The sequence below is a fragment of the Syngnathus leptorhynchus genome, chromosome 2, assembly GCF_054491065.1.
Source record: "Syngnathus leptorhynchus isolate UIUO chromosome 2, UIUO_Slep, whole genome shotgun sequence".
Lineage (NCBI taxonomy): Eukaryota > Metazoa > Chordata > Actinopteri > Syngnathiformes > Syngnathidae > Syngnathus > Syngnathus leptorhynchus.
In genome coordinates this window covers 7,236,352-7,308,440 of record NC_141196.1, presented here as the reverse complement: position 1 = coordinate 7,308,440, position 72,089 = coordinate 7,236,352, and the positions used below count along the sequence as shown (strand labels likewise).

The following is a 72,089-nucleotide window of genomic DNA, read 5'->3' as shown; positions in this document are numbered from 1 at the left end:
CCCCGTCGCCATGTCCAAATTACATTTCTTCTCAGGCTAAAGATATTACCCCCTCTATACTACACACACGCACACACTTTGACTCTGCCTGTAGAAATACCTGTTCTTCAATTAATTAGGATTGTGGTATTTTTTTATTACAGAGCAGTGTGCTGAAGGAGAGCGCAGCTTCAGATCAGAGGCTCGCCTTGTGCCCTAATGAAGCCAATTGGCTTGAGTGCACACTTTCACCAAAGACAAATGAGCCAGAGGAAATGCAAAAGCTGGGCATATGCAGTGGAACTAATAAGTCGGCAACAATAAAAGCTCAAAAGTGTTGGCAAATCGGCTTTTTGATGAAATTTCACAGCAATCCTTTTTACAGTGGTGGCTTGAGATATAAGTGACCGGATGAGTTTTGTAGATACGAATTATCGTCTGGACGATATTTTGATTTGGGTTACAAAAAAATACGAGCGGCTGTAAACTCAACTCAGTCACTTAGCGTAAGCGTGAAACTCTTCTTCATTTCTGCACCCAAGAAGCCTCCGCAATGAATTTATCATGATGCACACATTTTTTCAGAAACTGTTGTGTCATAGTTTTAGAATATACAATATAATCATTGCTACGATTATTATTTTAAACTAAAAACGTGTTACAATAATGTAAGATTAATTGGAGGGGTGCTGAAACAGATTCATGACATTTCCATTCTTTCAGTGGAGAAAGATCATTGTTTTGAGTTAAGAGTGTGCTCACAGAATGGATTCAATTCATATCTCAAAGCACACCTGCAGTGGTTCCAGCTGAGCTGGGAGAATATATTTGTCCTGTGATTATTGTTGTATGCTATGATTGTATGTGTTGCTGTTCCGTTTGTGTTCATCTTAAAGTCAAGCACACGTTGCCTCTTATTTAAAAAATTGCATGAGCGGCGGGTCTTCTTTTCGTTTCCTCAAAACGATATCGTACGAGAGTGAGTACGGGTGCTAAAGAACACTTTAAAAAACGTGATTTAATAGGGGCAAGTGTGCTTTTATGAGTTCAAATGTGTCAGTGACTGCTTTAAAATTTTAAAATGTCACGGTCGAATTCTGTTTTGTAGCTTATCTAACTAGTAAGCAACTGACAGCAAGCATTGCGCTAGAACTCTCTACAGTGCTTAAAATAAACATTTCCAAGTACACTATGTCCAAGACATCCAGATTAGATTTGAAGAATGTTTTCCAAGATACATTATTCATGGAGCATGGAGCAAATGAACGACATTTTGCATATAGCGCAGTTTACAAACACATGTAATGTAACGCACTGGAGTGAAAGCGAGTGATTTATGTTAAAGTGCGGAACACTTAGATAGATGTGGACATCGCCTATGCATAAATAAAGAGCATGTCTCCGGTGTGTCACCGAAGGCCACGGCAAGAAAATGTGACAATCATTTATGCATAAGTACTGTCATTGTGTATGAGTGGGACAAGTCACACGAGCAGCTCGAGCATGTGGAGTCGGGTCATCTCTCATGAGAAGCTTACTAAAAAGCAAAGCGTGTCTCTTCGAAACTGACTTCACCGTTAGATGCATTTGCAGTTCTTTTAGATTCGATGTATTTTCAAAGTTGTGCAGGAAATGTACATACTGTTCAGGTAGAATTTAACATGTGATCTTTTAAGCCGAAATGATTTGGCGTTCCTCAAAGTGACCCGAAAAAGATGGGTGATAAAAGCTTGATGTTGCTAGGATGGATGGGTGGATCGTCATGTGCTAACGAAATGCGCCTCTTTGGGGCTAATTTTGTCCAGTTTTGATCTTGTACTGTTTTTCCTGATTCCTACAGAGTCACGGTCGATACAATTATTCGCTTAATTGGCTCTTTTGCAATGGCACACTTGATGACCTGTCATGAATGTGCTTGGGAACCTCTGACACATGTCGTTGATAGCGGCCTTTTTTTTTTTTTTTTTCTCGAGCAGATGAGGCCATTATAATGAATCGGAGCGGCTGCGGCTTGATGCGGGTGCACGCGCAGCGCTGTCACCCCGTGGCGTCGTTAGCCTCAGCAACACGGCTATTGATCTGGCTGCCGTCTTTACAGCACGTGCAAATATGTTTGTTTGAACTGCGTGTGTGCCTTCAGTGCTTGTGTACACTGTGTCAGCGCAGCTTCAGTCAGCTCGCACTTAACATTCTGTAGACAGCTTCTGCGGGCTTAACACCTTTCAGCGACAAAACTAGGCAGCGCAATACTCGGGAGCAATGCTTGCTTGGTATCTGTTAGTCGTCATAGGGCGACTGGAGTGCCCTTCATTAGTTAGAATTTAATCCCCGCTTGCATGTAGTGGTGGATGCAGGCCCTTCGAGCAATTTGCTGGAGAAGGTCATTTGTGTGCTGGAAAAAAGGGCATGTTGTTAAATCCAGCCAGAGCAACTTGTTGTGGTTGTATGACACAAAACAACGGCATCGTGGAATAGTGGTCGGTGATGCCAACTACACAAAGTAACGAGCTTTGTTTAGTTGGTTAGTTTTTAGCTTGATGTCTGCTTCTGGATTCATTCCAAACGTTTCTCAGGGCACCAAATCCATGGCAACTGGATTGTTCAGAAGACAGGATTGATTAGTTCATGCACACACGTTAATAGGATAGGGCTCTACTTGCAACTGATTCAGTTTCCAGAAACGTTTTGAATGTTTCCGTATTTTGAGTTAAGACGAACAGACTTATTTCATGTTTGACAAGCTATCTTTTAGCTCGGCTTTTAAGTGAACATAGCTTGCCCGCCTGTGGCTTTTATAGTGATGAATAAAATACAAATTGGTAGTTGCTTTTTTAAAAATATATTTCCTGATTTGATGAAAAACATAATCTCTGAATCCAATTATAGAAGTAATCTTCAGAGATATTCCTTTCATGAGGTAGCCTCTGAACTCCACATCACACTGCAATGTTTGTGCGCAGAGTACAAAAATAACTTGTTTTTTTTAACAATGGTTGCATACTTTGGAAATGCAGATTTTTGCTTGTAAACAGTAAAGACTTGTAAAGTTGTCTCATTCAAATCTACGTTTAAGTCAAGTTGAGTCTGTTTAAAAGTCTAAGGACCGAACTGGTGACTTAAGGCAAGCAAAAATGCCTTGCCACCACCCCTCTGCTCACTCTTACTTGAAACATTTCCTTTACATTATTTAAATGTTGAAGACGTTGTTAGAAAACTCAGCCACTGAGTTACTCACAGATACACTGGGGATTCTCACACTCGCACAATTTGAGGAAGACTGCATTAAAGCATAACTCAATCACTGCAACCAGGTCGGGAAATTGGAGTAAAAAAAAAAACTTCTTGTCTCAGAAGCAAGAATACCCCCCCGAAGCCTCGCATTAGGTCCGAAATCTAGTTTTCACTTGAGAAACTTCACTCTGGTCTATCCGCTGAGATGAACAGCGATAGCATGTGCGCTTCAATCATCTTGAGGTAATGAGTTGGCTCACACTGCCGAGAATGGATTGCGATGTTGTGAATGGACTGAGTGCTGGCCCACTTGATGCCCTCTCATGTCTGACTGGAGGTTTGAACTGTGCAGGAGGACATTGCTTTAATGTAAAGCCAGCCTCGCAGAAGGGTGACTTTGCCTTTTGATTGAGCGGCAACACGCATTCCTAGCGCTCAGGCCTCCCGTGTTGTTGGGAGTTATGTGTCTCAAGTAAATTGAAAAAACAACTTCATAAAATCCCTCTGCAATTTGTTACAGACAGAGCAGTGAAGTTGACAGGCTTGTGCGACATGGGCCCTTATTTGAGCACCCGAGGGCTTTTTTTTGTCATTTAGATACTTTCTGACTCGCATTGGCATGGGAGCAAATGTCCTACAGCGTTGAAGAGTTTTGACGCGATGAGCCTTTGATTCCAAATCACGTTGTATCCTGCCAATTGTCTTGACTAATATGTTGTGGTTCAAAGAAGGAAAACCCTGAGCCAAGTCTCTTCTTTTCAAATGTAACAATTCAGGTTTTTGAGGCAGCTCGCTTGAATTTACTGGCTTATATTCACGCCAGGCTTGTTTGGTCCATTTTTTGTGTGTGAAGTTGTTGTAGTGATTGCTTGAGATTGCAAGTAAAAAAAAACCAATGTTGATAAACTGTTTTTCATAGTCATGGTTCATTCATAAAAAGGAGAAAAAAAATCTACTATTGAGAGGGGGAAAAATATTAAATTGATTTATGAATTATTATTTTTTTTAATTTATTAAAATGTATTCAGTTGTAAATTCCAGTATACTCTTTTGCTTATATTCAATCGTCTGGCGTGAGATTTCTTTTTTTTTTCCAAGTCTTGGCTCAGCAAAGGTGAGAAAACACAGCCATAGATAAATAAATGTTTGGACTGCTTTGTGGATAGACACTGAGTGTTGACAGTTTCCTGTCATCTGAATTGGACTCTGGGTTGCGACGTAACGTTGGCGTGCAGGGCAGACGACGGTGGCAACCTGTAATTGACAACGCTGCCACAGCACCTGCCTCTCTCCTGGGGGGGGGGGTATTGATGCTTGGTAGAATAGCGTGACTAGAGATGACACACACGCACACACATAAACTCACACACGGTCACTGGAGGACAGCCAGTATTTGGCTATGCACCTCGTTGGTCTCCAGAGTGTTCCTGTTGGAGTGAAACAGTTTTGTTTTGCTTAAACACCTAAAATTTTCATGCTAAAACACAGCCTGTGTGGCATAAATGAAAAGTAATGTGTTGGAACACTGTGGAGTTATCTGTCTTGTGAAGGTGCATTTCACTCTTTGCTTTGTTGACTGCAAATTTGCCAGCATCAAATAAGCAATATGGAAAATGGAGGTATGCCGTAGATGTTTGTTTTTTAATAAAGAAAGAAAAGCAGTTGAACTTCAACAGAAGAAATAAGGCAAATCCCAAATGTGAGAAACAAAAAGAAACACAGCAAAACTGAATTACTTTGTCATTTGCTGTTACAACACGCCAAGAGGAAAAAAAAATACACTTTTTTTTTTATTTTTTTGAGGAGTGGGGTATTGTTTTTAGGACCATATTGCACAACCCTTGGGGCTATTGTCCAATGCTGTTGTCAAACTGAAGGGACGAGCAGCTTTGTGCTTGTTTATTTGTACAGACAGCTGCTCTGTGCAAGGTTACATTTGCATTTTAATATGAGAGTCGTGTTAAAGTTCAGCCGTTACAAAATACACACGAGGTTTTATAGCTGAGTGTAGTGATGTTGGAATTTGACCTGTGAATAAAAAAGGAGATAGAAGCTGTGGTTAATAATGGAGAAAAAAAAAAAAAAAACATTCCAATTGCAGCATTTGGTGAGTTGGGCTCAAAGCAGTGCCGAGGCGCATCCGGCACGCAGGTGCAGATTGTGGCAATCATTGCACAAATGGTGGCATGTTCAGAAATATCCACTGTTTCTTTCGGAGAAAAGAGGAAGGCAATGGTAGTTTAAATAAAACACTGCATACAACGCCCTCCTTTCTGCTCTCGCTCTCCTCCATGTTTGTTCTTCCTGCATGACTCTTCACACTTTATGACACTGCCATTCGAGTCAGGTTTACAGAACGAGGCAAAGTGCTTCATTTGCCATTCATTTACGAGCCTGACATTAAAAAATCGCCTTTTTTTTGACCAAATAGATCTTCTTGGTCAGTCTTCTCTGGGCATGCAAAGCCGTATCTCACAGAGCAGTAAAGGCTTTCCAGTGTTAGCGAAAGTAGCAAATCCTTTTTAATTTTATTCGTCATTGTTGCAGGTTGCAAACAATCTTCCTTGGACAAAATTTGGTGGTGACAAAAAAAACTTGTAGCTAACAACAGCTCTTCCCTGCCACTCGCGTCTTTTCCTTGTCAAGCGTGTCCCGTTCGAGTCCCTCATTTGAAAGGCGCCTTATAAATAAAATGTATTATTATTATTATTATCCGTTACATTTGTCCTCCACGTCTCTCCCAATCAATGACAGCAGCCTCATCTTCACGCCGCTGTCAGGTTGCCGGCGACTACTCCACTAATCGGAATACAAAGAAATGAGGTAGAAAAACAGCATAGCCTAACAACTTCTACCTTTTTTTGTTGAGGTTGAAACATAAGCGATGACAATGGAGAAGGTGGAGAGTAAAAAAATAGTGCCGATAACTGGGAGCATGTGTTGAATGGCAGTTCTGCACTCAGATGGATGTTCAAACACGAACGACCCCAACACCCCCGCTTGTTTCTCAGTCGCTCCCACTATTTCTAATTTGAGTGGGAATTCTGTTGAATTTTGCCGCTTCTCTTTTCCCCTCCTAATTATTCCATGAATAGAACATGAAAGCCACTTTCAAAGAAAAGAAAGCAGAGCTTAGTCTGAGATGGGCCGTTTGTGCCACCATTCGATTGACGTCTTTGTTAGCTGAGTCTGTACAAGGTGTGTGCATCTCTCCAATAAAGACGATTCGATAATCGTCTCGATACTCGGGGGTGCGATAGGACAATTTCTGAAAGTGGACTGATTGGATTCAGTGCGAGAAACTAGTTTCTTTCCATTTTACATATGTAGCCATATTTCTGCTAGTTTCATCCGAAAGGGAAATGGCCATCGGTTAAATATCATCTAGAAACTTTCAAGCAACAGATATTTGAACACAAATGATGACATGTAGACAGACAACATACATAACAGTTCTCACTGTGATATATTCTTTATCCTCTGTGTAGTTGACTAATATTACCTGTTGAGGTGAGACGTCTACAAGTACAGTGATTTTTACTGTCTTACAACTGACTGCCCGTAGGTGGTCAAAGCCAACACACCAGAAGCAGTTTGATAAATATTTTTTTTTCTGTATTGTTATGTCATTACGGTATATCAGAGATTGTCAACCTGTGGACCGTGGTGGTATTGCAGGTGGTCCACAAAATTGGAAATGGAAAATAATTGTAACATTTAAAAAAAAAAGAATGAATTATTTAGATTCTCAGATAATTTTGTGAATCGTTTACCCATCCAAATAATGTCAAATGTAGCCGAAATTCCCCAAATAGTGATAAAGATGCAAATAAATTGCCTGTATGAGTCTATCGTCCTTCAGTGCAAAATAAAATAATATTCTGCCAAAGCAGTGTTCCCGAGTTGCTTCTTGGTTATAATGGTGGGCCCTTGGACAAAACCTGTTGAAAACACCTGCTCTTTTCTGTAATACAGTGTTTATTTTTCTATCATTAAAAAAACACTTTTGTTTTTAAAGGATGTGAGGCATTAATAGAATTTCCATTCAATTCAACAGGGGAAAGTGATTTGCCAGTCCAGTGAATAGCGTGAAGAGCAAGGTCAATAAAAAAAAAAACAACAACCCTCATATCAAAAAGCACTGCTGTAATTATGTTTTCTTAATAAATCTGTTTTCAACTTCATCACCAAATTGCCAAATTACACCGATGTGGATACATTTTGGAATAGTTCAGCAAGCAAAGATTTACTTACTTATCTATTTTCACGCTTGAGGGTAGGCAGGCTCCCCGGAGATTCGAAAGGAAGCAATTAAAAAGGTCAATGTCCCATAGGTCCCCGCTAAAAGTCAACACATTACATGTTCTAATGCATTGGAGAGTGACTTTTCTTGTCTTTTAATTCGTAGCGTCTCATACCTGTCTCCCACAGGCAATTAAACATGTTGCCACAAACACAAACAAGCTTCTTCAATTCCAGCTCACCGACAGTTGGCATGCCCATAAAAGTTGGATGTACTACTGACAACTACGCTCACCTCTAAAGCGGTGCCACCGCTGCCTCCGTGTCTCCGCAGAGAGGCGAGAGGATGCACTGTGATGGGGGATGTTGTGAGAGGGGACAGACTGGTTTCTATTTTGGTGCTTTGCACATACCATGTCCTGTTTTCCTGCTTCTGTACAGCCCTTCCATTTAATCATGTCTCTACTCACTGCAGAAGACAAAAAAAAAAAAAAAAAAAAATACAGTGGTGGCTCGAGAAATCTTGAGATCATCTCTCTGTCCAGAAATGAATGGGAATGCCTTAAATCCATTCAAGCCCCTCACCACAAAAACAACAGAGTCAGAGTCAGTTTATTCGCCATTTGTGGAAGACCACATTGGGAAAGAGTTTGCGAGAGCTCAAAAAACACTTAAGACAAGAACAATACAGAACCAATAAGAAGATAAATAGAAAATCAATAAATAGATACAATAAATAGAAATAAAAAGGACTATTTGCCCCCATGAATAGGCTGACGGTCAGATCAAAAAAATGTATACTAGAAAAGTGCAAGGTGCCCGCCACTGGCGCCTGCAGGAGCATCGTAATATAAAAACGAAATTAAGTTGAAAAAAATTAATTGTGCAGCTTCAGTTCATTCAGCAACCATGTAAAGTATTTTTTAAAAGAATAATAGCACTAGAAGACTTTTTTTTCTGCTTCAGAAAAACTGGTGAGTAGTGACTGATTGCGTGACCTGAGACCTGGTAACTGTGATGTCATTTTCAGCAAGTGGAAAATGGCCGCCCGTCGAGCTGGATAAAAACAGCAGAATTTTGCCCATTTAATTCATATCCCATCAATAAAACATTAAACGTGAAACTAATTGGGCTGCAAATAACAAATGACTACAAATACAATTTTGAGGTTGACTACTCCTTTCATGATAAATCGTGGAACTGTTGTTTGTATTCTTGAAACTGAAACCTGCACGTCTGCATTTGCACCAAAGTTAATGAAAACGTGTCATGTTACTTTTATGAAAATCACACAAGTCAATTTCTCTTTGCTTTAGCGCTGGTCTGATGTAACTAGATGCATGTGGCAAAATCTTCATTTTGGATCATGACAGACTAATGGTATTGTTTACCCAGCGAGGTGCCCCGCGGAGGCTTTGCTGGATGTTTTACGAGTGTGGTTAGACGAATGATTAAAGACTCGCTTCCCACTGGGGGTTGGCTCTTATTGAAACAGAATTGAGTGTTTCCCACCATCATCTTGGAGTGCGGCAAGTGTATATTTTAGGCATGGCTTCTCAAACGTTTCCTCCAAACAACTTTGCCGACCTCCAAGCTCCAGCTGGTGATTTAAAGTATCAAGTTATCTTGGAAATATGCAAAACTGGAGGATTGTTTTGAATGAAATATTCAGGCGACCGTAAAATTGCTCTAATGACTTCTAATCGGAAAATATCAACTTTGCCTTCTTGCTTCCCCCCCCCCTCACAGCAGCTCGCAAGTGATTTCCATGGTGGAAATCAAACGTCACGCTTGTGCTGGAAACACCTTAATCGGACTTCAGAGCGCCACTCCCAACAGCATCTGTTTGTGCTGTTGTATATTACATAATAAAGCGAGATGGATAATTAAGAGAGTGAAAGCTACTTGGGTCAAAGCCCGCAAGAGCTCTGGCAGAGTTTGGCTGGGAATTGAACAGTAATTATTTCATGAGATCTTGTCAGTGTGGATCCCAGTGTGCTGCTTTGTGTGCCTGCGTGAATGTGTATGTGTGTCTACTATTGAAACACATTAACATACACAATAAAAAAAATCTTACACACACGAATGAAATCCTCTTGAAGAAATCTACACTTAAGATACGTTAGGTACTTTAGTAAGCATTTTTTTGTGTTCATGAGAACATTTAAGTTTTGTGTATCAGCACATTTCAGCAGCGTATGGAATGAAAAGAAAATCTGTAAAATTGCGACTTTTAGTCATATTTGCACGTTTTAAAATGAATGTGAAACGTTTCAGTTTGTGTGTGTTTGTGTGTGTGTGTGTGTGTGTGTGTGTGTGTGTGTGTGTGTGTGTGTGTATGCATGCGTGTGCGCGCGTGGGAGCATTTTGGGTTTTTTGTGTGTGTGTTTCAGGAATGCGTATGAGCGTGTGTGAAGCAGAGCATTTAAGTCGTGTGTACTTGTGTGTGTGTTTGAGAGCAGCAAGGGCAGAAACAAGCGAGCGGTTGGCTGCTGTCAGACTCGGCAGAGGTGACAAGCAGGTGCACAGTAATGGAAAGCATCAAGCTTTTTTTTCTAGTATTGATTCCAAAGACGAGACAGTCAAGCTTTGCATGTTGTCGCACCGCATTAATGTGCAAACGCGTGACACTTTGTCACTACATTCAATCGCTGCAGTGTTTCAAATTCACTGATTTCATTTACTGCAAATATCGGGGCTTTAAATCTTGTCTGATATTCTATTACGAGACAATGTATCCCACAAATATCTTGAAAAAGGGACTGTTTGGAATGAGTGATGGCTTTGCTGTAATTTGTGATCCTTTGGGTACTTTGACAAATATTTTATGAGACACCTGGGAAATGTTGTCATAATGGCGTCGTCTGGTATTAAAGATTGATTGACGCAAGATGTTATTTTTCTTCCCTCTGAGTAATCTGTTCTTCTCTACTGCAATTGCTTTTGAAGTCCAAACCATTTTTTACATTAAGCTCAAGATTGCTAAAAGTAGAAATATGCTTTGTCCTCGAATGACATGAAACACTCTATTAAAGTCTTTCTTCCTGACATTTAACACAAAACACAACCATTATTTCTGTTCAGACCATGACTGAAATAGTTTGCGTTGATGACGGTTTATCATTTATAACAGCCGCTGCCCATTTATCACCCGTCGCTATTATCACGAGGGCGGTTGGAAAACACATTAAGGCAGCGTTCCTAAATGTCAGGTCAGTCCTCTCCTCGCTGGCCTTCAGTGAAAGGAGCAATTTTGTTTGCCAATGTGGTTGCCAGGGCTTCAATCAGTTTATTATGTTGTTATGACGATGATGTTTATAAGGGAAAACATTGTAAACATCCCGGAAATCGGTCCAACGCTCGCTGTCTGTTGAACTGAGCGGTTCAACAAGGCCGTGTTCATGTGTAGGTTTTGATGTTTTACACCAGATGAGATCAAGATGAATATTTTATGGACCTCTCTATATCATTAGCTCATCATTAGTGCATGAAAATCCACCCGAGAGTTGCTTTAATGGAAACAAATTATTCACAGTGGTCTTTTCCTGCCCACCTGCAATCTGGTTCCCACCAATCAGAGAGAAAGTGCATTAGCATTGATTTACAGTAACGTAGCTTCGGGTTCATGCTAATGTTTATATTTCTTCTGAAAGCCTTACGCACTGTTTTGCAACCGGCGGTATTTGACCTGCCACCACTTGCTGAGCGGCCCCTTGATTAAAAAAAAAAAAAAAAAAAAATAGAAACATGCTTCCTTGACTTCATTGGCAGAAGGTACACTTAACCTGTGTATCCATCCACCTGTTGCCATTCATAAATTGTGTTTTACAAAACAGGCCCAGATTCTACACTACAAATACATTCATCATTATTTTAGTGTATATACTTTTCTGTGAAAATGTTTCTGTGTGCTTTAGCTCGAAGTTTTTTTTTGTGTCAAGGTTAATATGCTTGAATCACGATTCTCTTTTAGCCCATTCTGTTTCAGTGTGTACTTGTAAATTAACGCATTATAAGTAAAAGGTTTTTTTCTTCTTCTTCTATGTTTCTGTATTCAGTGAAAGGAGCCCAGATATGGCCCCAATTATGCAAACAGATGCTTTCACACTGGATTTGTGCCCACTGTCCCAATTACATACTGATTCCGACACGGATGCTTGTTTGCGACACAAACCAAACCGCTCTTGTGCTTTTTTTGTATATAAATGTGCTTGAATTCTTCTCCCATGTGAGTCAGTCATTTGATTTATACAAGAAGTCAAGCTATATGAGTTTTGCTCCACTGTAAAATCCAGTCTCCTATTTTTCTTTTTCGTTTTTTAATGGACAGCCAGCTGTCAGCCGGCCTTGCGTCTCCTGGAGAGGCTGCGACTTCCTCAGCAAATCGGAAGCGACATGCTTGACAGCTGAGCGTGGACTTTTGAGCGCATAGCCAAATGTCACACGCTGTCAAAAGCACCCCCCCCCCCTTGCTGCTTTCATAATGAACTTCCGAATTAACCTAGCTGGAAAACCTTTTTCACATCCGTTTGAACATGTTCAACATCAAGGCGACTGCAGTCAATGTACAATAGTTTTGAACGGAAATTGCCTCCTGAGCTTCGAGGAATAGTTCTATTAGTTTTACCTAAATCCCTTCAAACTATGTATTTTTTGAGAGAGAAAATATGACAGAGAATGTTGGCCTTTCCTTGAACTGGAGTGGACAGAAGTGGAGTATCCATAATTTATAATAATTTTTTTAAACCACTCAGACAGACCTTTAACACGGCTTATGCAGTACCTAAAAAAAATCTAACTGTAGAATTTGAGGGGAAAATCCAGTGATATAGTCCGCCCTACTACTAATTGTTAGGATTGAAGGCAGAATTATTGGTAGCATGACATCACTCACGGTTGCTACAAGCCGAGGATCAAAATAAGCAAGCAACTGTAGTTTTCTAACAACCGGTAATTTGTCCATTGATGAGTGAAAACCACATTGGTTCATTCCGGTTTTTCACTCGCTTCAATTTACTTTAAAGCGCTTACTACTCTCATCTCTTTTCACATCAAGGACACAATGTACTGGCTACAATGGGGTTGTTGAAAGCATGCTGCTCATAATGGTGCGAAATAGCAAGCATCTCCTTGTTGTGGCCAAAACCACCAAAAATGAAAGAGAAAAACTCTTATGAGTGCGCTAACTAGCAGGCTAGCAGGGCTTGCTAACCCAACGGTTAGCTCGACTCTTGAGGCTTCTCGGCGAAATGTTTGAACAAGAGATGAAGATGCTAATCTGTAGGATAAACACTCCGCTTTGTACATTCATAAAAAGTATTCTTGTGCAGTGATTAGTTCCATTGCCATTGTATAAATACCACCAATGTCGTTAATGCACTCCCAAGGTCAGGCCAGATGTGTACAATACATGACGTGTGAGGTTATTTGAGTCGATATACAGACCAAAAGAAAGGCGATAGTGGTAAAAAGTGCACACAGAGGCTGTACTGAAATGTCTGCTGACAGCTCTGTGACTTTGTCATATGAAAATATTTCATCTTCAAGTCATTGTAGTGCATGAAACCCATCTTAATTAGCAAGGATTTCATTTGAGCTTTGCGAAATTGCCTCCTTTCACCAGCAGACATCCCGTCCTTCCACATTACCGCATGTTTCTGTGCTCTTTTAATCACCGTTGTAAAGCAGTTTGTGCATTCATGTCTTTCATACTTATTTCATTTATTAATACTTAATTTGGTGCCTGCTTTTGAGAAGGAATATTATTTGGGAAAACAAGGGGGCGTCTCGAGCCGTTGATTTCCGTGTTTTGGATTTATTCACTTGACACTTGATGGTGTTGTCGCACGCAAGGAGTAGTTTTATGTCTCTAGTAATCCCCAAAATGCCTTTTCATGTCATTCTAACACTTGAGTGATGAAATAATCTTCTTAACTTATAGACTGATATGTTTTAAATCCTCTTTCGTGTCAAATTGCTCCACGTTCAACGTCCCACTGCGTATATACAGTATTACACCCCATTAACTGAGGTTTGTCCTTTCTGTCAGAGGCTTTGAAAATTGGGTGCCATAATAGTATAGTTTAGTTCAGTCCATTGTCAGATGTAATATTTTTTAACTTTTTAAACCATTATTCATCATAATTAAAACTTGAACTTAATTTTTTTGTTCTTTGCTGGAAAGATTTCTCTTTGATTATTTCTCATCGAACTTATTAAAGAATATATTGATTAAAATAAGTATAAAATATCAAAATTCACAAAGTAGCATATCAGTAATCTGAAACCTGGACTAATACTTATATTTGGTACTTGAATAAATTCTCAAATATTTTCAGTGTAATTGCTTTTTCCCAGTCACACAACGTTGTGTGACATGAGGCCAGGCGTGCAATAGGGTTCAATTCTAGAACCTCTTGTTGTTTAAGATGCACATATTATTAATAATTCAACGACCCTATTCTATCTAACCCATGCTGCACTATATCATACCTTCATGCAGTGGACTATGCCTTATTTATTTTATTATTTTTACCTGTAGGGCATTGAGATTTTGCTACAAAAAAATATATATATACATATAAAATGCATTATATGCTATACTACGGTTTCTGTTCAGTAAAAGAAACTGAAAGATGCTTGCTTTTCATAAGAAAGCGATACAATATACTTTCCTACTGAGTCAGCACAGACAAATCTGTCACTTGAATCCATCGCGAAAATAAATTAGTGCGTAGATGGCATGTTTGTTTAGGGCAAATAATTCTCTCAGAGAAGAACTAATTAAAAAAAGACTATAATCAAAACACATAGAGGCTTTGGGTAGTAGCACAATGTTACATTCAGCGACCCTCCCAAGTTGTGTACATGATTTTATTTTATTAGCACTAAAGTTGTTATGGTTACTTAAACTAATGCACACACAGTGCACACACTTCTCATTTCCACTCAGTCTTTACAGGACAAAGAACTGCAATGGCACCTTGGAAATATAAATTAGTATGGGGACGCCATGTTAGCTTGGGGGCAAATTATTGTCACATGGGAAAGATAATCGAGTACGAAGGATAATAAAATATGCGGTCGAAGGGCAAAACACAGGCAGCATGATGAAGAACAGTGGCGATGGAGGGTAACAGGAGGAGGATGGCAATCGTTCAGGTTCATTTTCTAGAACGCTTGTCCTCATTAGAGGTAGCTGGAGCCTATCCGAACCTAATTTGTGAAGAAGGCGGGATAAACCGTAGGTTGGTCGTCAGTTGATCGCACATAGTGGATAGGCAAACACTCCCATTCTCACTGATGGCACAGTTAAGAGCAGTTCATCTCAAAGCAGTGCCCTCAGAACACTTGTGCAATAAATTGTAGTATTTTTATTTTTTTTAATTGCATACCTACAAAATCTAACTGAGCAAACAAACCAATTGGTACGTCGTGTCCAAGATAAAAATTGTACATTATTGCATAAAGTCTGCTTTTTTTCCAAGTAGAACAAAAGCCATATCATTTTTTTTTTTTTTTTTTTTTTAGAATATTGCTGTCTTTTGTCATGCAAAAATAAAATGCCTGACATGAGAAGAAAACGATATTATTTTAATTGACTGGTTAAGATGTGATGTTCTTTTTTAAACTTTTAATAATATATTATGGCTTTTTCTTTGATTTTTTTTTTTAATCTAAGGACAATTTATTTTTCTTCATTAAAAAAGAAAACTACTCAGAATATGAAGAGCCATCCCTGTGAACTTTAGCAGTACTCTTGGTACTCTTAGTGTTATGACTGGCTCCTTGCTAAAATTCCCTCTCTGTAATGAGTCCCTAGAGGCTAGACCCAAAAGATTTATTTTCGAATGAACCTAAAAAGCAAGTTTAGTGTGTGTATGGAAATACCGCTGATCGTGCTTGTTTTCAACTGTAAAATCTGATGCAGCTACAAATTCGGAATGTTTTTTGGTCCTATTTTGTGTCATCTTGAGCTGGTGTTATTTCCTGAACATGATGAATAGTGCCTTTAGTGTTTGTGTGTGTGTCTCTTACAGCTGCAAAAGGCCGCTTTGGTTTCATCCTCCTCAGAGCCAGCGCCCGCCAAGGGGCGCCCGCCAGATTAGCACAGCACGCCAACCTCCACTAACCCACATCACAAACACCAGCCGAGAGCTTACATTGACTCAGCAAAAAAAGGCCTGTTTCCACTTCCACCCAGTAGATTTTTCAACAGCTGGCTGCCAAACTGTGTTATTGTTGACTTGGCATTTATTTGCTCAAGATTTAAATGAGAGTTTAACACCTCCAATGGAGGCCAGCTGACTATTTCCGGGCGTCCATATCAGAGCTTGGCACCTCTTTTTGGACGGCGCTCAATGGTTTTTTTAGCGCTTGTGTGCAGCGTTTTAACTGGGTGTAAAAGCATTACAAAGTGTTGTGGGCTCTCGCTGGCTGACAGAAGGATGTGTTTCGCAATTACTGTGTGGAATTAGTTCCATTTCAGTACAATCGCGCCATCTGTCACTGCGGATGAATATTTTACTAGGCTCTCTGGGAAGGAAATGTCCCATTAGAACGGTGTGTTCATTGAACGCAATGTGGGCGAAAAGACTCAAATACAAGCTGAGACTAGAAGCGAGACACCCAGCTCAAGTAGTTCCAGTCAATAAATGAAAATTAACAGTCGAAGTACTGATACTTGTGGAAAGGGCAAACTTAACATTTGGCAAACACAGGCAATTGTCTGGATCGTTGGAATTTAAAGAGGTATCCAAATGTCTCATTAAAACTGATTTCTTTGATTTCAACAAAATATTATTGTTTTAGTCTTAATTGACATGCTTAACAACTCATAAAAATGCTTCATGCCAAATAAAAATGTTTCCCCATCCATTTTCAGGAAATAAACTCTCTTATTAAAATAAAATATTTTTGGCATTCTTGTGTCAAGGAACTTTGTTGAAATTAGTTAATGAGCTTCATTTTGACAAAACTAATACTTTGCTTCCGTCTGATGGCATGTTGGCGCCAAGGAACTATGTGGGCTTCATTTCGACAACAGTTGTGCATTTTTGTTGTTTTTGCACCATGCAAGCCTTGCTATATATTTTTGATTGACAAAATTTACAGGTGGTTTTTTTTCCCGAAATGTCACGGAAAAAATAAATCCATCAAGATACCTGTAAGATCTACTCAAATAAAATTCTCACCACTAAAACAACTATTACAAAGATAGTATTCAAGCACATTGTTATTTTCATTGCTATTGTGACAGTGTATTTAAACTAAATAAAACATTTTTGGAATTAGTTTAACAGTTAATGAACAATTATTGATCACGTCGTTCCAGAACCATGAGCTCAGGCTTTTGTGCTTTGGCCAGACTTTTTTTTTTTTATCCAGTGAATTTGTATCTGTAGGAGTCTTTTTGTCTCTTCTCCTTCCTCTTTGCATTCTTAAAGTGGCTCAAAATTTCTTTGTCCAGCCTTGCAAGTAATGTCCACACTCACTTAACCTTAGTGAGTAGCATTAACAATGTGGATCCAATTGGCTTTAGGAGGTGGCTGCCGCTAAGGTTGGCAAGTTTGTCACGTTGGGAAATAATTACGTTTCATCCGCACAGTAATGAGAGTCAATCAATGGATACGTATCTAAGCCGCAGTCTACCTTCATTCAGATCCGCATCACCATACAGGCTTGGTGATGATGGCATCATCTGATACTTTCTTTGTGCTGTGCGATGTCCCTTGACTTTTTTTTTTAACTTTAGACCGTGACCACCTTCTTTACGTCCGGAGGCTGCGAGTCAACTCACATTTGATGATTTTATTGGCAAAAACATATTTAAAAAAATAAAATAAAAAAATCTCTGCATCAGATAGCGAGATTGCTCGGTCGAATGTGAGATAGCAACCAGTGTTAGCAACTTTGCATTCAAAGTTGCAGAGGGATGAGATGCATGAATGAATGAATGAATGAATGAATGAATGAATGAATAAAATAAAATAAAACCAATTTTCTTTAAATGGGTAGGTAATATAGCATTGTATAAGACTGACTGTAAGTGTTTTTGTATTATTTTTAGGCACTTTTAAGTACCTTTTTGTGTACTTTAGGGGTCAAATCAGTAACTGTATTTTTCCCAGCGTATTGGGACTTCTACTAAAGTGCATCCACCTTTTACCATCTCTGTCAAATGTTGACACAAATCCAATATGCATCGTAGGTATACCGATGCGAATGAAGCAGAAACACACCATTGTAAACAGAGGAGCCCCTGTTATGTATATTGAATTGAAAAATCGATTCTTCCTAACAAAGCGAGTCAAGTGAAGTGGAAAAGTCCTTTCTTTCCTGTTGACTTTCATATTGGAATTCATGACACAATATTCAGTGGGATCCATTGCTGTTGTCTTGCATTTCTATTTTTCAATAAAGAGTAACTTCTTTGAACAATAATTGTGTCATTGCAATTGGGCAAATAATCTTCAAAGAGGTTAGAATGTTTCCACTTTCAAACTCATATTTACAACCATGAACAATATAAAAGCAGGAGAGGTAGCCTGCACAAGACAAGATTTAAACCCAGAACTGTCAGGCAGACATGTTATTATAGTCTTACCAATTATTATATAATGAGGCTATCAGCTGTCAACTGAACCAGATGTACTTATTGCATCTCTTTGTAAAGGCATGTCTGTATTGTAATGCGAGGGAAATCCCGGCTGCCTTTCTTTAAGTGACGCTGTACATGCGCTTGGCTGAGCAACGCCACATCTAATCATGCTTATGAATATCAAAACATGTATTCAGGTTGACTCATGTTGGCAAGACCAGACCCATTTTGGGTTGGTACATGCCTGCATGATGCATGTCTACCAGATGTGGCCCTGACATATGATGATTTTTGCATATCTTTTACAATATGATTGCTTTGAATGTTATTTGAATGTTCTCCATCACAAAGCGGAGACAAATTAGTGTTGAGTATTTTTGCACGAGTCGACTAAAAGAACAAAGATATGCTCTAAATAATTACAGTGACATTGTGTGCAGTCATGTGACTGACTGACTGCATTTGATTGGTGAATGGGGGCGAATGCCACTCGTTACATTGGATAGACAAAACACAGTGACATTGACGCAGGCAGAATTTTTTTTTGACGGATAAAAAACAGAAAAAGCATGATGTTCAGCCCATTTTTTTGGCCTTTGACCTGTGAGCAGAAATTTCAGATACAAGCTTTGTATGCTGGCAGCAGTTTGACAGCTAATGAACAATCCTTCCAAAAGAAACAGGTCTGTCAATTGAAGTCTACTGTCAAACATAACATAAAATTAAGAGAATTACAAATAGCTTTGCCTTACGCCACTGTCTAGTGGAATGCTAGTAAACAACTTAAAATGTCACAGGCTAACAAATAACACCGGTCTCTCTCGGTTTTATAACCCTTTAAGTAATCACTGTTGAAACACAAATGATGGGGCAACACATGTGGACGGACAAGACTCACGGAATTTTTTTTTTTACGGCACCCTGAAGGAGCAGCAGTGTCAATTGAAGCAAGACGTATTGCTAACTGTTGGTATTTCAATTCATTTGGATTGTAAAAGCTGAGTTGAGGTGTTTTTTAGTTACAAGCGCAGTATCAAAATGAAACCCACTTGTATCTCAAGATACATAGCACTCTATAATCTATGTGGCAAGCATATTAATCACTTCATCATACCACAGAATTACTCATGCGTTTAATTAGTAACACACTTACCACCCTTTGTTAGATCTAATGGGAATAACAATGGATTTACATCCTGACTCGTCATTTCCAATCCAAACAATCTCGACGTGCTTGTCTTTTGCGTTTACTCACAAAGCAAACACTCCAAGAGGCTTTAAGTGATTTTTTTTTTTTTTTTTTTTGGCTCAGCTAAGTGACTGCGAGGAGGCAGCAGGTTGTGATTCAAGCATTCAGCCTACCGCTGATTCATGCGCCCAAGTCAGCCGCATTAGAAGGCGCTGTGTGAGGAAGAGAAGGCACGGCACAAAGTGAGGAAATGACGAGAGACAGCAACCACACGATGAACTGTTCATTCACGGAAACTAGAAATAAACGAAATCCAATTAGGGTGATTGTCGGAAGAGCGAATGACTGGAAGAAGAGGAGCAGGAGGATGGAAAAAGCGCAGGAGTAGGTTGGTGCGATGATGATAATCTCCGCTCATTCATACGCCGGGGAATGCTTTGGTTTGCTGTGGACACAACAACCCAAAATTAATCTTTTTTTTTTCTTTTTTTACCACTTTCAGTGGACGCAAGACAAATTGGGCAAAAAAGGTTGTTTCATAAATAAATTGATTTCATCATGTTTTTTATTTTTTACATATTATAGCCTCGTCCAATTCACAAACTGTATGTCAATTTTTCAAAGACAAACCATCGATAGCAATGGTGGTTATCCATCGTGAACTATAATGGCTCAAAAGAAGAAAATGGAGCGGAAATATCTCCTACTGCCCTCAACACCACTTCACAAGTGTTTGTCCTTTCCATCACCTCCATCAAGGGGATTGCATCTCTTCGAGTTTGGCCTCACAACCTTTCACTCTTTTAAAGTGTGCAAAGAAAGACCCTTTATTTATTTCTTTTCTCGTGATCTGAGAAAAACCAATACATGTCGATGAGATGTTACGAATCACTTCATATTAACTGAATGTGTTGCATGAACTTTGTTGTCTGTGCTGCAGACTTTGTTCAAATGTTCAAAGTTTTACTCCAATGGGGATTTATTAGGAGAATGAAACATCCTCTTCGACATGAGCAGATAAGCCCGCTTGGATCAGCTGTGTTTTGCCTAATTCTACAGATAGGGAGGAAACGTGGTTAGAAAAGTACACTTCAATGAAGATAATGAAAAAAATATTTTGGTTTGAGAGAAGACTTGAATTGATTGGAAAGATTTTTTTATTTTTATACAAAATCAGTTAGCCATCAGCCATATCTGGGGCAACATCATCTCCCCTCCTTTACTAGGAAAACTCATTTTTGTTGAAAACTGAAAAATCACCAACAACCAAGAATTGTCCAGTTGCCTCCATTCAACTTTATCGAAGGCTCCACAACTCCATTTTTAAGAGTTTTTTTTTTTTCTGTGTCCGTATGTCCGTGCATCCTCAGCTCCGGGGCGGCCCTCGTGGCCGGGATGCCACTGCGTGCCGTGCCAGTCGGCAGTGGACGGTGAGGCCCAGGAGGAAGGGGCCGAGTGCAGGCGTCTGAGGGGAGGCAGCCCGCACCAGGCCGGGGACATGAACCTCTGCTGGCACGAGATCAAACGCAAGTCGCACAATATCCGGTAAGATAAATAGGATCTTTGACAGAAGTATGATTGGGATCGTACCTTTTCAAAAACATGCCCCCATGCACATGCTCGTAATGGACTAGAAGCTAATGAATGTAACATTTCTATATCGGGGCCAAATGTGTGTGCGCCTGTGTGTGTTTTCCATTTACTCCCCGCCAAGTCAACTTATTCATCATTGATAGATAGTAAACTAATGCTGCCTGTATTGTGTTCATGTTTGCCCGCGTGCCAAAACGATGAGCCGCCACTCACGTTGCTCTTTAATGCTTAACTGGAGACCGTCCAGGCTTTGCCGCATCATTTCCGACCCTCCGACTCCACTCCTGGGATCCTGTTCAGACAATTGCACCCCCACCTCCCACTTAATGGCTTACTTGACCCCGGCAGGTCTAATGCGGAATAGGGAGGATGGCGGGGGCAGTGCAGTTGTGAAATTGGTTAAGACAGTTTCCCCTGCAGCTTCGATGTAATTAGATCAGCAAGTAGGAGAGGGTCAGTGGCGGGGTGGGGGGTGGGGTGGGGGAATACAACGGTGAATTGATAAGGAGGGCCGGCGAGAGGGAGGCGCAAAGGCAGATGCCACTAAATCATCCCAGAGAGAGATGTAGGGAAAAAGGGAGGTAAGTATAAAGAATGAGTGAATGAGGAAGAGCCGGCCGGGGTAACCTTGAAAGGAAAGTGTGTTTTTATGTAGGATAGGACTTTGCTTTGTAATTGCTTCCCCGACGTTGATCGACAGCCTGTTGAGTCTCTGACTCAATAAAAGTTACCTCCCTGTTATTCCTGTGGCAGTTCATGACAAACTTTTTACACCCAATACCACCTCAGGAAATCTTCAACAACCACCTTAATATCCAATTTTGTAATGTGTAATGTAAATTACAATGAATAAAATTTGTAAAAAAAAATATATATATTTAAAAATATATACCATTTTTTTCTTACTATCAATAGTCTTATTATTACGGGATGTAAGTCCTATTTGTGGAGAACACAAACCCATTTTTTTAAATAGCCCTGCAAAATGTTCTTTTTTTAATATAAAAGGCATAATATTACAATAAAATTGGAGTTTCGAAATTTGCTGAATAACCTTTCCCTCCCAAAAAATTGGCGGTGGCTTTTTTCTCCTTTGGTATCTTGTCCATTGGCCTGGAATTAAATTGAACTTCACCTGCTGGAAACGCGACTTCAAAAATTGAGTGGGAAAAGGCAACTTTTTGCATTTTCTTTAGGGTGGGGGGGCAGCAGGTGGAATTGGCGCATAGAGATAAGAGTGAAGCTGCAAGATATGCACTGTTTATGCATGGCATGGAACTTATCAGTGTAACACAGTGTCACTTTGCTAATTGGACTCTGAAATGATAACAAAAGGTTGGCAGTGTGATCACTTTTTTTGATGTTTTATGCGGAAAGAAGGCCAACTCATTAAATGACACGCGTGCAAACATGCGCGCTAACACACACACACACACACACACGCACACACACACACACACACACACACACACACACACACACACACACACACACACACACACACACACACACACACACACACACAGTGTGAGCAGCACATGACTGACTTTTCCAGCACTGGCAACACATTGCTGTGCATTTGTTGTATATTGCAGAGTTATTTTAAGTTTTTACTCTTACTACTGAAAAAGTTGCACGTCTTAGATAACACAATGTAACTTGTGTGTGTGGTGTGTGTGTCTATTTGTGTGTACGTGCGTGCGTAAAATGACATTACAGTGGCTAGGAGCTCAGGTAACAATCAATCACTGCTCAGCTCTTTTCTGAAGCTGAGTTCTGATTGGTTGTTGTTTGAGCTCTAAGCTTGTGCGATATTTCTGCTTTTGGTTGACAGCAAGGGACAAACATCTATTTGCCCATTTATATACCCAAACATGAAACAATTCAGAGCACCCAAGGCACTTGTTGTTCCAGGAAAATAATTGGTTGCCATTGCATCAATCTAATCTCACTTTAGAGTAATATCATCATTACTGCAAATGTAACTGCTGGTGAAAACAGATTGGGGACTTGCATTGCTTCCTGTGTTCTAATCACGGCCACGTTGACGTATGGACACGTCTTTGGTGTCACACGGTGAGCTGTCTAATGAATTTTTGCGCCTGGCTCAGATTGTTGCAGACAGACGACCACCCACAGCCAATGTCCGTCTGAGTAATGAGGTGGCACTTCAGGCCCGCTTGTCGTCACACTCTCCTTTGGTCATCTGCCTTCTGTATTTAGCCATTCGCTAGTATCGCTTGGTTACTTCTTTCCTTCCTTCCTTCCTTCCTTCCTTCCTTGCTCTGATCATGGTTTAAGGGAGGGGAGCCCTCGGGGGTTTGGTGCCCCCATTTTCCCAGCATCATCTCTGGGCAAGCTCCTGCGTTGTATCTGCAGGATAAACTGAGATCCATTTGAGATGTTTGTGTTGTTTCAAGGTTAGTGGCTTAAGAAATCAAAATAGGTGAATACCGGGCAAGACAGTTTGAAGTGTATGGGGAAGAACCAATTTCCAAAAATTCAGCACGTGCCATATTTTTTTTTACATATGAATTTACTACCACGTTAGCTTAATTTTCAACTGTGTCATGTTCGGAAGGTGGGAATCCGGTTATGTCATTAATCTCATAATTATTCATCCAGAACTAATAATTTATTTTTAAAATGTTGTAACTCGTTTAAGTGTCTCACTTTCAGTACAATTTTTATTCTCATTGCTACATTTGCAAATTGTCTCAGAGATGAGTAATGGGGAAGATAAGTCAAAGATTTGAGTTACAGTAGTGAGTCACTCTGATTGACAACGATCAACAAAACGTTTAGTTCCCGCTCTCAGTGCTGTGCGTGCCGTGTTTGGAATTGCCTTGTAATTGCCAAGAAATCATCTTTTCAGCCTGTTTGAGTCGAGTTATTTTCATTGGTGTTGAATAACACGCTTGTGTTCATTCTCATCTGCAACTGATTGCCATGGAAAGTCATTCCCGTGGTGAAAGGTTGACTGCCAATGAACGGCACGCGTGGAATGTATTAATTTGAGTCCCTCGCGCCATGATTAACAATTTATCTTTGCATGTCATTTGCTTAATTTTATATGTTAATTTTCTCATTATGCTCGCAGTGTCGTTTTAGAGCCGTCGCCATTCTGCGTAAATGTAAATTGCTTATTTCAGATTCCCTTTGGCCGTCAGTTGTGGTCGCTCCTCAAACGACATTTTTCAGTTGTGAAGGGAACAAAACAGCCTCGTGAGCGTTGTTGTCACTCAGCAAATGGATTTCCCGCAAATCTCAGGAAGGCGGCGGCGGAATAGAGACGCTTTGGGCCAGGCATCGGTTACACTCGTGATGCACAACAAAGCACCGTTTCTCAAACTGGCCCATATCTTCACCAACGTAAGAGAAAATGTTTCTTCTGTAGATAACACAGAAAACTGCTGACCGACGATGCCATCAGAAATGCATTTTACAAATGGACCAGCAGGGACTTGCACATGTCGACGCAGACAAGCGTGTGACTGCTGCTGTCAAGCATGCAATCAAGTCAAGCATGAAAAAGGCCAGTCAGCGCTGTTGCATTGAATGATCTGCAAACAGTTACGATAATAGTGTGAAACTCATACAGGATGTGTTAAAACTGCCAGACCAAACTAGTGTCCCCGGGCCCTTGGGGGGGTAGTGAACTCCACTTTGGAGCTTTTCCCAAAATGATCATTTTAAGAGGCATCCATCATCAAATCTTTAAATAACATCCTATTATGTTTGCATATCAACAAGCTACAAAGATCTAAAATGTCCATTCCTCGTTTGAATTTCCCTACTTGGTTTCAAAATGGATAAGTAACATTGATTTTAATCACTGAATTGCGCCACGGCTTGTGAGCAGTAAGTGATACAGTTTGAATGTTTCACAAGTATTGCGTCATGAATGAGACAATAATGCTTTTTGAGAGTGTGCTTACAGAATAGACTTCAGATTTTCTGGTGCAAGGGAACTATTTCCTTGACTTTGACTACATTTCATCAGTGTGGCAACGAGAGGAGAAAATATGTGACGCATAGTGACAAAGCACACGAAATCTCACTAGATGAGGTACAAATGTTATCCCCATCAATTGTTCCTGCTAAATCCCAGTGTGATGTCATTTTATTCCAATTCGTTTTCAGAGCGGTTAGATGATGGTTAGTTATTTGCAGTGTGTTGTAATATTTGCAAAAAAATGACATTAAGCTAAATGATTTACAAATATTGTCCACTGTTAATGTCAACTATATCATCGACAACAATTGAAATATTGAAAGACGGTAAGTACAAATAAACAAGCTCAATAAATTATTTTCCTTCTTGATATCCTTGCGATTAATGTTGGGCTGCCTTGTTAACAGAATTTGCCCGATCTGACTTCTGGAACAATTTTCATAAATTTCTGTTGAGTTGAGTGAGAAGGAGGCACATTGTTCAAAGTCTCCTTCTTGCCCTTAGGCAACACAGCAACAAGCTCTTCTCCTGAAACAGCCCAAACTCAGCTTCAGTCTCCGACACATTAATTAATCATGGAAGCAGTAAACGCTAAGATTCTCGCTGTAATCTCTTCGACTGATTGGGGAGTTGAATTTTGATTTGACAATGTTATTTACTTTCGAATGGGAACTGTCAAGCAACAGGGGGGCATGGAACTGTGCTGCATTAAACTGCATACAAAGGTTGCCCAAGTCACGACATATTTGACATTTCCAGCTCGAAATGATAAGAATTCTTCCCGCAGCGAGCAACAATGATATTCCAATGCCGGGCTCGTGGGTTTATCTCTGCTGGATTCTTTGCACGCTGCTAATCCCGGAAATGAAAAGGTCTGCGATCTTTTATTACGGCAATATTATTGCAATATCACACTGATCTGATCATGCCTTCCCTTGTGATAGCGTTCCGAGATGATGCCAGTCTTGCAGCTGCATGTTTGGTGACAAACACTAGAAGTCATCTCTTGGTTTTGTCTTGTCATTGATTCATTCGACTTCCTATGAAACCACAACTTGATTGCTGTTATCCTGCAATACAGGACACAACACTGTGAACCCCAATTTATCTATATAGCGGAGCCACTAGCTTATTGCTAATATATAATAATAAACTCCATATACTGGCTAACGGAAAATAACATGAAATGTCACTACCATTATAACCCTTCAAACAACTGTTAACAGTTACGGGAGCATCACCCATCATTCCTTATCAAATTCAAGGTGACATTAAAATATATAACCCTAATGTCTTGAAATGAATGTTTACAACCATGCAGAAAAGGATGGGCTAAAAATCTACTCAACAGCAACTTGTTGATTTATTCTGCCATCCTCCGAGCCTGTTTTCCGCTGATTTGTAAACGTAGTAGTGACAATCTAACTAAGTGTTGGCTAAAGTCATACATTCCTGATTGGATTACCCGGATTGTTAATGCCATCCGAGTGTCATTGAGTACTGTGCTCCAGTGTTTGTTGAGGAAAATATATTTACACATCAAACAACCACTTGTTCATTACAATGACTGTGAACAATGTAGCTTGCTTTAGAGCTAGTAGACCAGTCACTGTCGTGCTTACAATATAAACAAACAAACAAAAAAACTCTCAATGATGTTTTCTCTTTAATACCAAGTTGCAGCAATATGATCTGCCCCTTTAAGGAGATACATGTCCCCCGGAGCCAGTGGAGATTAAAAAGGAGCTAAAAGGAAGGGAAATGATGGGATATAAAATCAGCAGATGGCCAGAAAGCCACTGTAAATGCAAAACAATGCCCTGTTTGTGTGGTGAATGATAAACACATTGGGGACTTTGTGATAGCACATTCATGCTATTTATTTTCTTACTGTGTCACAGAAAACAACAATCGAGAGTGGCATTTAGTGGCGCACAGACCTCCGCTGAGGCCCAATAATCAGAATGGCCATTGTTTATCTTTATAGACACTGCATTTGCATATGTCTGAATTTTGGTCGAATAAGAATGCTGAGTAGAAGACAATTACATTATGTGCTGCATAGTAACCACATTGCACACATGCACATTCACGCACACCAATCACAAATCAATGATTCTAAGAAAATTATATTAGACTGTATTTGCACCACCAATTAGAGGCAACATCTACAATGATTGGGAGAGAGGCCAAACATGAAACATTTGTTTGATTTATGGTTAATGAAGGGAGACTATATAAGAAAAATCAACTAATGTGAAGCCACAGTAGAGAGGGCTAATTGTGACCTGGTTATGTCACTATACAAAAACATGTTGACACCACCTTTAAAAGGAATATCTACCCACATTGTTTTATTTGTCCTCACACTTCCCGGCATCAGAGTGGACTACCTGGAACTGTTTGTGTCCTGGGTGCTTTTAAAAGTTTGTGTGTTAAGGAACAAGCTGTGTCAGTTCTTACACATTGGCCATCTATTTATCCACAACATCCTCTACCTTCAGATACACTAGCGCTCAATGAAGTAAAATAAAAAAATAAAAACCGTTAAAAAGAGTTCCATAATAGTCTCTAATAAACTTTCAGGTATTACTTGATTGGAGTAAACAGGGAGACTCACAAATACAAAATCAAAGCACACGCATGGAGAAGTTGCTCACACTGAACATTATAAAGGAGCTAATATAGAATAATAAACTCCATATACTGGCTAACTCCTACCAAATGAAGATCAATATTTTTTAAGTTAAAGTTTTAAATTTGCATTTGTGTGTATCTAATGTCTTATTTTAAACTATGTTTAAAATAGAGCAACCCACTGATTCCAGTTCCTGATATCAAATAAATGCTCAAACGCTTGCCACGTGATGCACTTTTCATTTACTTCTCCCTCTCTGGGAGGGTAGCCTATAATGGAAGCCCCAGTGATGGACAAATGTGTTATTATCTGTGTGTGTGTGTTCTGCTGATGCTGTGCGCATTTCTGTATTAGCTTGTGAACGTCTGGGGGTTTTTTGTTGTGAGGGTAGAAGCATTTTGATGCCAGGGTTGTCTGCTGATGGATGACCTTACTCAGACAAGCAAGAGCCTAGTTTTTGTGTATGTCTCAGACGCTGTATTTAAAGTTGTACTGTTGTTTTTGTATGTGTGTGTATTTGCTGGAATGGTGAGTTGTATTTAAAAAATATGAATGACGTCATCGAGTCGACAACTTAAACTCAACTTTCGATACTTTATAATCGAGTTGTTTATCCCTTCTGTATGTACATTTTTGCACTGATAAGAACTCATTACGTTTCTTGTTGTTTATAATGAATGTATTTAATTTATTTAATATATTTAAACTACAACCCCAACATGGAGCATTTTATGATGCTATTAAATAAATACCTCCTTATCAGTGTCAATCAAACGTAAGAGTTATCTTCCTGCCGGCGTACTTAATTATTACCTAATCAATTAATTCTAATCTTTTCATACTTACCCACTCTCTTTCCATCTACCTTCTTTCCCTCCTTCCAGCTGGCATCTCTGATGTAATTCCACATCTCTCTTGTGTGCTCATGTGTGCCAAATTCAGTTTGCAGAAAATTGCCTTACACTTCCTTTTCTCCACTCACTAATGTGAACTGAAGTGAACCCGCTGATGAACGTGGGCTAATGGTACATGTAGAGAAAGCTTCTTTTTAGACTCCTTACACAGATCTGGCCAATCATATGCCTTGTACATCTGTGACATTATTGTGTGACTATATTTGATGACTACAAATGACTTTGCCAATGCATTTCTGACTTCCCTCATCATGGTGATGATCTCGAGTACTGGCTTCTGGTGTGTAAATGAAACGCTGGGATGTTTTCACGGCTCTAATGTCACTTTAATGCCCTTTTAATGCCAGTTGCAGTGTAAAAGCAACACTTGGTGCTTGCTGCTTGGTGGTAATTAAACATTCATCCATCCATTTTCTACACTGATCCTCTCTAAGTGTGCAGTAACTGAAGATAAATATATCTTTAAAAAAAAATCTATTATCTATTTAGTGTTTTGCTGGCAACAATGACAAAGTGTTGGCTCAGCTAATGAATTACTGACTTATGAATAATTTATCCTCATTGCACAGTGATTACCCTGCACCTATATTTGCAATTGTATTGTCTTTACTTGCTATATGTAGCATGTAGTAAGTGAACAAAAGGAAAAAATAATTAATCAGAATCTTTTTTTTCTCCCTCTCTTTTTTTTTATTTTTATTTTGCAGGCATTTTGTCTGATAGCAAACGGGAAGCTCAGTAGTGTTTGTGTATTTGAATGTTCGGAATAACAGTTGTCAAAAATCAATAAAAAAAAAAGGGCAAATTCACTACAAATAAAATAGACTAGCATTAAAATAGTTCTTAAATTAAAGAAAATGTAGTACTATTAGAATTTAGAACATTAAGAGCATAAAGTACCCGCAAACATAGTATTTGTGAAACATCTTATTTAAGCCGCCCCTACACACACAATGTCTAGTACAGTACACAAATTTCACAGTAAAAATATAACAGGTCACAGTCAAGTTGGGTCTTGAGTCCTAAGTCTCAATACTGTATTAGAGACCCAAGTCAAGCCACGTGACTGCTGGTTGAAGTCTGTAACCAAATGTTGCTTGGTTATATGTGTGTGTCTATGTGTGTGTTGTCAGTGTTCGAATAGAGGCCATCTCGGACAACAGTGGGAAGCTGCAACTCTCCCTGCAGGAGATCATCGAATGGCTGACAGCGAAGGACGAGGAGCTGTCGGAGCAGCTGCCCATAGGAGGCGACGTGGGGGCCGTGCAGCACCAGAGGGAGTTCCACCAGGTAATGCCAAAGCCGTTTGAAATGGAGCACAGAATCTATTGACTCGAGTGCCTCAAGAGGAATTCATGACCACAGTCTGATAGATTTACACATAAATACAGAGAGATGTATTCAGTGGGCGTTACGGCTTAATGGAAGTGTGGCGGCGAGGACAAGTCCCGCTGAGTGCCCCTTTCCACTTTTAAGCTTGCTATCTGTTTTCTTAGTGTGAAAACGGATTGAGGGTGTTCCCAGGGTCATGTGCTATGATCTATGTGATGCGTGTGATTGCTCAGCCATTTATATCTACATTTTCCATGGTAAATTGGTTCCAGTCTAAGACGGATGGTACGGAAGGAAAAAAAAATACATTATCGTCTGTTTAATGTTTTTGAGGCGCGACATCAAGGCTCGAGTCCTGATTGTCATGAGTCAAAGTTTCAAGATAGAAGGCCCTCGCGGCTTTTTGTTATCGTGTGATTTGAATGTGTTATTGTCCAGCGGTCGGCGGGACATTCTTACAATTTGATAACATTAAAAGATATCAAATATCGCAAGGACATCTTGGTTTTTGAGTTTAAAGAAGTGCCAAGATTAACACTTTATGAAGTCGCTTTTTGATATCGCACTTTTCACAAAATTACAAAGTACATCCACAGGTTGAACTCTGAATTGGGGAAAGGCGTTTGATTAAATGTCACTTTCTTTCGACAATGGTGCCTTGAGGTATGAATGCTCTAATTCACAAGGTATGAGCCATCAGGTGATTTGGTTTTGCTTTGACTTGCAGGCAAAAATTTGGAAAAAACAAACCACCACATAGCTTTGCTTCGGCCAAGTTCGTTCATCCAAGAGCAAACAAACAATGCAAAAGGTCATAGATGGGCAGATAAATCTCATCTGTATTTCTACCCTTTACACATGTAAACAGATAATACATCAATACTCAATCTGCAATTGAGCTGAGCAGCTATGATAAATAAAACAGCAAAATCAAAGTGGAAAAAAAAGAACAAAAGAAAGATTGTACAAACAAGACAATTCTGGACAGATATTTTGTTGAGTCATGATGACCAAGCTATATGATGCCCGACAGATTTAGTCAGATGATATTTTGAATGGCCTTGACAATGAACAGAAGGATTTTGAAATGTATTCTAAATGTTGTAAAAATGAGTTAATGTGGTGGATGGAACCTGGTTTTTGTAATGATTCAAGCAGCTGAATTATGGACCAGTTGGAGTTTATGGAGGGATTTGTGAGGGAGTCTAAAAAGAAGGAAATTGCGGTGAACGGAGATGGCAGTGGAGCAGGGAGTGAGGAACGGGCGAAGGCCATTAATATTGCAGAGATGGAGGTAGGATGTGGACCGTGTGATGTTATTTATTTGAGTTTTAAAAGACAGGTTGCTGTCGGGTGACATACTCTTAACATTCGGAATTGTCTGATGTAATGGGGAAACGGATAAGTTTTGATAAGTGCAGATTTCAACATAACTGGGAGAAATCAATTTTGTGAGGTTTGCGCTAAGAATTATAGAATTTCAGATGATGGTGGGGCATGATACTTGGATTTGTGATCTTGTGTTTGTGGTATTTCCTGTGGGAACGAGATATGTGAAGAAAAGAATGGGTCCCATAACAGATCCCTGGGGCACATGTGTGATGACTGGGGATGCCTGCGAGGTGAATGATTGAAGTTGAATCGACTGATTTTAGATAGCTAAAATACAAAGGGATGTGTGTTATCCAACACAAACAATAAATGCTTTGTAACAAATATTGTAGCTGTTCATCTTGACTGAATTTTATTCATCAAACTGAATAAAATTAACAATCAGTTGTTACATCCTTAATTTCATCTTGACTGAATTTTATTCATCAAACTGAATAAAATTCACAATCAGTTGTTACATCCTTAATTTCGAAAAAAAAAATATATGACAATAAAATTAGACAAAACAGGTAGTGATGCAATCAACAGTTTCATTCCAAGTTGTCAAAAAGACATTATTTACGATACTTCATTATTTAATTTGATATTTACAGGGACAGCAAAAGTGTAATCAGGCTTAGGAAGTAACACAAATTGGCACCTAATAACTGGTAACAACAGCAAGGGTCTAAGAAAAGAACCCTGTGGAACTCCACACACTGAAGTCATTGCATCATTTCAATCATACATCCTCCACATTTGCTGTAAAGTGAGGATTCAAAAAAATAATAAACTTTTCACTCATTTTCTCCCCTCTCGTCCTGTCTGGGTGTCTCTCGTATCCTTGCTCCTTGACTGTCCTATTTTCAGCGCAACCTGATTTATAATCTGCAGTATCTCAACTTTCTCGGTGCCTTGTTGCACTGAAACTTCCTCCGACAAAGCAAAACTGGAGATTGCATGCCAGAGTTCTATGGAGATTTAAAGTGTTTTAAGAAATGTGAATTATTGATCCTAAGTGGATTTATCCCAACGTCTTTTTTTTGTGCGGATGATGAATTCCCATCTGTCTTTAAAAAAATATATATATTTGCTTGTGTCTTTAGGAGTTTAGGAGTGTGTTAAGCGGACGTGTGTCCTCGAGGGTGACCAAGGGATTTGGGAAGAGAAAATATTTGTAAGGGTGTGAGAGCGTTTTGTCTTTCTTTCCTCAATGTTGGGGTGAGTGAGCATGTGTGCAACACAGGGAAGGAGGATTTTGCTGCTCTTTACAGAGCATCATTCTTTTTCTTTGCCTCGTGTGAAAAGAAGAAAACAAATCCCAAAGAGGGGCTGTCTACAGGTAAAAGTAAATGTGATGCCAGCAACACGTTGAGATGAAGTCATTGAAGTCATTTCCTGCTCTACACTGTGCATAATTCACCCTAGTCTGATCTGAAGCCTCTTAATATTCATTCAACCAAAGATGAAGCCTGAGAGTGTGAAATTTAGCCCGTATTAAAGTTTTAACAAGTCTAGGAATTCATGGGTCCGCTCTGGTCAGACTGAAAAGAGGCAGCATAGAAACAATGGGGAACCTGAGTAGATGGGAATGGTGAGCAATAAAAAAAAAAAAGGATAGGTGTGGGAAGTGATTTGCTCGTTTGTGCGATGGAGGAAGGTTTGATTTGCACAGGGAATCTTATCGAACGCAACAGCTCTGAAATTTCAGACATTTAAATCATGTTTTCTTCAGCGCTGGCTGCCATGTGCTTGCTTTTCATTTGTGTTTTTGTGTTTGAATCTCATCGCCTGGGGTTTATCAAGCTAGCTGAGCCCTGGGCCAATATAGAACTCATCACTTGACTACACATTGTTTGTTTCTACTGGTATGTAAATTGTCTGCTGAAATTGTAATTCGTTCATAGTATGTGTTGAAGCTGGCGTGTAATCAGCATGGCAACACTTCATCCACGACATTATTACGGCTCAAAGAGAATTAGCATAGCATGAGTTGCATACTACAAAGCAGAGTTGTATTATCAACACAACAAGCGCAGGAGCAGCAACCACCATGACTCACACTTTTCTTCAAAAAGCACTTTGGGCCGGAGGGGTACCAGCTTCTCAGATTTTGTACTTTAGAAATTTGTTTGACTAAATTCAAAGTACAATTATTGTCATTAATATCATTACTGCAGAAAATGAACATTGCTAAAATACCATAAATAGTCCAGTTTTTGTTTTGACTCAAGTTCAAGCGCAAAAGACTACAAGTTCCATAAAAAAAAATAGAGCGACGCCTACGAGCAGACTACCTATCTCGGCATAGTTCGATGTTGCGTTTGAAAATCCAGTCAAAAATGAAGACTTTATTTCAGAAACTAACAAGAGACATTTTACCACAGATAGCGTCATCTCCCATTGAAACCAAAGAGCCTATACAAAGGGGTCCTTGGGAAAGAAAAAATTCTACCTGGATCTAAAATGTTCAAGAACATCTCAAATAAAGACATAATAAACACATGCACACACTTGAACCTTTATGACATTCTGTAACGAAAATGAAATCCCTGTATTGCAAAAGTAGACAAAGATTAGTTATTATGCTGGAGAACATGCCAGTTCCAGGCTGTGCTTGTGCGATTCGTCATGTCTTTTCAACCAGCTCCTGCTGGAGTTCCTTCTTGCCATTTAATTGACTATTTTGTGCCAGCAGGCCAGCTGTATGACTTTCCCTTAGAGGATTCATACTGCTTTCTGAGCTCTTCCCTGGGCTTCCAGCACAAGCACACTGCAATGTAATCCCATGTGATCCTGCCAGTAGAACCTCGCGATGCCTTGAACTAACTTCTGTGCTCAAAACTTGCTGCTGAGGTCTTTCTGGTGTGTATTTGTGTCTTATCTGGTATTCCTCATCTGAAGTTGTTTGCTATGATGCTTTTAATGGAGATTAGATCGTCTATAACCAGGGCAAAAAGAATCGTTTTAACCCACAGAAAGGTTCTCGACCTACCCGCAATTTGTGATATGCTGTGGACTGGGTTATTTGGAATTGGCAACAGTATTATGAGTTCACGGAAACATTTTTTTCCCTGGACAGAAAAAAAAGCTTAAAAAGTACCACTGTAACATTAGATTAGTGTATTCGAAGAGAATAAATATCCTATGCAGAAGTTGGCAAAAAACGAGTTATTACAATGAAGGCTTGCTTGCTGTGACTCATAACAACTCCAGGCTGGCTGTGATGGTTCGGGGTGGGAATCAAAAACTGGTTTTCTTTTTTTATTTTGGTTAGAAATCTTTTTTTTTTTTACCTGACGATTCCACAAGTGATGGTGCAAACCCAAATGCCAATGCTTGTCTGTCTACATGTATCCTGTGGTTGACTGGCAACCATCCAGAGTGTAGTCTGACTTTTTCTCCAGTTCCCTGAAAAACAAGGAAATATTATGGGAGCTGTTACATGCCACTTTGACTTGCTTTGTATTGTAATTTCCTCTTTAACAAGCAATCCAAAAAGGGCTTCCCATTACCTTATCATCTCGCTGCCACGACACTTTGAGTGAATAAACAAAAATGAATAATAGGTGCAAACAGGGAATTTCTACCCGCGTATAGACTGAATTTTTCAGGCATCAAAATTGACAAGTCTTCTTTCTATTGTCCCAGTACCAAGTGATCCACAGCCTGGTACCGGGCAGATATCAGTCGGTATGTGCTTCAATCCACTTGCTTGCTTAATGGTGCATTCGGGTGTGCTTGTAAGGACTGTAAATATCTTGCTTTTTCTCCTCAGGTGGTCGTTTCCCAGTGGCGATACATCACTATCATTGACTGCCTGGGAGTAAATACTGTAACAGATGGCTGACATAAACTTGTTTGAATTACAGATCATTGGGAGCCAAACCCACTTAGTTTTTTTTCTGACTGTGAAGGATTATCGCCGCGTTTGTCTGAAGGCTCTGCAAATCTGTGCGCTGGGCTTGTAACTGAATCTTTTATAAACAAGGCACATTTCCCTCTCGCTCTTTCAGATGTCTGGTCAGAGGTTGTTGGTTTGCCGAGAAACTGTTTCTTTGAGTTTGTTCTTTTATTCATGCTCGCTTCTCTCTCTTTTGGTTCTCTCACCAGGCTTTCATGGAGGATGTCAAGTCTCGAGGGCCGTTCATCTACTCGGTCTTGGAGTCCGCCCAGTCCTTCCTGGCTCAGCATCCTTTTCAGGAGCCGGAGGAGTCCCTGGCAGAAGGCAAAGGTCAGGAGCTCCCTTCATTGTCAGAAACTACATATGCTGAAGAAATCCATTGCTGTTGGTCCAAGGTGCAGTCCTCAATAACATATTTTCTGTATCCCCTACCTAGCTTATTCAGGGTCAAAGAGTTACAGATGTAATTAGCAAAATTGTAAAGTGATATATGTATATTCAACATACAAAAGTAAAAGTACTTGGGGGGCCCCCATCCTGCATATTTTAGATGTTTTCCCCTCCCCCAACAGACCTGATTCAAATACAGTCATCAGATGCACTATCAGGCTTCTGCAGAGTTTGCTGATGAGCTAATCATTTGAATCAGGGGTCTGGGAGAACGGAAATGTGACCTCTGACTTCAACAAATATTTGTAACAATGACACGGATTTGCTTTTTGTACTCGTACATGTTTCAAGTCAGAGGTCCATTTGAATCCAGTCCAGGGATAAAGAGAATTAAGCCAGAGTTCCAGTCACATTAGTCTTCACCGCAGGTATCAAAGCCAAGGCCCGGGGGCCAATTCCAGCCCACTATATCATTTTATTTGGCCCGTGAAGACAAGCTATTTGTGTTGACTTCAAGTTTCTTGACTTTTCATGATGCTGAGATGAAAATGTTTGTTTCTGACACGCCCCGTATGAATTCAATTGAAAAATGATTGAACAAACAATTAACTTGGTTTTGACTTCAAAACTAGTTATCCGTCAATTTTTTGTGTGTAGTTGGTCAAACATTTAGATGAGATCACAGTCATATTGACCCTGTGAGGGAAAACTCTGCTTAACTTCTATAAAACAACTGCTGTGGATTGCAATTTTTTGGTTTGTTTTTGTTTATCCCCTAATTCGTACGGTCTTCTTCCCTCCCAATCCTTCCGTGTTATTTCCCGGACCATTCTGTCTTTATAAGCACCTTTTTATCTTTTATCATTATTTAGTTAATCTATTTTACCATTGTCCCATCTCTGCAGAGGTGTCACCCCGCCGGCGGATTCTGAATGTAAGCCGCTCGGTGTGGAAGCAGGCCAATGTGGCGAGCGACCTGTGGGAGAAGCTGACGGCACGTTGTGTTGACCGACACAGGTCACTGCTTGTTTCTTATTATTGTGTTTAAAAAGAGATTCAAAAGTTTTTATTCGCCATGTTTGAGCGTGCCAAACAAAGAAAAATAATGAAAAGCTGCTCATACGGATTAAACATGGTGGGTTTATGTGAGCCAATGGGAAATTTGTGGCTAAAAAGGTATCCAGAGTATTTGGAACGCCATAAAAAAATGCATAATGCAGTCAATTTTGTTGTCAAGATATACATATGTAAAAATTTACAATGCAGACAAATCATAGAAAAACCTTTTAAAAGTACATTTAAATGTTTGAACACATTTCAAAACATGAAATGACATTATTTTAGCATAGTGAAAAACTGTTCATTAGCATTTGAAATGGGAGACCGTCGTTTAACATCACCTGAGTAAACAAAGACTCCCACTTGCAGTTCTGCAAATTTCAAGACCGACACAAATGTTCATTTAAACATCAAAATGTTCATCAATAACCATAAAATAACATTATTTTATGTTAGCTTAATGCTAATATAAAATGGAAAAAAATCATCCATGGGCTAATGTTTCCATTAGTTTTCTAATGTTCTGTTTCTAGTTTTTCTCCATCTAATTACCATGGATGTTATGGGAATTAGAAACATTATAAAACCTCCTACTCTAAGAGAAAGAGAGCCAACCAAACTCAGAAAAATATTCTATCCAAAAACGCAGCTCCTTGAGTTCTGCCAAAACTAGCCAATTGAAACAGCTTCATGCTATTTGTTTTGTTTCCAATCACACCAGACACATGGAGAGGACCTTAGAGCGTCTCCTCCAGATCCAGGCGGTGATGGAGGAGCTAGCGGTGGCCCTTGAGCAGGCCGAAGGGGTGAGAGACGCATGGGAGCCCGTGGGAGACCTCTTCATCGACTCCCTGCAAGACCACATAGATGCCACCAAGGTGAATAGATATGTACCCATCTGTCTCGTGTTAAAGGAAGTCCAATTTGATCCAAATTAGTAAATTAATTAATAAGGTAACTTGACGAAGGACTTACTCAAGACATGAAGGTAAGACCTACTTTGACTTGATCCCATCTGCTCTGAAGAAAACATCCTCCTCACACAAAAGAATGTGTAATCCATGAAAACCCCAACGCAGTATGTTTTCATGAATAATTGAGCCCCGTGTTGCCAGTCAGCATGATGATGACAAGGCTTGGGTTAGAATCCTCGCACAAGTTAAACAAGTGGCAGATCATTGGCTTCGTCATTACAGAGGAGTCGTTGCGGCCTATAATTGCGTGCCGCTATTCATTAGGCAAAAGGGCACAGTAATCATGTCGCAGCGTGGACTTGTGTCACAGCCAACAACGCTTCGTTCCAGCCTTTGGAGCAGCTTCTCACTCACTGAATGATGAAAACCGAAAAGTACATCTGACAACGAATGCTAATAAGACGCTGTCATCAGACGCCGATCTGCATTAGTCGATCGTTATCAATGGGGCCGCTCGATCAGTTAAAATGTCATAGCTTGTTTTTATCAGTTTCGAACCAAAGCCTCATTTACATACTCTGTTCGAGAATAAGGGACAACACTCACTCGCATGTCACTCACATTACTTGCTTTTTATCTCAGACATTTTGGACAATTATGTACTTACAACTTTGTGCAAAGCGTTTAAAGGAAGTCCTTTTCTGTGCCTGAGTGCATAAAACAAGTTGCTCGGGATTCAAACCAGAACGGACATCGTGTGTGGGCAAAAATTCCCACTCCTGAATCATCTTCCCAGAAGCCGGGTAATAACCATGACTGTGTTGCAGTCTCATCGCAAATAAATATCACATAAAAGATTTCCTCCGGGTTCATCTCAACTTTCAAGTTTTTTAAGATCTGCACTCAAAATGCCCAAAAGTATTAAAAACTGCTGACAGAGCAAAATATCTGGCACAGTCATAAATATATATGCACCCATAAGATGTGTTCCCACTCTGTGTTTTATTGGTCGTGGTGAGACTGGTTCAAAGAGTCTTGCACTCAGGTTTTAGAACCGTGACAGACAATGACGATGATTGTGTGTAAATGTTCCTTTTAGTTTGAATTTTGATAATCCACATTTTCACACAGTTCAATTTTCCAATGTTCTGGATGTCTGCGTCATTATTATAATCATTTAATTTGAGCAATTAAATTCCATTACAGCTTTTCAAAGAAGAACTGACGCAAGTGAAGGAGGGAATGAAGCACATCAACGACCTGGCCCACCAACTGGCTATTTCCGACGTACATTTGTCCATGGAAAACGCTCGCGCCCTGGAGCACCTCAATAACAGATGGAAACTGCTACAGGTACAGACTATTGCCCTGTCTCCAAAGTTGCCCAGTATGTTCTCACATCAAAATTGCCATAAGCACTCGAGGTTTTGATGCAGTAGTTCTCAAGCTATCTTGGGAGACCAAATAATTACTTTTGCATCCTTTAAAGAAATGCAAAGCCGCATATAGGGACATCAAACAAACGGTTGTCCTGGACCCCCAATGTTTGAGAACCACTATTTTCATTTTTAAAGCTTTCGTAAGGTTCAGTTGACCCATCGCAAGATTTTCACTGTTTCTCCCACAGGGCTTCCGATAGTTAAAACCTCGGTTGTGCTTTTTTCCTAGAAATCAATTCTCCCATTTCAAATGTGCACTTGTTTCCTCTATCTTCCTTGTTTCATTCCTTTGCCTCCGAGGCCTCAAAACGGTTCAGCGTGAATCAGTTGGCCGGCTCAACAACACACAGCAGATTAAACCAGAGGGTTTGTTTTGTAATCCAGTGAAGCAAGTAAAGTTGGCTGCTTCAACATTAGCCTTTGTCCTCCGTCTTGAACTTATTGGATTGCTGGCGGCGACGCAAGGTCACACTGCGATTCTTCTCAAGCTTTTCTCTCCAAATCTCATAGAAATTTCACATACAGACACACACACACACACACCATTTATGTATTGATTATATTTGAAGCACTCACCAAGTGCTTCATTCGTTATACTTGCACTACATTGGTTTGCTAACAACAGGAGGGTTAGGGTTAGGTTTAGGGTTTATGCACGTGTTGGAATGGTTTAGATTTTTCTTGATAGATTTTTTTTTAAAGCCTTTCACCTGTGACACACTTGTGCAAATGTGCATGGAATCACAAAAAAAGTACCCAAATACGATTGAACTGTTCTGTATTTAAAAAAAAAGTTTAAGATACTGTAGCATGTATTTCATTAATGTCTTCACATAGCACTCTTTCAGGTAAACAATTCTTTTTGGCACTTTCTGCCAAAACTATTTCCATCTTCATTAAAACTGCCAGAGCTAAATCCCACCCAACTTCCTATTCCTCCACCGTGTTGATTTTGGCTTCTCTGCTCTCAGCAAGGACCGATGTCCAAATTTGATTTGCTAATATTTGTCGATCCGGGCTAATGTGGGCATTTGTCTTCCTTATGGCGGCTCAAATTGCCAGAGCACAGCAGATCACATTTGGGCTCGGCAGCAATTAGTTACGTCACAGCCCAAATCATAGCGGCTCATTTTCAAGGACGTACACACCCTTAAAAATGATTTTAAAAGTATCTGAGTCATTCCAGCCTTGGCTGTAATATTTCAAGGCTGGTCTTTCTTTAACAGAGTCGTCACTGCGACTGGATTTACCTCCCAATATTTGCAGATGTGTTTCAACACCCCGTTGAGTGGAGCGTAATTTATGAAGCGAATGCGAGCGCCGATATCCTTCATCCACGTCGCGTTTCGTTTCATCCCCTTGCCCTCTTTCACACGTTGCCTGCCGGAGCACCTGAGGAATCGCTGATCTCTTTCCGCCCCGATTTATGATTCTGTGATCTGTGTCGAGCTTTCGTCCCTGATGCTCTTCAAAGGCTTCTCAAAGTCCTTCAGGAGGGGAAACATTTGCCAAAGACATCATTCGTATTCCAGGCTTTGCTGTTAGTGGAATAGCAGGTGTTTCGCCATGTATGAGCTGCCATTGTGGGGCTTTGTGACAGCTGGGTGACACCTAGCATTATTCCCTTTGATTTAACATGGTGTGTTGTTTGTTCTTCTCAGGGTTCCATTGAGGAGAGGCTAAAGCAACTCCAGGACGCACACCGAGACTTTGGCCCTGGATCGCAGCACTTCCTTTCAAGTAAGCAGAAAGCAAGCAAAAAACTCAGATGGCCAGACGAGTAAAGAAAGTCTTCTACGTCAATTCAAGGTCAAGTCCAGTTTAATTGTGTAGGCTAGAATCCATAAAGCAACGGATTACCTGGTAGCAGAAGGGGAGGGGGTGAGGCAGGAAAAGCGGCTGTAAAATAGCCCAAATGCCTGATGATGAAAATCAATCTGGAGTTAGGATTTGAACATGTCTACTCTCAAATGTCATCCAGTTTGGATGTTCTGAACATTCCCTTTTGTCCTGAATTTACTAAATTGTCCCATCATGTAATTCAGAGTTTGGTCCAGGTAATGATTGATTGAAATTAAAAGCAGGCAAGTTTAGCAAACATCCTCAATTACCCGCCTCGCATTTTGAAGACTACAGTTTGGCGTGACAAGACTGTAAACTGTCCCAGCTATCGCGCACATTTTGGTTGAAGCTCATGTTCCGAGAAGCCTCCCCGCCGGTGCTCATCACATAGCTCATTGCTCTTACTTAAGCGGTGCTAGGTGGTTTAAAAAAAAAAAAAAAAAAGGAGAGGCTGCAGAGAAGCCGAAAAATGTGATTTACTTAGCCCAGTTTAGACTGAGATGACGCGTAATGGCGTGACTGAGCGGGAGTCTCTCGGCAGGCAGCCTGGTGCACTGCCGTCATGCTGGCTCACAGATGCCATCACTGCGGTGGAAATAGCAGCGATGCTCAGCTCCTCGCACCACGCCGAGAAGTCTGCTTTGTTATGATGCCTGGATGGATAAAAACAAGTGGAAGCCACGTTTTCCAACTGCTACGTATTTTAAACGACTGTATTGTAACTACTGTTGAAAGTAAGGGTGACCAAACCTTTATACACAAGGGCCACAAAAAGCAGACAGAAAAGACAGGTCATTCGTAGGTAGGTGAGGTAAGTGAAGTGTCCGCTATTTGAAATGGTCTGATTCAATATTTAGTCAGCGGGATTATTAAAAAAATAAAAAATAAAGATTTAATCATCATTGGTTAGTTATAGAAAAAGTTAATTTTGCTAGCAGCGATTTTACAGTATCTCAATCAGCCAATGATTTAGTGGGATAAAGGATTAATAAGGATTAATATTAATTTTAATTCACTAATTAGAGAAGAGATGGCTGCATAGTAATCATGCTTACTTGTTGCAATTTCAATTCATTGTAATAATAATGTTAAATGTATGTGTATATATAAAATTGTTTATTGACAGTAAATCAATTTAATAAGATAAAGGACGAAAAGATTAATAAAAATGAATTCGAAAAAATTAATAAAAATAAATTCATATATTTTGATTCACAAATTTTAAGGAAAAAAGACGACATAGTTTGTATTCATCTTTCATTTTAAATGGTATAATTTGTAAAAGAATATATAAATTGTTTAGAAAGATACACATATGAATGTTTAATGTTTTACTAAATTCATTAAAGTTATTAAAACTTTTTTTTTTGCTGGTGGAAACAGGTTTCCATGAAAAATGCCTTCATTCATGGAATCGTTAATTCAGAACAATTGATATTGTAAATATCCGTAGGATCAGACTGGTTAACGCACTTGATTCAAGCTGCATCATCTGTGTGGCTGAACAACACAGTGAAACTCAAGTTTCATTTTTAAAAGATGGACATTTTTTGTCACCACCCTAGGCCCTTTAAAACGGGTGCACATTCTTGGCTCGCTGGCCTTTTTTCGTGCCTCTGCTCAATTTTAAAGTGCAGGCACACACACACACGCACACATGCACACACGGCTGAGATCTTCAACGCTTTGTCTTCTGTTTGACTGCCAAGGTGAACTTGAGCGTGACGTTCACGGCTATGACTGAGATGGGGCACAAAGGCGTCCCAGCTGACATAGAATATTCTTCCCCATTTTACTATTTGAATTCAAATACAGTAATTTCATGCTTTACCTCCATATTTGATAAGTAAAACTTATTCTGACCAAGCAGAATTTTTGATACTGTTACTGTTTTTTTTTCACAATGTTACTGCATTCCTTGACACACATATCACACACATCAGACCAGATTCCACCTTTTAAAGCCGCACACATTCAAAGTCACAGATACTACAGTGTAGATTGTGAGGATGGTTGACCCAAATGGACAAAATTGCACCTCACACACACATTTTGTTTAGTGATGAAAAATTACTTTTCAATTATTTGATGGGACGATATATGCAAATTTGCAAATACCAAACAGCAGATAATGCTGTAGTCAACTGCTAATAGTTTTTTGCAAAAATTCTGTCTTGGCACTAAAGGTTGTGCTGATACTGGCCTTATTTTAAATTTGCGATAACACTTGAAAAAAGTGTTATCGCATATCCCTACTTGAAAACTACTCCCGAATCCCATTTTGAATCATTCTGAACCGATATACTTCATTTTTTTATTTGAAGTAAAAACACCGGTTTCTGTTTGCATTCACCTAAAGGTCACAATAGCATTCCTGAAATAACAAATATAGCTCACAAGCCCACTGAGGTTCCTTGCTCGGAATGCAACGCATTGTCGCCCATCTCACTCCTCTTCCTCCTATTTGGTCGTGCCCAACACACACAATGCTATCTTCTTGTCCTTTGTCTGGCCACACCCGAGCCGCCCCATTAATAAGGTCTGAATGGACAACACTATCTGGGCACGATGTCACAGAGTCCATTGTGCACTGTGGCTTTTCACGCATGGCGGCTTATCCCGCTGTATATATTTCTCGTGTGTGTGTGTGTGTGTGTGTGTGTGTGTGTGTGTATGTGCAGGTTCAGTGCAGATTCCATGGGAGCGTGCCATTTCCCCGAACAAAGTGCCATATTACATCAAGTAAGTGCAGCATCACGGTCACTCAGTAGGGTTTGTGTTTATTCCTGGCAACAGAGGAAACCCCCCAAAAAATGACTAAAGGTAGCACATGTTATTGTTGTTTTTATATTTGCTTTAAAGTCATGGATCACTGTCAAACCTACCAGTGTTTAAAGCCAATTTTATTTGTTCTCCACTGGCCCACAATGACCTCATGGAGCAGTATGAGCAGTATGAGCAGTATCAGTCGTCAATTTTATACTCAAAGATTACTAAGATTAGGGTTTCCAACTAGGCTTTCAAGCTAGGGTTAGGGTTTCCGACTAGGGTTTCCAACCAGTCTTCGGATCGCTAATTAGGGTTTCAAACTAGGGTTAGGGTTTCCGACTAGGGTTTTAAACCCCGGTTCGGCTCTCAAAGTAGGTTTTAAAACTAGGGTTAGGGTTTCCGACGAGGGTTTGGTACTACTTTTAGGGTTTCCATGATTAGGGTTTCCAACTAGGCTTTCAAGATAGGGTTTCCGACGAGGGTTTCCAACCAGTCTTGGGATCGCTAATTAGGGTTTCAAACTAGGGTTAGGGTTTCCGACTAGGGTTTTAAACCCCGCTTCGGCTCTCAAAGTAGGTTTTAAAACTAGGGTTAGGGTTTCCGACGAGGGTTTGGTACTACTTTTAGGGTTTCCAAGATTAGGGTTTCCAACTAGGCTTTCAAGATAGGGTTAGGGTTTCCGACTAGGGTTTCCAACCAGTCTTGGGATCGCTAATTAGGGTTTCAAACTAGGGTTAGGGTTTCCGACTAGGGTTTTAAAACCTGGCTAGGGTTCCGAACTAGGTTTTAAAACTAGGGTTAGGGTTTCCGACGAGGGTTTGGTACTACTTTTAGGGTTTCCAAGATTAGGGTTTCCAACTAGGCTTTCAAGCTAGGGTTAGGGTTTCCGACTAGGGTTTCCAACCAGTCTTGGGATCGCTAATTAGGGTTTCAAACTAGGGTTAGGGTTTGCGAATAGGGTTTTAAAACCTGGCTAGGGTTCCGAACTAGGTTTTAAAACTAGGGTTAGGGTTTCCGACGAGGGTTTGGTACTACTTTTAGGGTTTCCAAGATTAGGGTTTCCAACTAGGCTTTCAAGATAGGGTTAGGGTTTCCGACTAGGGTTTCCAACCAGTCTTGGGATCGCTAATTAGGGTTTCAAACTAGGGTTAGGGTTTGCGATTAGGGTTTTAAAACCTGGCTAGGGTTCCGAACTAGGTTTTAAAACTAGGGTTAGGGTTTCCGACGAGGGTTTGGTACTACTTTTAGGGTTTCCAAGATTAGGGTTTCCAACTAGGCTTTCAAGATAGGGTTTCCGACTAGGGTTTCCAACCAGTCTTGGGATCGCTAATTAGGGTTTCAAACTAGGGTTAGGGTTTGCGATTAGGGTTTTAAAACCTGGCTAGGGTTCCGAACTAGGTTTTAAAACTAGGGTTAGGGTTTCCGACGAGGGTTTGGTACTACTTTTAGGGTTTCCAAGATTAGGGTTTCCAACTAGGCTTTCAAGATAGGGTTAGGGTTTCCGACTAGGGTTTCCAACCAGTCTTGGGATCGCTAATTAGGGTTTCAAACTAGGGTTAGGGTTTGCGATTAGGGTTTTAAAACCTGGCTAGGGTTCCGAACTAGGTTTTAAAACTAGGGTTAGGGTTTCCGACGAGGGTTTGGTACTACTTTTAGGGTTTCCAAGATTAGGGTTTCCAACATTGTTTTCAAGCTAGGGTTAGGGTTTCCGACTAGGGTTTCCAACCAGTCTTGGGATCGCTAATTAGGGTTTCAAACTAGGGTTAGGGTTTGCGATTAGGGTTTTAAAACCTGGCTAGGGTTCCGAACTAGGTTTTAAAACTAGGGTTAGGGTTTCCGACGAGGGTTTGGTACTACTTTTAGGGTTTCCAAGATTAGGGTTTCCAACTAGGCTTTCAAGATAGGGTTTCCGACTAGGGTTTCCAACCAGTCTTGGGATCGCTAATTAGGGTTTCAAACTAGGGTTAGGGTTTGCGATTAGGGTTTTAAAACCTGGCTAGGGTTCCGAACTAGGTTTTAAAACTAGGGTTAGGGTTTCCGACGAGGGTTTGGTACTACTTTTAGGGTTTCCAAGATTAGGGTTTCCAACTAGGCTTTCAAGATAGGGTTAGGGTTTCCGACTAGGGTTTCCAACCAGTCTTGGGATCGCTAATTAGGGTTTCAAACTAGGGTTAGGGTTTGCGATTAGGGTTTTAAAACCTGGCTAGGGTTCCGAACTAGGTTCTAAAACTAGGGTTAGGGTTTCCGACGAGGGTTTGGTACTATTTTTAGGGTTTCCAAGATTAGGGTTTCCAACTAGGCTTTCAAGCTAGGGTTAGGGTTTCCGACTAGGGTTTCCAACCAGTCTTGGGATCGCTAATTAGGGTTTCAAACTAGGGTTAGGGTTTGCGAATAGGGTTTTAAAACCTGGCTAGGGTTCCGAACTAGGTTTTAAAACTAGGGTTAGGGTTTCCGACGAGAGTTTGGTACTACTTTTAGGGTTTCCAAGATTAGGGTTTCCAACTAGGCTTTCAAGCTAGGGTTAGGGTTTCCGACTAGGGTTTCCAACCAGTCTTGGGTTAGGGTTAGGGGTTAGGGTTAGGGTTAGGGTTTCCAACCAGTCTTGGGATCGCTAATTAGGGTTTCAAATTAGGGTTAAGGTTTGCGATTAGGGTTTTAAAACCTGGCTAGGGTTCCGAACTAGGTTTTAAAACTAGGGTTAGGGTTTCCGACGAGGGTTTGGTACTACTTTTAGGGTTTCCAAGATTAGGGTTTCCAACTAAGCTTTCAAGCTAGGGTTAGGGTTCCGACTAGGGTTTCCAACCAGTCTTGGGATCGTTAATTAGGGTTTCAAACTAGGGTTAGGGTTTGCGATTAGGGTTTTAAAACCTGGCTAGGGTTCCGAACTAGGTTTTAAAACTAGGGTTAGGGTTTCCGACGAGGGTTTGGTACTACTTTTAGGGTTTCCAAGATTAGGGTTTCCAACTAGGCTTTCAAGCTAGGGTTTCCGACTAGGGTTTCCAACCAGTCTTGGGATCGCTAATTAGGGTTTCAAACTAGGGTTAGGGTTTCCGACTAGGGTTTTAAACCCCGGTTCGGCTCTCAATCTAGGTTTTAAAACTAGGGTTAGGGTTTCCGACCAGGGTTTTGTACTACTTTTACGGTTTCTAAGATTAGGGTTTCCAACTAGGCTTTCAAACTAGGGTTAGGGTTTCCGACTAGGGCTTCCAACCAGTTTTAAACCCCGGTTCGGCTTTCAAACTAGGTTTTAAAACTAGGGTTAGGGTTTCCAATGAGGGTTTCAAACTAGGGGGTGAGCGCGGTTGTGGCACTTTTCACTTTCTGTTAAGCTTTTTCCCTAATGAAGTGATCTGTGGTTAGGTACACCTGAAAATGGTGGTGTACCTAATCAAGGTTCCGAGTGATGTCACAGATCAACCAGCCAATCAGAAAGTGGGGGTGAGGGCGGTTGTGGCACTTTTCACTTTCATTTAAGCTTTAACCATGATTTTTCCCTAACAAAGTGGCCCATTATGAGGTACACTTTAAAATGGCGGTGATCAACCAAGCCAATCAGAAAGTGTGGGTGAGGGCGGCTTTTCACTTTCTGCTAATTTTTGTGCAATGGGTCTACAAGAAACGTAGTTTAAATTGCCATCAAAAGCAAGATTAATAAATGATCAGGTAAAGAAATGTATTGTGGCAAAGCAAGTTCTCTCAATGCACTCAACTTTCGAGGGCTGCTGCTTCTTTTGTGTGTAGTGTACGTCCACAGTTGCGCTTTTTACCGTGCTGCCAATGATGAATATTTATATGTATCATTTGCAACACAACCTTCGAGAGCGTTCGCTCTTGTTTTCATTATTTCATTATTTTAGGTTGACCTAGCGCCCACCGTGCCTCAAACAAAAAACACACTGGAGCTGTCTTCAGATTTAATACCCTTCAAATGTGGAATAAATTGCCTGGAGAGAGTGAAGACATGAGACAGTGCCAACTCTTCAAATCCAAGCTTCCTTTAAAAAAACAAAACAAAACCAAAAAAAACTTTGTCTTGTAGTTTTTATCTTTTTAATTGCCGTGCTTTGCTTTAATTGTTTTTGTCACATTGTGTAGTTTGACTTTTTTATTTTTAATGGGAAACATTTAGTCTTGCCTTTACTATTTAAATGTGCCACATTAAAGATTGATCTGCACATTTCTTGTACTTTTCCGCAGCCATCAGGCGCAGACCACATGCTGGGACCACCCAAAGATGACAGAACTGTACCAAGCGCTTGGTGAGTAACATGCTGCACTGCCGCGATAAGTCTAAAAAGTGGCTGACTAGATCCAGCAGATACCAGGGCTGTTTTTCTTTCTTTCTGTTTATATTTTAGACAGATTATTGATGGGGTTTTTTTTTCAGTTGAGAGATTGCAAATTTGTATTGACCAGGAATAATCTGTGCACTGTTTACATGAATGTTATTTGTAGCAGTATGTCATGACCAAATTATTTATATTTTATTATGTATTTAGTGAGTTGTCGATGGTGCTACAGAGCATTATTTTAATTCTTAATCAGCTTAAAATAAATTGGAAATTTCCATTATTAATATTTATACGCACTGCCTGAAAGAATGAAAGAAAATTTTTGGAGGTGTGTTGCTGTAAATATGATTTGTGAAATTTTCCTGCTATTTCAGTTTCTGTGTGTATGAATTAGTGGTACAGAGACATGCGTTGAGTCAAGAAACTCCACCGGGCCTCAGTGGCATCGCCATCATGTCACCTTGAGGCTTTTAGCTGTGAGGGTGCAAGCTTTCACACATCTCATTAAGGAGCCTTGTGTTATTTTTTTCGGATAAAAAAAAAACCCAAAATTCAGTGACCGCATCGCTGCTGCACTGATTGCTTAACATTTAATTAACTGTAATTGTTGATGTTAACCTTACTTGACAAAATGAAGAGAGAGACACCAAAAAGGGATGCAAAGTGATAACCACTGGTGGCATCTCATGATAATAAACATCCCTTTGTGTCTTTGTTTGGTATGATAATGCATTTGTGTTTTTAATAATGATAAACATCCCTTTGTGTATTTGTCTCCCTGTCAGCGGATTTGAACAACATCAAGTTCTCCGCGTACAGAACAGCCATGAAGCTGCGGCGGGTTCAGAAGGCTCTCAGATGTAAGTTATACATCTGTCACTGTTATAGAGCATATATTGCACCAAGGTACATCATTTACACGAGGAATATCTCAGGGCACAGCACCAAACAGAAATATTGTGAAAAGTCTATACAGTGGGACTCTGAGCTATGACTTTAATTTGTAATTCAAACCATTTGTCTTCATTGAAGTTAATAGAAATGTGATTCATCTCTTTCAATGCCACACTGTTTGTATTGTATTATTAATATGACTAATAGCATTCAATCATGTTTTAAGTTATATAAATATTTGTCACGTTTTTTGCTCCAACTCAATGGACATTGTGCTGCTTCTTCAAATATGCGAAGCCTACAGCCACATAAAATAAATGTATGTGCATCTGCTTTTTTATTGTATCTATGTTTCATCCTCATAATAACAACATTTAGGAAGCCCTAATATGATCATTTTTGAAGTCAAGTTCCGTAGAGGATATGTTGGAAAATCCTGGCATTATGTTTCCACGTGTATAACATGTCTTTACTGACACTAGATCTTGTCATTTTTTGTCATTTTCAGACCAATTGTGCAGACTATTTCTGAGTTGAGTGATAAATTGTTCCCCTGTAGCATGTCTAATCTACTATGACAAGCTCTTCTATAGGATGACATGTACTTCATAACCATTAGCTCGGAGAGTTTTGTCATTCGGAATCATTGCTCTACTTTTAGTCTTGAAGAGTTGGATCTCTATTGTGTTAATGGAGCTATGCATTAAAAGTCAAGAGCCATAAAATTCACTCCTGGCATTCACCAGTTTCTTCGTACCAGGTAATTAGAGCCACTAATTGGTCTATTTGACCGAGAGAGGAGAAGGTAATCAGTTGGTGCTGAGTGGTTAAGCCTTGAATATGTTCTGCTTGAGGGTCAAAGCCCTTGTTACGGCACCAGAACATCTCTCACATCCAAGCCATTTCTCAAGAGAAGTAATGCTTCTAAATGGAGGTGTTATCCGATAGGAGACAGCATCGTCGCTTCTGGGGATGATGCATTAAAAATACTGCGAGGTCATTACTTTTTGCAGTGGCCAGACATCTTAATCACAGATTCGTTGAGTAGCAAAGTTACATTATAATATTGCCTCCTGTGTGTGTGTGTGTGTGTGTGTGTGTGTGTGTGTGTGTGTGTGTGTGTGTGTGTGTGTGTGTGTGTGTGTGTGTGTGTGTGTGTGTGTGTGTGTGTGTGTGTGTGTGTGTGTGTGATTAAAGCATACTGAAGCTATTGGGCCACAAGAAATATGATTCTTGGACCCAGTTGTAGATTGCATGTCTTTGACATTTTTTAAAATATATATACACGTGCACTCAATTGTGCTCTAACATTTGAATGTGAAAATCCATCACACGACAGACGACATATTCATCAGATTACACTACCAACTACAACCACAATAAAAAAATCACAAAAGTCATAAAATCATCACATTATAGTGCACTACAAAATACTTTAGCCATTCAATACAGAAATAGTAATCTGATTACTGAATACAATTGTAGCCCCGTAAACTGCATGAGAGCCGTTTTTTTTTTTTTTTTTACATACTGTCACAATAATGTTAATGCACTTGCTGAAAAAAAAATTCAATAAGTGTGAATTATCAGGCAATCAACAAAAGCTTCTTAGTTGTTGAATTATTTTCTTGGTATCTGAAAACAAAACAAAAAATCACTTTGCTGATAATGCTACAAGGCAAATACCGAGTTGTGTAATTTAGCTATCCTGTCGGACTGTATGTGGCATGTGTTCGGTGTAGTGACCTCCTTGTTATTTCCATTGCTTTAATAAATGACCTATGTTATTGCAAATAATTTTGCTGACCTCCAAAGTATTGCTCGCGTACCCCATGGGGTTAGTGAAAAGTACCGGTAAAGCTAATGTAGTGGCCAGCGAGTGCATTTCTTGAATCAGGAATCCATACATTATAAATGATATGCACTTCCTAGTTCTGCGCTGTGAATTATTGGGATAGTCGAGATGCTAATACGATAATGGTCATATAATAGCATCGTGATTTGTGATGTCCTCTTTCGCTCGATGGCTTGACCTCCATTAACCTTCAGCCTGCCTCTTCTCCAAAGTACTTTGACACTTCCTGCATTCATGGGCTGGATCTGCGCACAAACTCCACCAAAGTGTCTTTCAGTGACTCGTCCTCTTGTCCACTCTCTTATCTCCTCATCCCTCCTTCAGTCTTTGACGCCGAGGATTTAATTGGCTGGCCGTCTGGCTAACTTCCCACCGCACGATTGCTGAGTGGTACGGCATAAAAGAGCGCATCCTGAAACATATTTTTAGGTGATTGCGTCCTCAGTTCCAACCCCGCTATTGATCGGCTCAATTATACTTTCCGTCAACGCGTACCCTTTTGAGCTACTCGATAGGGACGCGCCATCAAATTAGTTCAGGAGTGGGAGGATCACATTTTTGTCACAGCTCTCGAAGCATCCACTTAAGTGGGTAAAAATAAAAGGCTGAATCAGCCGTGTTTGCATTTATTGAGGCTTGAATGATGAAAGTGGGTTAGTAATTATAATTGAACCTTTATGTTCCGTATATGACACTGAATAGGTGCTAAAAATACACGTTACCTTCATTTATTTTTATTTTTATGATATACTGGATAAATTCAGTTTTCCTAATCTTTGAACAGGCAACAGAAAACTGCTATAGGTGCTCATCTGACAAAACAATGGACTACCCTATTCCTTGTTTTTTTTTTTTTAAAAGACACTGTTATACATCCATGGATAAATGATTATTAAAGAGAAAAAACACATCATAGACGGATCCAATATAAAGGCTGCATCAAATAACTGTGAAACATGGATAAGACTCGATCATATTATGTGGTTGCTTTGCTAGATCCTGTGCATAGTGTTCTTGAATCTGTGCAAGGGAGAATGAAATCTTAAGACTTTCTGGCATTCTGGAGTGTAATGTGCAGCGGCATCCATGCATAACTTTGCTATGGCAACCCCTAAGCATTATTATTCTGATCAATACAAGGCTGGCGTTGAAAAGGGAGTTCAGAGAAACCTCCCATCTCATTAAAGAGAATATATTAAAGAATAACAATAATGCATTCATTTTATTCCTTGTGATTCTAGGACATTTCTTGACAATGAACCCCTGTTTATCAAGGCAGATATGATGCTAAATGAAAATCTGTGAGAAAAAGAAGCATTCACATATTTTTTTAGGTAATTTTACCTCCCATAAGCTTCAAGGAAATGGACATGTATTAATAAAGGCACATTCAAAATGAAGAAAAAAATCACAATATGCACTTTACTGAAGCTGATGGAATCAATCAATCAATGCAACACTAGCCCTGAAAAAGAAAAGGCTTGTCTCCTGTACTGAATGTGTCTTGTGTGTGCTCATCTGTATCCTTAGTGGATTTAGTGGCACTGAGCAACCTCTCCGAGGTGTTCCGGGAACAGGAGCTTCATCAGGCGGAGCACGTGATGGATGTGGTGGAGGTCATCCACGGCCTGACGGCGCTCTACGAGAAGCTGGAGGAGGAGAGGACCGTCCAGGTCAACATTCCGCTTTGCGTGGACATGTGTCTCAATTGGCTGCTCAACGTCTATGACAGGTAGGCTGGAAAAAAAAAAAACAGCTGACATCAGAACATTTTGATTGGTTGCTAGCTAATGCCACGACGTCATTGCCATCCTGACGCTAGCACAATAATATCTACAATTGCTGTAAAAAAAAAAATATTGTTCCTCCAGCGAGCGTATTTACCGTCTCGGTGGCTTTGTGTACAGACGTCTTTAAAGCATCACAACACGACTAAAGCTCCAATAGTGCACGGATCAATCTTGCCTTCTGAGACAAATCCTCTTTTTCACACTAACTTTCAACCTCATATTTTTGCTTCTTATTGTCTATTTCTTACCGTCTCCAAAGAGTAAAAAAAAAAAAAAAAAGATGGTGCTGAAAACATAAACACAATAGAGGAATCTCATGAGTGTTATAAATTCTGTGCTCTGGTCTTTAGTACTTACTGCTAATTAGACAATCAGAGACTTCACCCGCTGCATAAATTCCAGCAATTGCTTTTGGGTTTCGATTAAATAACAGAGGTGCCTCTGAATATGATGTGTATGTTTGTGAAAGTCAATTTTTTGGGAAACTTTGGTTTTACAGTATATCAAAAAAGAAAGACTCATAATCCTAGCTCCTATGTGCTCCCCTAAATACCATTTTGTAATTGAGAAGTAGGATAATGATGGGGGTCCTTGGAAAAATATCTTGCCTTCAAGGGATCCCAGGAAACCCCAATGTAGAGCACCGTCTAATTTTGAACAAACTCTATTTATGTGAGCTAATAATATAGTCAATTGCAATGGTTCACACATTGATTTCACAGCCTTGATTGAGGTCTTCACTTGTCTTGGTTTTGCTTTGAGTGTCTCATTACATCACGGCTGACTCCATTTGTTCAGTCTGTACACGGGGTTAGTGTCCTGGTGTGCAGCAGCGGTGTTTAAAATGGAAACGCCGCAAGACAGAGTGTGTGTGAAAGGAGATGACAGCCAGTTGCCTCCTTATGTGTCTCTGGATGCACTCCAGCTTCCAGTTAATGTTTCTCTTTGACTTCTCGTGTGACTTTAATCATTTAACTGAGTATTCGCTCCCTCGTGAAAGGTGACCTCGCTTTTTCTCTCTACCCGCATGCAGTTGAGGAACACTCAACTTGGCAAAGTTGATTTAATTATAATCTCCTTCCCACTGACGCAAGGTCTGATCTGCTCCATTCCCCGGTTCTACCGCTAATATGATAAGCTTACGGCTCCTTCCAATTTTTGCTCATTACAGTCGTGGAGTTCTCTCCCGGCTGCGCCTGCACGCTATCTCGGTAATATGAACAATGGCACGCAGTGTTGATCAATGCGTTTGCCCTTCTCGACTATAGTGTTCACATTGCAAGCAGAATAAAGTTTCAAAACAGTTTGCATAGACCACAATAGAGAAACAATGACCATTACGTCACAAATAAACGTAGAATATTTTTTCAAGAACATTTCAGAACATTTCTTACACTTAAGTGAAATAAGATCATTTTTAATGAGTTCCTGACAGTTTTGCTGCCATTTGAAATTTGACTCTCTCTCTCTCTCTCTCTCTCTCTCGCTCTCTCTCTCTCTCTCTCTCTCTCTCTCTCTCTCTCTCTCTCTCTCTCTCTCTCTCTCTCTCTCTCTCTCTCTCTCTCTCTCTCTCTCTCTCTCTCTCTCTCTCTCTCTCTCTCTCTCTCTCTCTCTCTCTCTCTGTATCTATGTAAGTATGTACCTATGTATCTATGTATCTATACGTATATAGATATATTATATTCTATATCCTATATTCTTCATTGTCATTGTCACCAGTTTTCTACCTTGGTTGCAATTTACTTCTTCCTTGACAATCGCACCACGTTTCCGGTTCTGTGTTCATTATTTTTTATTGTACTGCATCGGAAGATGTGCTTGGCGTGTGGTGAAGAGTCGCCAAACGTTTGCAATGATAGAGATAACTTTTCCCTTTCCTTATGAACTTCATTTTAAATGAACCAAAAATACACACTACAATCTTTTTCTTTCGGACCCTCAGACCTTTGAAAAGGAACAGTTTGCATGCATGTGTGCACCTCTCTTTGTGTGAAGACATTATCTCCGTGTGAGGCACAACCCCAAGAACAATTCCTCAAGTCCACACAGTGTTTAAAGTGTGGATGTGTCCCTAACACAATTTCACACCATTGCATTGACCTGTGCTGTCCTGCCGTGACCCGCGTAATTCGTCCTCACTTTTGTTCCTCTCCCTGGGCAAAGCGTGGAGCCATCACTAATGGCTGCCTGTGCATTGTTTATTGTTCTATCCTTCATTCCTGTTAGCGCTCGCAACGGCAAGATGCGTGTGCTGAGCTTCAAGATGGGCCTGGTGAGCTTGTGTAACGCCGACGTCCAAGAGAAATACAAATGTGAGTGAGTAATGCAACCAGCCACTGATTGTAGCCATTACATACAGACGCTCAAAGGCTTTAATGGACAATTCGACTGCTGCTGACATTAATGGCAGGTGCTGCTTCTTCCACGCCAAGCCGTAAAAGGACTGCTCAGCACCAAAGTCCATTCACGTTCACTCTTTGTGCCTCTTGCTGGCATTTGTCCTCTTAGCCGTTCTCCTCTTTTCCCTTGTAAAATATGCCGGGATGTTTGACTTACAAGTGGGGGATGTTAAAGTCAAAGGTGGAAAAAGTGGTTGAACATTTGTACTTCAGTAGAAGTAAAAAAAGAAGAAAAGCAGCAGGCAAAAAAAGCAAGTCAAAGTAAAGAGTAATTAACTCATCAATGAATCTGTCAATTATTTTGTCGATTAATTAACAAATCAGAGGAGAAAAAGCATGTTTTAATTTTCATCCCCTTATTCAAAACAGGACTTGATGTTTTCTGCTCTAACAATTCAATATAATTATGATTCAGTTACTGTTTTGGTTTGTATTCAAAGGGTGTGAACAAATTTGAATTCAAAGTATTGAAACAATTAATCGATTATCACTACCGATTGATTTAGTTGTCGATTAAGAACTTAATCGTTGCATCTCCACTGGGGCTTAAATGTAAAGAAAGCATCAAAAAAATAAATACTCGGGTGAAATAGAGCTTGCTGAAAATTCCCTCAGTATATCATCCACATATTTGTACTTGATTATTTCACTACTAAGTGCGTTTTAGGAGCCTCACAGCTGGGCCATGAAGCAGCTGGCCAGTAGCCGTTGATTTACCACCCAAGACAACATCGACGACAGAGAGAAACATTTACAAAGATGACTCACAGTCAAAGCACCATCTGTGTAGATTGAGCAACAGAACATCTCCTCAGTTAAAACCTCCCCGAGGTTAGGCAGCCATGAAGCGTCCTTAGCAGTTGGTTGTCGCGCTCGCCGAGCTCCAGATGTCACTCTTAAGAAAAAATATTTACACTTAGATGTTAAGCATTTGCCTCAGATGGCCATCAACACAGATGCTGCCTTTTAATCCCCTCGTAACGCCGTCACTGTTAGTCCACTACAATTGTTGCATTAATATCCAAGTCCGCTCTCACTCATGCAAATACACAAAGTAGATACTCAGAGAAAACAATGAATCGAATTTGTTAGAAGAGGTTGTGGCACTTATTACACTACCTTGACAATCCAATTAATTGACATGAACACAAAATTAGCATACTTTAGTCTATGTGCATAAACAATGAGCAATGTTAGCTCACATAAAATAACAAGAAAATGAGGAAGTATACCTGACAATTCAAGCCAGCACTACAATTTACAACCTCCAAAATGACAAGTCAGCATCTTTCTCAAACAGTTGTGTGAATTTTCCAAACATTGTAATTTTATTGGAGGCAGCATCTGTTACAGGCCAGTGGTTAAATAAGTGTATATACTGCCATAAAACATGTCATCATATCTCAAACGTTTTAAAATGCTTGCTCATGTTTATGGGTAAGAGTGTGTTTAACATGGAGGTTTTAAAGCTTGTTGTATGAAGAACGCTAAGGTTGACTTTATAATGCTTCTGTCAGCATTTTTAGGATGTTGTGAATTCTGTGAAAATACTACGCATCAAACTTCACCCAGTTTTGAAACGTAGCCTTTTTGTGGTAGATAATTTTTTTATTACATGGTAAAAAAAAATAATCATAGCCTAACGAGTAATATCAATAACATTTCCTTTTTTTTCTTTTGTACGGTGGCAGATTTATTCCGTCAAGTGTCTGGCAACGGAGGTTTGACAGACCAGCGTCACCTCAGCCTGCTTCTCCACGAGGCCATCCAAATCCCTCGCCAGCTGGGCGAAGTGGCCGCTTTTGGGGGCAGCAATGTGGAGCCAAGTGTACGCAGCTGCTTCCGCATGGTGAGACCAGTGGGAAGCTGATCACAAATATAAACCCATAAGAAGGCCAATTATTTTCAGAAAACCAAAACAACATCATTGAAGATACAAGTCATTGAGAGATTGTTGATGTATCATTTGTCTGCATGACATCCAAAGTGGGTTGCGTGAACTTGACCTCACAACATTCTGATGGGGACGGCGCATCATTTTTCAATGTTAATTAAATAGTCAACCGGAGGATTGGTGAATTTTACCTACCTGATATTCGACACTCATCCTAATCATGCAGTCTATTCTGTTCCATGCTTGTCCTATTAGCCATGGCTGATTAAAAATCAATTCCCTTTGCCGTTTGCTCGATGTCATTTAGTTGGAGATTAAATGTCACTTTAATGGAAATTATGAGATGACTTTTACCATCTATTACAAATCCGTGTGCAGATGTGTACAGAAGAGTTCAACCCACATTTATGTATGTAGAGTATTGTTAAAGTTTATGAAAGGCTCCAAATATAGAAGCAGCGCTGGAATAGTCACGAGGCTCAAATTCATGATTTCAAGCTGGCCTGATCTCCCCCCCCCCCCTGACCTTTTGTAAACCCATGCACTTTATATTACTTTCAAGTTCATTTGAGAACAGCAAAAACTCTCAAATATCCTTGACCAAAAGTAAGCACATCTAAAGTTTAAAATAAGGTGCCTTTTGTTTAACAGTCTCAGACAATGCATTAATTGTGGTCATAATGTGTGCAAAAATGTTCATTTGTGGCCATGAACTAGGTCTAACGCGCGTATGAAATACTAATATGTTGGCAAAATCATATTTCCATGAACAACTTAGACACTTGCAGTATACGATTCATTATTTAATATATATAAATGCTTCATTAAAAAAAAAAAACATAAAACAAGACAATTAAATAGTGACGAAGCAGCATTGTTTTTAAACTCTGGCTCTACTCAAAAAAATATTTTAAAAGACAATACAATTATTAAAAAAAACAAACTGTGGTTCAGGTTTGTTGCCTTGAAATTTTGACTGATCATGATTTTTTGGAGGTAGAAAAACTGTGGAACTTGAAGAACTCCACTAAATATTACAATGTAATTGAGAATTACTTGTTGAAGGGCCTGCTCATAACAATCACGAAAGGTTTCTCTTCCGGTACGTGTACGACAGTTGCAACATATCAATGTATGATTTCACAACTCAGTTTGCTCATATTGATGAAGTCAGGTATTAGCATAATCTTCAGGTTGTAACAAGTGAGATGTAAATGGAGACGTGTAAATCTGAGATTGTAATCTTAAATATAATCACCTCGTGAACCCGCTCAGGTACAATTAATTAAGGCAATTACACGGGCCTGTCGAAGAAGGCCCAAGGTTCTGGAGATGACAATTTCAATTATTAAACTGTGATGAGCCTCATTAAGTATTAGGGAAATACATTAACGGAGACAAATGACTGTACATTACGAGTTTAAGAGCAACTAAGTCTGATACCCTGAGATAAAATATGATTGTACATGACAAGTTCATCGTCAAGATATGTAGTGATTGATTTGTTTTTCCTTTGGCTACACTTTGTAATCACGCTGTTTTTAAAATCCAGCAGAAGCTCATTAGACAAGTTTATTCATAGATATTTCATTTTAGATCAAAGTTAATTTTTAGCACACACTACAGTGACAAATTGAACTTTATCGCTTGATGGAAATGTAACTTCATTTGACCTCTTGCAGTGAAGAAAAAGGGTATGTTAGAAAAGCATTTTTTATCCCAGGAGAGGCTACACTTTCTTTAAAGCTCACCGTCTGTGAGATCAGCACACACACACACACACACACACACACACACACACACACACACACACACACACATACACACATGCATGTATTTATGATGCAGCTCTACTTGAGCAGCGGAGGAAGCTCCCGGGGGAAATCAACCTCTTAATGCATCTCAGATGCTGACTTAATGAGAATTTAGCACACCGACGATTTTCATCGCTTAGCAAGTTGCTGCTTTATGAGGATATCTTCACTTTGATCCCATCTTGCAATTCTCAAAAAGGCGTCTCGCCGAGAGTGACGCAACCGCTCAGACACACTCGTGTGCGTGTTGTACTTCAGATTCTTAGACTCTGAAGTGGAGCTGTTCTTGGTCAGTTGTGAAACAACTTTTGCTACTAGCCTCTCAGACACACTAAAAAAAAGCCTTCCTAATTGTGCTATCATTTTTAATTCTCTATTTAAACAACATCTCAGAAGCCAACCATGTCTGCGTGCTCTCATTCTCTGTACCACCCGTGTTCTTGTTTTGAACTGCCTCGAATGCACCTTCTCTCCTCATAACATCATGTACCTGCCCGCCTCCTGTCCTATATTTGGATTCTTTACAATCTGCCACATCCACACTCTTCACTTGTGTTTGTGTGTGTGCAGGCCTCAGGAAAACCTGCCATTGAGGTGGCTCACTTCCTGGAATGGATGAGCCTGGAGCCACAGTCGTTAGTTTGGCTACCCGTACTCCACCGGGTGACCGCGGCCGAGTCCACCAAGCACCAGGCCAAATGTTACATCTGCAAACAATGTCCCATCAAGGGTTTCAGGCAGGTGGAAATGTCATTCATTCATTTAGTGGCAAAAAGAATTTGGAAATTTCAGGTCAACCAGTGGCCGTAACGGAATAATTAGGCATGAACGAAACCAAATCTCAGCGTTAAGCCTTCACTCTGCGAGCTCACGTTGCGTTTTATTGCTCTTGGCAGATATCGCAGTTTAAAGCAGTTCAACGTGGACATCTGCCAGACGTGTTTTCTAACCGGACGCACTACCAAGGGCAAGAAGCTGCACTACCCCATCATGGAGTACTACACCCCAGTAAGACAAATGTTTACACATGGCCATTTGATCAAACTTTGATAGACCCAATTATATCAACATCTGCCAGTTTTTACTTTGAACACATGGCACATGGGGCTTGTGCTTCTTTGAGCATATATTATGTCAGTCAGTGAGTCCCAACCACTGTGAAGTGAGAGATGTGCTGTGAGAAATGATTCAGTTTCACTTAACTGGTCCAAAGATTATTTATCCACTGCAAGATCTTTCAGTTTGTTCATCTACCTACGCCAGTGTTCAACAACATTGTACTTGAAGCTCCAGTTTAATACAAGAGGAGAAGACAAGGCATTGATATTCACTCTGACGTATGAAATATGGTATACTAACTTCTTTTATTCACGGATCAATATATTTTTTTTAGTAGCCGGTTACACGGATGACTTAACATCCTATATTATAGATGAAAAACTGCTCACTTTACAGGGCTTCCAATCCAATAGGTTGAATGGTGGAGGCTAAAATTGAAAGTATTGTCTTTATTTATTGTCCGTAACATCCAATTTCTATCTGTGGAGTTATTTTCAACACGTAAAAGGAATAAAAATTTCTTGAATCAGTTTCTAACCTCTCTTCTCCCGCCATGCACTGCACTCGCCGTCCTTCCGCCGCCGGTCTCTGCCTTCATCCAACTCCAGACGACTTCAGGAGAGAAGATGAGGGACTTTGCCAAGACTCTGAAGAACAAATTCAGATCAAAGCAGTACTTCACCAAACACCCTCAGAGAGGTTACCTGCCTGTTCAGTCTGTGCTGGAGGCTGACAGCTCAGAGACGTGAGTCCAACTTTTTCCAACAAAATTTGATTTTAAATATATACCAAATACCCAGCTGACTTCCTTCTTATGTATTGCCCAGCAATAAAAAAAGAGATTGTGGTCAATTAATTAGAAACAGTGTTCAAAACAAACACCACCAAAATGAATGAAATTGGGTACACGTAAAATTATATGATTCAATATAATTAATAGACAACGCAGAGATGATGATGATTTTGGACAATAAAAATAAAAAAATAAGCAAACGACACGGGTTGAGATCGTAAAAAATATTTTCATGTGTAACACACACGCATGCAGTCAGAGGCTGATTATCATGCTCCGACTATTTGGCTGAAAGGAAGCGCTCGACATCTCCATAATGCTATCCCGCTCACACACAATGCTCACGTGAGCTCATTTGAGCCAAAGGGAGAAAAACAAGAGCAATGAGACTAAAATCCGTGAAGTCATCAGGAAGCAGAGCTGCAGGCGGTCCGTGTGCCCACTTTAGCGTGTTTATGGGCCGGCACGCTGGCAGCTTGTGAATGTGATGTAATATCATCAGTCTCTTTGACCTCGTTTGAACTTGGCTATTTGGATCTTTTATTTAAAGGCTCCTTAAAATAAACAGGGAGATTTTTAGTCAAGGGAACAAACTGTAAACATCTGATAATGGAATCAAGCACAAAACTGCCTATGAGATGATTGAGGAAAACCAGACCAACATCATCACAATTCTTGTTTTTAGTTAAAAAAAAAAAAAAGCTTCACTAAACTAGAATCCTGCATCACATTGGTAGAAACCCGGTTGGTTAGTGCGCATCTTAGTGCTGTAAACAGTAAATCCATGTCATGGTGGAAGACACATGTTAAACTAGCGATGTGTCGCACTATGAAAAAAAAAGTGTGATTTATACTCCAAAAATATGGACCATGGTCCTCTCTGTCGTCACAGGATATTAAGTCAGCATATGATACACGAATGGCAATGACACAGTGGAAGTGAAACCTTACTAAGACATTGGGGTGGCCAAAGACAAAAAAGGGTTTTCCTTTGCCCCATTAGAACTGCACCTGGGCAGAGGATAGAGAGACTCTATACAGAAAAGGTGGAACCAAGTTTCGAATTCCAACACAACTCAGACAAAACAATTGTGAAAAAAATACTTTAGCGGAATATGCAACACAATTTATGAGACTGCATCCATCTTGTGTGATATGGTGCGATACGTGTGTGTGACTGCATCCATCTTGTGTGATATGGTGCGATACGTGTGTGGGGGGGGGGGGGGGGGGGGGATCATGTTGCCCGCACCACTTCAACAACGTCCTGCCAGATTAATAAAGAAAAATTGATCACTACAGTATTAACCTTTTGACTTGCTTGTTCCGGCTTATCCTGGTGTGGATTAGTTTTTCATTGTGCCAACCTATATGTACTTGTGATGATGTCTTTACACTGTCATTGTTGTTCCCAGGCCCTGCTCGTCCCCTAAACTGCCCCATGCAGACACGCACAGCAGGATTGAGCATTATGCCAGCAGGTACGTCTCTAGCTGCGCCGCCGTTTTCAAATTCCCTCAACCTCGCTTTCTGCTCTCTTAATCCAACTCCCCTGCTTCCATGTTTTTGCCGCCTCTGCTTTTTCCTGATCCCTGCTAGGCTCTGATTGAAATATTGATCCAGCTTGTGCTTCTACTTAGTCTTGCAATGTTACAATAATAATTTTTTTCTAGGGAGAGTAGAAAGTTGTAATTCAAGTTATTTTTTTCGAGAAAAAAAACTATAATCTTTACAAGAGCAAAAATTGATTTTGTTGAGATTAAAAGTCATTGATTTTTTTTTAGGATAACATTGTCATGTCAAAATCCATTCGCTGCCAGCTTTCCCGGTGAACATGCATTTTTGACATACACAATGCAGTTTTTTAGAACCCCAGCGAGTCTTGCCTTCAGTACAGACATTAGATGATTTCAAACAGCTTGTTGTGTTATTAGTGTATATACAGCATATGTGTTATGTAGTGTGGGTGGGTGTGGTATTGGGGGGGGGTCGGTTGGAGGTCAGCGGCATCCAGCGTGCCCAGTGGCTTGTTAGTGGCCTGGCTGCTGAGCCCACTGGTCACCTGGGAGCCGTCCTCAAGGATCAGTGTCTCTTTGACAGATTAGAAACAGAACTTGCTGCACCCCTGAAGGCTAAACACACACACACACGCACACACACACATAAATCCGGCCAGAGTATATGTGGTGCAAAGTGAGCTGTTGTATATTGTTCCTGCGAGGATGTTGTATATCTACTTTTTTTAAATCCTCCTTATTGCACTATTATCTGATTTAACTGCTCATTTGGTGCTAATTTTATCAAGAACAGATCTCAGCACTTTTATATTGCTTGTATTCCATCCACACATTGTGATCCATATCAAATTTTTTGCAATACCATCCTTCATGCTTATGTCAATTCCATTCTTTTTATGATTTATGATTGAATGAGTTTTAAGCAACGTAGCAAGTGATGAAATAACCTACTTTTTCCATTGCATCACTCCATTTCTCCATTTTTTATTTTATTTTTGTACTTTTTTTTGCCACATTACAATTAATTTTACTAATGATGGTGGAAAACTTCCCCAAAAATATCTGCAAATATGTGGGTGGTGTTTTATGATTTTTGTATGTTTTGGGTCATTTAAAAAAAAAAAAAAAAACTTTTACACTGGTTTTGCTGCTGTCAATTGTCAAAGTAGGTCAGATTTGACCAGAACAGTTTATAAGGGTCAATGTTTGCCTCCACTACTTCCAACACTCACCCAAACCAAACCAACAAATTACAGTAACTCTTTAAATTCCTAAAAGAGGAGACATGATTAAATATGTAGCCTTCCTTCACAACATTGCAAAATTCCCATCTATTTAAAACGTTTTTTTTATTTTGTTTTATTAACGTCATCCGTCTCAGCGTGTTGCATTTCACAACTCATCTTTTTGACTCCATGATTAATTTCAATGCTACTTCTCCTTTTCTTGCACAATACGTTGTCAAACATGCACACTGGTTTGTAACTGGATAAAAAAAAAAAAGCAGCCATTCAGCTGAACTTCCAGATCCGAACACCATCATAATAGGATTCGACAACTTATTGACTCCCTTCACCCTGTGCTGAGATTTCACTTTGCCTCCACCCGTTATCTATGTGGCTAATTACCTACTCAACCAATTGGCACATCTGAGAAAGCATATAATCAATTTTAAAGACCATAGATGACCTAATTATTGACGCTTGCTCACCACTTTGGTAAACAACTGTTTTAAAGAAATAAAATATGGGGGCTGTAATGGGGATCTCTGAAAGGCACCTCGCTGACTCGTAAAATTCTCCAAGAAGATTTTTTTTTTATAATAATATTTATTTATTTATTTATTTATTTATTCAGTCAGTCAGTCAGTCAGTCAGTCAGTCAGTCAGTCAGTCAGTCAGTCAGTTAGTTAGTTAGTTAGTTAGTTCTCCCCGTGCCGTGATTTTTAATTTAATTACTAATTGAATGTATTCTATAAAAGTCTTGAAATTTCCTGGCCAGTGAGTGATTGAAATAGTTGTTAAAAGACACAATGTTTTCACAAATCTAGCCGCAGACTTTCCTTCTTCCTTCCGTCTCCTCGTGTCACAGCAAGCCACACAAGTACATGTCTTTCATCATCAGCTCTTATACAATGCAACCTTTTTTTAAAGGCTAGATGTGAAGAAAATCTGCTGCTCAGAACTCTGCTGCGGGTTGTCATTATTTCTTCCATTTCCTTTCACGTCCAATTATATATAAAAAAAAAAAAGCAATGTGCAATGCACTCTGCTTGTCTTTTTTAGAATGGCTTTGGGCCTTCAAATCCTCAGCGTTAGTGTTCAACCATCTTTTAAGATAGTATTGATGATGCAGCAATAAGGATATACTGGCATTCTTCTGCTTGGAAGGAAACTCGGTAAATCTTTACACCAAGTAACTCTTTAAAAGATGTATAAGCCTCGTGCCATAATGCGTGCCACAACAGGTTAGGTCAAGTGTTCATGAAAAATGTTTTTTCACATTTTCTTTGACACGCACACACTTCACATCCAACAATGAGGCACTCTAAAGTGGCCATTGCAGCGACGGATGAAATTAAATGAGGTATTTCCTTTTTTTTTATTTGAGTTGAGAACCTTGCATGATGTCGTTTCGAAACATAATTCCGAAACGAGTATTTAAAGGTACTTTCAGTTAATTGTTTTCACAAAAGGACTCTCGTTTTTTTTATTTGTTTTCAGTTTTTGTTTCAGTTATTTTTTAAGATTGACTGGGTGAAGATTACGCTTCATTTAATTAATTTAATCTTGTGATAAAAACGATTCTTGGGAGGATACCAGTTGCACCATGCTGGAACACGCTTAAGCAACGCAGACGTACTTTCATCATACAAAAGAAAAAAAACATTTGTTTTGATTGCTTATCAACAAATGAGGCCGAGACCTCCATGATCAAATTCAGCGGATAGGACAAAAGTCTACACACCCGTGTTTAATGGCTAGGTGTTTATCTTCAAAAGTGAGTCTAAGATGATTAAAAGAAAATAACAGACCTAAACCCTGAAAAAATGAAGTGATTGAAAAAAAAAATCTTTTTAAGAACGTGAAAAAATAAAAATAAAAAATGAATGTGTCAAGTGTCCTCTTATAACTGGAATGTGTCTCTCTTCAGAATCAAACAATCACAATTAAACTGATAATGGAAACAGGATTCAAGATGCTTTGATCATCCCCAAATACAGTTCCGTGGTTCTAGTAGGCTTCTCCTGACATTCATGTTGTTTTCTAGCAGAGAAGCCTGAAGGTTTCGACTCAAATTGACTTCGACGACAGTGTTTGCAGCATATTTGTAATTTTGACTTGAAGATGGCTGATAAGAACTGACAGAATTTTTATGCCCACTGCCCCAAATTAGTTCAGCGTGTTGCACAAGCAAACAGTCAGATGACAGTTACTCGTTCTTGTAATTGTCTTCACACAGCAGTTATGAGCTTCCTTATCCAGTTGTCTTCATCCGGTGAACTGACGGTCGCTGTCCATGGTCCTGACGCCCACTCTACCCTTGCTAGCTTGTTTTATTGCCTCCCTGCTGGTAGAAAGCATACACTTTAAAAAAATATATATATTTGAACTTGTCTTTCCTTGTTGACATTTTTATTGATCTTCCTCTCTCAGGCAGACTTTTTTTGTTTTTTCTGTTCCTGCCACTCTGCAGTCTTGTCACTTAGAAGTTTACGGGCATCTTTTTTGTTTACTTGCAGTCCACATGAGTCAAAGCTAGTCACAGTGCTTTTGAAATGTGTGTGAAGGGGGAAAATGGAGCTCTCTTGTATGGGAGCATATAAAATGTGTCGATGTAGATGCATTTTTTATTTGATGTGACATTTTCTCTCCCCTCTTATGTGTGGCTCGGTAGATTGGCGGAGATGGAGAACCAGAATTGTTCCTTCTTCACAGATAGCCTTTCTCCTGATGAAAGTCTGTGAGTATATCGCCATTTCCACAATATAAACACGCCATTGTGTGCATGTGCATGTCACCTTCGATGGATAGCCTTGATGTTCATGTTTGCCATGACTAGCGAAGGAAATTCAGCACATGGACACAACAAACTGAGGAGCGTTTTTTTCCACCACTAGTGCCACTTTTGATCAAATAGTAGTCCACTAAACTAATACTAATGTAAATGTCATTATTTTTCAGTCAACTATTTTTGTATTGACTATGATTGAATTCAGCAATTATGATGTAATTATGTACTTCCTAGGGAAAATGTGTGCTGCATTGCTAAAGTAGCATTTTGGGGTATTTCAGAAAGAAAAAGAAAAACGACTTTACTTTCTATATTTCTTTCCCCATTATTGTTTATGTTTGCACGTGTGGGCTGTCAACTATGTTTGTCATTTCCCTCATGTGGGCTGTTTGCCGCACAGAATTGTGTAAATGACGCCATGACCTCAGGGCATCTGTCTGCCGAGGTGTTCTCATCAACGTTTCATTAAAATCAAGTCGCTGTACGTGCATTGTGACATGAGCCGGAGAAATGTGCGCTTTCTAACGAGATCCAAACAACCGCTGTAATATATGTCTGCCTTGACAAAGATAATTGTGCTGCGTTGATTGAACCGATCAGAGTGGCATTGCATTAACATGATGTTTACAATTGTGCTTATTATACTTGGAGCTGTACAATGTGCAGAAACTGCACTGCTGCAAACTGTAATTTCATTGTATCATGATTTAATAAGAATTCAGCGTGATTGCTCTCATCAAGGAAACCTTTACTGTGTACGTGCTTGTTAAAGCTCTTGAGGCTGCTTCAAGCATGTCTTTTTTTTTTCTTTTTTTAAAGCATGGTTCTTGATTGTCTTGGATTTAACTCGAGTTCCATTTCAATGGCGGAGTCTGTCAGTAGCCTCCTCATCACAACTACCATCATTCTTTGATGCCTGTGATACTTTAATGGTTTCTGGGTGTTAAATAAGTTAAAGGTCATGAATCTTTTTTTCTTTCTGCAAGCTTTGGAAGAAAAAGTCTGGACACCCTAGGGTACAAGCTCCGGTGCTCATGGCTGGCCTGCCATTGCCTTTTTGTTGTTGTTGCCTTGTGCCTTCTGTGGTGCTGTCATGGATCGGCTTGGTTCTGCCTATGGCTCAGTGTGCTGTTTTCTGTGCGGGGCCGACTCAGAGATGAAGATCAGTACCTCCTGCGTCACCCCAGCCCGGCCTTGGACCACGACTCGCCCTGCGGGCAGCTGATGCTGCTGTCTCACCTGGAGCACCAGGACAAGGAGCAGCTTCAGTGTACCCTGGCCCGCCTGGAGAATGAAAACAGGTGAGCGGCTGAGGGAAAAATGACAAAGCTGGGCTCCTTCCTAATATGTAGGCGTTTATTTTCACTTGATCCCTTTACAGCATTCAAATATTTTGAAAACACTTGGAACAATCATTGAATTGTGTTTAGAAATGTTCCAAAAGGGTTTTGGAATCACTGATGCGTCCAATTTCAGGGAGTGATTTTTCACCATAAATCTCCCAAAGAGTAACAGAATTGTGTGCGTTTGCATTTTGTGATGCTTATTCTGAGTGTGTCTGTTCTTACTTGCAGACCTCCTGCAGTGAACAAACACTTTCACACTCCAAATCCTATTGAACATGAGGCGTATGATGTTTTTTTATGCGCATATAAGGATAGTAACACTGTTCGTGTGATTTCATTGAAAATCTTTCCAAGCAATCTTTTAGTTCCAGTCTAGCAGGTCTCCCACACAGAGGATAACAAAGATGTACAATGCACTAGGCTCATTTGGAGGCATAACGGCGTGAGTGCACTACTTGGCAGAGACATTGGCCATTCACTGCTGGCCAATGACATCAGTTACCAGGCAGCATTATTCACATAACATATATAGTACATATATACACTACATAAGTATTAAGACGGACGTTTACAATATTTAGAGGGTTTCTACCATCCAATTAAAACATAATGCAGTGAGTTTCTCCACCACAAGTTCCTTTTTCTATTTCACACTTTATACATATTTCATTTTGGGTGTAATTTCTCTGTTAACCACTAGATGGTGGCGCACATTTTAATTTGACATCTCAAATTTGAAGGAAGTATTTTAGCCTAGTCTGCTTTTTGCTGAAGAATATTGGATAACAAAATTTCTTCAATCTTATTTTTTTATTCCTACAGAATGTGCCGGCTGGAGGTTAAATTAATAACTTACATCTTTGGGCAAAACTATTGGTATACAGTATAGGATGAGATGATAAGATTCTTAGTTTGGGGGAAAAGTCAAGTCAAGTCAAGTTTATTTGTATAGCCCTAAATCACAAGCAGGGGCAAATATATTGGGATCCGTACACCATTACACGATGCAATATTTTTTGGTGTCCAATGCTTTTGGTCTTAATATATATAATATATCATACTACATGCTTACATGTCTTTGTATTATAAGAGTGTCTCCTGTTTTTCCCGTTCACGGCTCCATAGGAAGCCCTACGAATATTTCATACCACTTCTTTCTGCTCAGGGTACTTCAAAGCGAGTACCGGCGCCTCAAGTGGAAGCACGAAGAGGCAGCATCGCTTCCCATGCTGACGGAGGCTGGCGAGGGCGTGCCGGGCTCGCCGGCGGCGGGCGGCCAGCAGGATGAAGAGCTCCTGGCCGAGGCGCGGGTCCTGCGGCAGCACAAGTCGCGTCTAGAGACACGCATGCAGATCTTGGAGGACCACAACAAGCAGCTGGAGTCGCAGCTGCGCAGGCTGCGAGAGCTGCTTCTTCAGGTAAACAAACGCCTCCCGTAACAATTAACTGCCATGCGTTAAGCTCCATGCCCCTTGGGAGTGGCTTAACTTTGTATTCCTCTATTCAGTGAATTTATATATTTTGTTATGTGTATTATTTGTTAGATTTGTTAGGATTTTTTTTTAATAAATGGTAATGCATTTATATTTGGTAACATATGTTGGGTGGCTTGGTGGCACCCTAGTTAGCACGTCCGCCTCACAGTTCGGAGGGTGTGGCTTTGATTCCACCTCTGTGTAGAGTTTGCATGTTCTCCCCATGCCTGCATTGGTTTTCTTCGGGCACTCCGGTTTTCTCCCACATCCCAAAAACATGCATTTCATCTCCAAATAACATGTCCCATCTGTTCTTTCTTAAAAGATTACCCTCTTCTGCCCTAAAGTATTTTGTAATTGGACTATTTTGATGAAAAGCTTCCTACCAACATTCTATTCAGACACCTGGGGAAAAAAAATGTTGACTAGGTTTCCTTGAAGTGAATGAGAACCTCTACTGAATATTTACATTAGAAGACTTACAGGCTGTTTATTTCCAAAATTGGTTCACTCTTTTGCATCTCTATTTTTCAGTGAAGCAATCATTTCCTTTCTTCCACCGTTATCCAAAAATGTGCGACGTTTGCGTGTGGCTGCAGGTTTGATTTGAAAACACCCGCAGACAATTTGAACAGCTTTCCCCGCATTTCTATGCGCTCGGCAGGTATTACGGTTCCTCGTGCATGCTTTTGATGATAAAGAATATGTAAAAGTGGGCGCAAGATTAAAATCTATGAGTAAAAATACATCGTTGGGAGCGAAATGCAGCGCCGGCAGTGGGAGTGGAAGTCAATGATACGCTATACAGGAGGAGAGGATAAGATGCAGAAGAATATTATCAAAGGAATTAAGCTGTAAGTAGGAGCTGTCAATCATAGTTGTAATAAGAGCAAAACATGTGTGCGGCACGCTGCACAAAATGACACAGGTGGCTCGATTAGTCGGGAAGTAGCAGTTTCCAGAAATAGACGCATAAAAAAAGCAGTGAAGGAATACAACCATTTCAAAAAAGTCTTCAAATTCATATAATCCTTTTCTCCCTGGACCAGGATTGCACTTCCATTTCCTCAGGAAATGGGATCAGGGAAAAAAAGGCTTTTGTGTGGGATGGTCTGAGCACTCTATTCTACTCTGTGACCTTGCTCACTCACCTTTGTTTACAACAGTATTCAAAATGTATTTTGTAGATAATTAATTATTCTATTTATTACTACTTAATTTTTCAGCAATATCGATTTATTATTAAAATACAGTGCTGAATAGCATCAATAAGATAATATAATACAAATGGTGGAGCAACACATGTAGTCAGGCAATTTTAAAATACTTACAGGCATACAGAATGGACCCCTGCACACACAGAGGGTTCACCCATTTGCAGATTTTTTTCCAATATTTATTTAGTAAATATCAAAATATTGTTTTTCTTTTGTCAAAGCCAAGTCAAGTTTTTCATGGAAACTGCTCATTGGCGTTATAGCTAGTTCCTATCTGCAAGAGTGTTTTTTTTTTTATCCTTTCCTAAAACATGACAATATTACATGTCTTCTGTTTCATCATCAAATGTCAGTCTGTATTTATTACACTGCCCCTGGTGGCCGACAAAAGGAGCAGCACAAAGAATTACAATGAAGCATGTTATCACGCTAGACAAATGCTTTAATTCTCAACATCCTACTTTATTTTATTCTTATTGTATGTTTTTATAAAGCAGCTAGAGTGCTGTTTTTTTTCTCTTGAAAATAAATGATATTTTTGTTGGTGTTTTGAAGGCTGGCGCAGCAGGAGGGACAGAAACTCATTGGGGGCAGGGGCATGTTGCCGACACTGACCCCTTAAACTGAGTGCCCTTCTCGTTTTGATAATTAGGATAATAATACATGTGTGTGTGTGTATGTGGTGCTCGTGCAAACAGCCCAAAGAAGATTCCGAAGCCAACGGGTCAGAACCGTCGACTTTGTCCTCGCCCGTGTCTGGAGGGGGACACCACGGGGGTGCGGCCAGCAGGGACACCACTGACACGGAAGCAGCAGGTCGGTGAAAACACCCACGTGCCCCCACCACCCTCCCTCCTTCCTCCTCATGCTGGAAGTGTGTATGTGTGCGTGTGTATCAGGTGATGACATAGAACACGAGCAGGACACAGTGCTGCAGCTCCAGGAGGTCATCGAGCAACTGAGAAACGTCTTCCCCTCCGAACCGGGTGAGGTAAACGGCAGCGCGCACGCACATTCACACAGTACAAGTTGAATATGGCAGAAAGAGCAAACCTCTCGCTGTATCACAGCTTTTTTTTATGGTTTCCACAGTTAACAGTCTAAACTTAAAATCTGCACACCTGCACACGTGTAGTACCACGTTTTGCCGCCATGGGCAGCACTGAGCTTTAATGGAACAAATGCAGCTACTTTTAACCATGGAAAGTAACGTGTCGTCTCTAAAAAAAAAAAAAAAATGGAAATCACTACTTATATACTATGTGATACACATGATTTGCACCCCAGTGGGAGGTTGAGAAACGTGATGAAGGGGAGTGAAATGAGGGCATCCTTGCATACTCAGCACAAGAGTGTCAGGCTCTTTGCAAAGTGCCATTTAAAAAAGCAATTTGCTGGGCCGCCACAAAGAAAGGGATTACCATAATCACAGCCTGCTTAGTGGCAATTTACACTCCTTCACTTGTTCATACTTTATGTCTTATTACAACATGGAATCTGTTAATTTCTTCCTCAAATTTTGCAAAGATTCTCAAAGTGAAGAATTGTGAAGTATTCATTGCGCCTTTCATAAACTTTTTATGTGACAGCCTTGTTCCAAAATAGGATCAATTTAAAAAAAAAAAAAATTCTCAAAATTTAAGATGACAGTTTGCTTGACATTTGGGTATAATAAGGGAACAAAATGCAACAAATTCCTTTGAGAGCCTCTTTGAATTTTGAAGGGGAATCTTTTTCTTAATCCATCTCAAAATGAAACTGAACATTCTGCTTGCATATTTAAATCTTTGAAAGTCTCACTGTTGCTTCTGTGCCCCCCCCCCCCCCCTTCATTTCAGGCACCACGTCACACATCTAAACACAGCCTGAACGGACACTCACACGGCCCTTGGGCTGCAGGAGATCCGCTTGGCCCGGTTTGGGTCCCGCTCCAGCGGCCACGGTGACCGCTGCGGTAGCTAAACCCTTAACTGGACCCCTGTGCACTAATAAGCCTTTTAATCATGCAAACTGCATAAGGCTGATGTCTGTTGGGCCCAAGCGGCGCTCGCTGGTTGGCTGGCCGGCTAGTTGGCTAAGCTCCTCCGTAGCCTGCAGCTTGAAGCCGCGTCGGCCGGCCAAAGGTAAACCAGCGTCAGGGAGTTAGTTAGCCAAGTGGAGGGAGATACTGTGTATGTGTGTGTGTGCATGTGCACAGCTGTTTCAAGGTGGGAAAGGTTTTCCTAGTGGTTCTCAAACTGGGGTCCTCTGACCCTCCTGGGGTACATGAGTCATAGCTTGGGACTGACACAATAGTTTGCGGACGATCATGCGTGTCATCATCATAGCCTAGTTGGAATCCCCTATGATTGGAAAGAAAGGCATATGAT

General features: G+C 40.1%; 1 protein-coding gene across 2 annotated transcripts; it reads left to right on the top strand.

Annotated features, from left to right (window-relative positions):
- Nucleotides 1–20,646: 20,646 nt before the first annotated feature.
- Nucleotides 20,647–71,666, top strand: drp2 (dystrophin related protein 2). 2 transcript variants are annotated; one of them, XM_085905518.1, is made up of 23 exons: nt 20,647–20,786; nt 29,475–29,631; nt 35,158–35,278; nt 36,244–36,355; nt 37,119–37,275; nt 38,518–38,664; nt 40,412–40,490; nt 43,274–43,334; nt 47,559–47,620; nt 48,439–48,513; nt 51,933–52,134; nt 54,419–54,504; nt 56,283–56,440; nt 58,870–59,036; nt 59,196–59,307; nt 59,967–60,103; nt 61,567–61,632; nt 65,566–65,631; nt 66,837–66,983; nt 68,194–68,446; nt 70,419–70,536; nt 70,620–70,711; nt 71,559–71,666. In XM_085905518.1, the coding sequence occupies exons 1-23, from the start codon at nt 20,740–20,742 to the stop codon at nt 71,664–71,666; spliced, it is 2,730 nt and encodes a 909-aa protein (XP_085761644.1). In that variant the 5' UTR covers nt 20,647–20,739. The 2 variants fall into 2 exon arrangements, with proteins under 2 accessions (XP_085761644.1, XP_085761645.1); XM_085905519.1 differs by having other exon boundaries at nt 70,620–70,706; nt 71,559–71,654.
- The last annotated feature ends 423 nt before the right edge of the window (nt 71,667–72,089 follow it).

Excerpts from the sequence above, each read along its gene's own strand:
- drp2 (XM_085905518.1), top strand. The coding sequence starts at position 20,740 with ATGAACCTCTGCTGGCACGAGATCAAACGCAAGTCGCACAATATCCG. Across the intron at positions 29,632-35,157 it reads ACCAGAGGGAGTTCCACCAG|GCTTTCATGGAGGATGTCAA; the intron begins GTAATGCCAAAG and ends TTCTCTCACCAG. Across the intron at positions 70,537-70,619 it reads CACTGACACGGAAGCAGCAG|GTGATGACATAGAACACGAG; the intron begins GTCGGTGAAAAC and ends CGTGTGTATCAG.